The sequence below is a fragment of the Cetorhinus maximus genome, chromosome 25, assembly GCF_964194155.1.
Source record: "Cetorhinus maximus chromosome 25, sCetMax3.hap1.1, whole genome shotgun sequence".
Lineage (NCBI taxonomy): Eukaryota > Metazoa > Chordata > Chondrichthyes > Lamniformes > Cetorhinidae > Cetorhinus > Cetorhinus maximus.
Window position 1 is genome coordinate 13,059,687 of NC_135903.1, and position 71,084 is coordinate 13,130,770.

The 71,084-nt window shown below is 48.7% G+C and overlaps 2 protein-coding genes across 2 annotated transcripts; one reads left to right on the top strand and one right to left on the bottom strand.

Annotated features, from left to right (window-relative positions):
- Nucleotides 1-11,558: 11,558 nt before the first annotated feature.
- On the top strand, nt 11,559-28,089 carry ccr7 (chemokine (C-C motif) receptor 7). Its single transcript, XM_078529510.1, has 3 exons — nt 11,559-11,860; nt 23,185-23,228; nt 24,911-28,089. Exons 1-3 carry the CDS (start codon nt 11,845-11,847, stop codon nt 26,024-26,026), a joined length of 1,176 nt encoding a protein of 391 aa, XP_078385636.1. The 5' UTR covers nt 11,559-11,844; the 3' UTR covers nt 26,027-28,089.
- Nucleotides 28,090-30,887: 2,798 nt separating this feature from the next.
- On the bottom strand, nt 30,888-39,988 carry LOC144667730 (death-associated protein 1-like). Its single transcript, XM_078529186.1, has 3 exons — nt 39,861-39,988; nt 34,497-34,539; nt 30,888-31,103 (listed from the first exon to the last, which is right to left on the bottom strand). The coding sequence occupies exons 1-3, from the start codon at nt 39,944-39,946 to the stop codon at nt 30,984-30,986; spliced, it is 249 nt and encodes an 82-aa protein (XP_078385312.1). The 5' UTR covers nt 39,947-39,988; the 3' UTR covers nt 30,888-30,983.
- Between the last annotated feature and the right edge of the window lie 31,096 nt (nt 39,989-71,084).

Consider the following 71,084-nt stretch of genomic DNA (forward strand, 5'->3'; position numbering starts at 1 on the left):
CCCCCACCCCCATCGAGGAAATCGTTTCTATCTATCGACCATACTAACTCATTTAACCGCCTTAAGCACCTCGGTTATATCAGCTCTAATCTACTAAACTCAGCGGAACCAAGGCTCGTCTATGCAAACTGTCCTCATAATTTAACCCTTTCAACTCCAGCATCAATTTGTTGAATCTGCACTTCACCCCCTTCAAGGCTAATGGCCAGAGTTTTACGACTGGCATGGAGGCCCGGGCCTGACATGCCGGAAGGTAAAATAACGCACAATGACGTTGGGCGTGCATCCCGGCGTCATCGCGAACTCGCGCTATATTTCGATCGGCAGGCGCGCGCCGGGGCCAACTGTGCAGCCTCCAATAGTTGAAAGGCCTATTAAAGGCCATTAACAAAGTAATTAAGTTGAATTTTACGCTGCCCGTCCAACCTAACGGTCGACAGGCAGGTGAAAAGCCCAAGCGGCCTTTACATTTTTTTAGGAAACCTCATCCACGAGCGGGATGAGGTTCCCCAAAGCTAATACTAATTAAATAAAAACCTTTATTTTGAAAATAAAAACAGGTCCCATCTCATGTGACATAGTCACATCAGGGGGACTTGGTTCATTCAATTTTTAATCTTTCTTTTTTTAAAAAAAGCGCTTCAATCTCCCTGATTCAGCTCCGTGTCTCAGGGAGAATTAAGCACTCTATCGCGTGCCTGTGCGAACTGCGTGCCAGACCCACTCTCCCTCCTTCCCCCCCGTTCACACAGGTAAACTACCGCTCGCAATCCACACAGGGCGGGCGTGTGAAATCGCGGAGCGGAGCTAATCGTGGGCGGCGGTCAGCTGTACGACCGCTCCCGTCCACTCCCACCGAGCCCGCTTGATGAATGTAAAATTCTGGCCAATGCCTACTTCCTGACGTCTAATGCCCAGAACTCAGCACAGTTACTCCAGATGCAGTCTAACCAAAGCTTCATATAACCGTGACGTAACTTCCACTTCTTCGTATTCCCAAACCCCTTCAGGGCAAAGAGCAAAATTCTGTCAGCCTTTTTAATCCTTTTTGAATATCCATCTACTTATTTATTGTGATTTCTGTACTTGAATCCTCCAAATGTCTCTGCTCCTCAATGTCTCACTAACCATTAAACACTTTGGTTTAATCCCACCCAAGAAGCATTCACCAATCAGATAGAACCAGCTGCTGAAAGAACTTTGACTCCACCAGGTTCTTGGTTTATGTGGGTAGCAGAGGTTCCTCTTGATATTTTCCATGTGCTCGTTAAGATTTTATTGATTTAATTGTGAACTGAATTAAAGAATCACATGGGGTAAAAAACAGAAAATGCTGGAAACACTCGGGAGGTCAGGCAGCATCTGTGGAGTGGAAAACAGGATTCATGTTAAAGGTCATCAGAACTGGAAAAGGTTAGAGAGATGACAGGTTTTAAGCAAGTAGAGAGGCAGTGGAAGGGGAGGAAGGAACAAAAGAGAAAGATTTGTGATGGGGCGGAAGGCTGGAGAGATTAAATAACAAAAGGATGATGGTGCAAGGCAAAAGGAGATAGTAATGGAACAAGTAAAGAAAGAAAAGATGGATTTAGAGGGGGTGGAAATGAAATATCAGAATCTTTAGCGACAGCTGCTATCTGAAATATTAGGGGCTGAGGTTGTTACATAGGAATACACAGGTTTTACAACACGGAAACAGGCCATTCAGCCGAACCACTCCATGCTGGTGTTTATGCCTCCTCCCATCTTTCCTCATCTAAATCTATCATCATAACCCTCTATTCCCTTCTCCCTCATACACTTGTCCAGTTTCCCTTTAAGCGTATCTATAATTCACTTTAACCACTCCCTGTGGTAGCAAGTTCCACATTCTCACCATTCTCTGGGTAAAGAAATTTCTTCTGAATTCCCGATTGGATTCCCCACCAGAGGAAGCGTTCTTCTCCGTATTCACTCGATCAAAACCTTTCAGAATTTTTAACAAGTCAATGACGTCACCTGTCCTGACTTTTTTCAAGACGTTTCTGGTTTCATTCTTGTAACTTTTCTCTGTTCCCTCTCCAGTGCCTCTATATCCTTTTAAGAGTATGTGTGAGTAGAATTAAACCCAGTACTCTGAGTGTGGTCTAACCAAGGCTCAATACAGGTTTGGCACAGCTTTCCTATTTTTCAAATCCATCCCTTTGAGAAACAAGGCCTCGTGCTTGGTTTGTTTTTTTTTTAAGGAGCAGGATTTTACGTTCCACGGGTAGGCGCGTGCCTGACCTGATCGGGTGTAAAATCGCCCGAGATGGCGTCGGGCGGTATTTCACTCAGTGGGCGTGCGCAGGAGTTGGATGTGCGCTCGCCGACCATTAAGAGGGTAACTAAGCCCATTAACTGTGCAGTTGTCTGCGATTTCTCGCAGCCCGGTTGGCAGGCGGGCAAATCGGCCAGGCGGCCTTTGCATTTTTCATCAAACCTCATCCAAAGGGCGGGATGGAATCTCCGTTAGGAAATAAAATTAAAATAAATATCTGCAGACAGCGTTTTGATGAGGTATGTTTGCCAGGTGCTTGATCGTGACACGTGGACATTCCTTTGCAGCTTTTTACAGCTTTGTTTAATAATCTTCAGGCCTGCAGTTCCCTGAGGCAGCAGCCTACCTTCAGGGACCTCTCTCGCAGCGCTCGCCCACGCCCGCAGTGACATCATCACCTGCCCTCTTCCTGCCCCCCCTACCCCAGCCACGCTGAGCTTTTCAGCATGTGTTTCACACTGGCTGGATGTTAGTTGGGAATGGTGGTCGGGGGCCGATGGTGGTTGGTGTGTTTGTATTGCGAGATCCCTTTGTTCCTCTGGCCCACCCAGACAAATATGTTCGAAGGAATACGTTTTTTATTGATTTATTCACGGGATGTGGGCTTCGCTGGCTCGGCCAGCATTTATTGCCCATCCCTAGTTGCCCTTGAGAAGGAGGTGGTGAGCTGCCTTCTTGAACCACTACAGTCCATGTTGTGTGGGTACACCCACAGTGCTGTGATGGAGGGAGTTCCAGGAATTTGACCCAGTGACAGTGAAGGAACAGCGATATATTTCCAAGTCAGGATGGTGAGTAACTTGGAGGGGAACTTCCAGGTGGTAGTGTTCCCATGTGTCTGCTGCCCTTGACCTTCTAGATGGTAGTGGTTGTGGGTTGGAAGGTGCTGACAAAGGAGCCTTGGTAAATTCCTGCAGTGCATCTTGTAGATCACAGGATCATGGAATCTCGCAGTATGGAAGAGGCCCTTCGGCCCATCGAGTCTGTACTGACAGGTGAGAAACACCTGACCTACCTACCTAATCCCATTTACCAGCACTTGGCCCATAGCCTTGAATGTTATGACATGCCAAGTGCTCAACCAGGTACTTTTTAAAGGATGTGAGGCAACCCGCCTCCACCACCCTCCCAGGCAGTGCATTCCAGACCATCACTACCCTCTGGGTAAAAAAGTTTTTCCTCACATCTCCCCTAAACCTTCTGCCCCTCACCTTGAACTTATGTCCCCTCGTAACTGACCCTTCAATTAAGGGGAACAGCTGCCTCCTATCCACCCTGTCCATGCCCCTCATAATCTTGTACACCTCGATCAGGTCACCCCCCAGTCTTCTCTGCTCCAACGAAAACAACCCAAGTCTACCCAACCTCTCTTCATAACTTAAATGTTTCATCCCAGGCAACATCCTGGTGAATATCCTCTGCACCCCCTCCAGTGCAATCACATCGTTCCTATAATGTGGCGACCAGAACTGCACACAATACTCCAGCTGTGTCCTCACCAAGATTCTATACAACTCCAACATGATCTCCCTACTTTTGTAATCTAAGCCTCAATTGATAAAGGTAAGTGTTCCATATGCCTTTTTCACCACCCCACTAACGTGCCCCTCCGCCTTCAGGGATCTATGGACACACACACCAAGGTCCCTTTGTTCCTCAGAACCTCCTAGTGTCATGTTGTTCATTGAATACTTCTTTGTCAAATTACTCCTTCCAAAGTCTATCACCTCACACTTTTCAGGGTTAAATTCCATCTGCCACTTATCTGCCCATTTGACCATCCCATCTATATCTTCCTTTGGCCCAAGACACTCAACCTCACAGTTAACCACGCGGCAAATCTTTGTGTCATCCGCAAACTTACTAATCCTAACCCCCACATAGTCATTTATGTCGTTTATATAAATGACAAATAATAGGGGACCCAGCACAGATCCCTGTGGTACGCCACTAGACACTGGCTTCCAGTCACTAAAGCATCCTTCTGTCATCACCCTCTGTCTCCTATAACTAAGCCAATTTTGAATCCACCTTATCAAATTACTCTGTATCCCATGTGCATTTGCCTTCTTTATAAGTCTCCCACACTGCTGCTACTGTGTGTTGTGGTGGAGGGAATGAGTGTTTGTGGATGTGGTGCCAATTAAGCGGGCTGCTTTGTCCTGGATGGTATCAAGCTTCTTCAGTGTTGTGGGAGCTGCACTCATCCAGGCAAGTGGGGAGTATTCCATCACATTCCTGACTTGTGCCTTGTAGATGGTGGACAGGCTTTGGGGAGTCAGGAGGTGGGTTACTCATTGCACGATTCCTAGCCTCTGACCTGCTCTTGTAGCCACAGTATTTATATGGCTAGTCCAGTTCAGTTTCTGGTCAATGGTAACCCCCCAGGATGTTGATAGTGGGGGGAATCAGTGATGGCAATGCTATTAAACATCAAGGGGCGATGGTTGGATTCTCTCTTGTTGGAGATGGTCATTGCCTGACACTTGTGTGGCGTGAATGTTACTTGGCACATACAAGTAGTCCTGTGCTATAGCTTCACCAAGTTGACACCTCATTTTTAGGTATTCCTGGTGCTGCTCCTGGCATGCCCTCCTGCACTCTTCATTGAACCAAGGTTGATCCCCTGGCTTGATGGTAATGGTAGAGTGGGGGATATGCCGGGCCATGAGGTTACACATTGTGTTCGAGTACAATTCTGTGACCTCCTTAAGTGACCTCTGTATTCTTCCTACCAAAATATACCACCTCACATTTATCTGTGTTGAACTTCATTTGCCAATTATTTGCCCATTCTGCAATTTTATTAAACCCTGTGAATTGTTGCAATCCTCCTCAGCGCTGACCAGTCCCTGTTCCACTTACCCCCAGTTTGGTGTCAACAGCAAATTTGGAAATGATGATCTGATATTGTTGAACTCAATGTTCAGTCTGGAAGGCTGTAAAATGCATAATCAGAAGATGAGATGCTGTTCCCCGAGCTTGTATTGAGCTTAATTGTAGACTGCAGCAGGCCAAGGACAGAGAGGTCAGAACGCGGGAGCAAGGTGCAGAACTTAGAATGACAGGAGCCCGGCAACTCAGGGTGATGCTTGTGGACTGAATGCATGTGTTCCCCAAAGCGTGACCCAGATTTGCTCACAATGTGGTCTCAGTGTAGAGGAGGCTGCATTGTGAGCAGAGATTACAGTGTACCAAACCAACAGAAGTACAAGAGAATCACTGCTTCACCTAGAAGAAGTGTTTGGGCCCTGGATATTGAGCAGGGAGTGGGTAAAAGGGCAGCTGTTGCATTTCGTGTGTTTCCATGGGAAGGGGAAGGGGCTGTTGGGTGTGATTGAAGAACAGAAGGACAGGGTATCATGGAGGGAACAGTTCATAAAGAACCATGTTATACAAGTCAACAAGCAACATGAGATGAAGAGTGAAGGGGCTGAGCCCCTTCTGGGTGATTTCATTGTAAAGCCAGTGTCAATGTGATGCCAGTTTAATTCTCAAAGTCCATTTCCAAGTTGTAGTTGTTGATTTAATCGTGAAAAGTTACCTCTGGGATTTCCCTGTTTCAGTGTAGCAGCAGGGTGATGGCAGGCATCATATTCCCAACCAATGTGGTTGCAATGACACACTCTGCCCTAACCTAAGCCAGAAACTGCAGTCAATCTACCGAAACTGGTATAAGCTGACCCGGAAACCACATGGGCTGTGGAAGGAAATGTGTGAAGCAAGAGGAGTCCAGGCTTGTATCATGTCACTGTAGCTCAGTGGGTAACACTTGCACTCCGGAATCAGTATATTGTGGGTTCAAGCCCCACAAAAGTTCTAGGCTGTGATTTTTAGTGCAGTACTGAGGGATTGCTCCACTGTCTTTCAGTTGAGACATTAAACTGAGGCCATGTTTGCACTCTCAGGTTGGTGTAAAAAAAAATCCTGTGGTACTGTTTGAAGAAAAGCAGTGGGTACCTCCTGTGCTCTGTCCAGTATTTATCCCTCAACCAACATTGTATTTCTCACATAGCTGTCACTGTTAGTGGGAGATTGTTGTGTTTCCCAAATTGCAACAGTGACCACACTCCAAAAATTAAATAATTGGCTTTGGAACTTCCTGAGGTTGCCAAAGGGGTCATATAAAAATGCAACTTCTTTACATGGCCATTAAGGATGGCCAGACTGTGACATCCCCTCTCCCGCCCCAACAAAGTAGGGAGACTAAGAGCACCCCCACCACCACAAACAGTGGATGGAGTCTGACCCCAGATGACCCGTGAGTTCCATTGAACCAGAACTGGATCAGGAAATCCATGCCAGCGAGAAACAGGATTGAGGGTGAGAAGGTGGATTTGATCCTGTTCCTCTTCAGCTCACTGTGTTTCCGAAAAGAAAACCTTGGCCCATTATGACACCCTGAGGAGGCAGTGATGGTAAAGTCACTGGATTAGTAAACCGGAAGCCCAGACTAATGCTCTGGGGACATGGGTTCAAATCCCGCCATGGAAACTGGTGGACTTTAAATTCAATTAATAAATCTGGAATTAAAAGCTAATCTCAGTAATCTTAGACCATGAATCAACTGTCGTAAAAACCCATCTGGTCCACTATGGAAGGATATCTGCCACCCTTACCTGGTTTGGCCCACATGTAACTCCAGATCCACAGCAATGCGGCCTATAACCACTCAGTTGTATCAAACTTACAGAAAAGTTGATAAGGAATGGAACTGAGCAGACCACCCGGCATCAACTGGAAACAACAATGGAAAACTCAGCCCTGTCAACCCTGCAACGTCCTCCTTACTAACATCTAGGGGTTTGTGCCAAAATTGGGAGAGCTGTCTCACAGACTAGTCAAGCAACAGCCTGACATAGTCATCCTCACAGAATCATACCTTACAGATAATGTCCCAGGCATCATCACCATCTCTGGGTATGTCCTGTCCCACCAGCAGGACAGACCCAGCAGAGGTGGTGACACAGTGGTATACAATCGAGAGGGAGTTGCCCTGGGAGTCCTCAACATCGACTCCGGACCCCATGAAGTCTCATGGCATCAGGTCAAACATGGGCAAGGAAACCTCCTGCTGATTACCACATGCTGCACCCCCCCATTCAGCTGAAGAATCAATGCTCCTCCATGTTGGACAGTACTTGATGGAAGCACTGAGAGTGGTTAGAGCACAGAATGTACTCTGAGTGGGGCACTTAAATGTTCATCACCAAGAGTGGCTCAATAACACCACCACTGACCGAGCTGGCCGAGTCCTAAAAGGCTGTGACAGGTGGTGAGGGAACCAACAAGAGGGAAAAACATACTTGACCTCATCCTCACCAACCTGCCTGCTGCAGATGCGTCTGTCCATGACAGTATCGGTAGGAGTGACCACCGCACAGTCATTGTGGAAATGAAGTCCTGTCTTCATATTGAGGACACCCTCCATCGTGCTGTGTGGCACTACCACTGTGCTAAATGGGATAGATTTCGAACAGATCTAGCAACTCAAGACTGGGCATCCATGAGGCGCTGTGGGCCATCAGCAGCAGCAGAATTGTACTCGAACACAATCTGTAACCTCATGGCCTGGAATATCCCCAACTCTACCATTACCATCAAGCCAGGGGATCAACCCTGGTTCAATGAAAAGTGAGGGAGCAGCACTAGACATAGATAATAATGAGGTGTAAACCTAGTAAAGCTATAATATGGGACTACTTGCATGACAAACAGCAGAAGCAGCAAGTGATAGACAGAGCTAGCCAACGGATTAGATCTAACCTCTGCAGTCCTGCCAGATCCAGTCGTGAATGGTGATGGACAATTAAACAACTGGAGGAGGAGGCTCCACAAATATCTCCATCCTCAATGATGTGGGAGCCCAGCACAGCAGTGCAAAAGATAAGGTTGAAGCATCTGCGACAATCTTCAGCCAGAAGTGCTGAGTGGATGATCCATCTTATCCTCCTCATGAGGTCCCCAGCATCACAGATGCCAGTCTTCAGCCAATTCAATTCACTCCATGTGATATTAAGAAACAGCTGAAGGCACTGGATACTGCAAAGGTTATGGGCCCTGACAATATTCTGGCAATAGTACTGAAGACTTGTGCTCCAGAACTTGCTGCGCCTCTAGCCAAGCTGTTCCAGTACAGCTACAACACTGGCATCTACCCAGCAATGTGGAAAATTGCCCAGGTATGTCCTGTACACAAAAAGCAGGACAAATCCAACCCGGCCAATTACTGCCACATTATTCTATCCTCTATCATCAGTAAAGTGATCATCATTCAAGCAGCACTTACTCAGCAATAACCTGTTCACTGACGCCCAATTCAGCATCATTCACCACTCCTCAGATACTGAAGCAGTGCATGTCCAAATGCAGCAAGATTCAGGCTTGGGCTGTCAAGTGGCAAGTAACATTCGCGCCACACAAGTGCCGTACAATGATTATCTCCAATAAAAGATAATCTAATCATTTCCCCTTGACATTCAATGGCATTACCATCCCGGAATCCCCCTCCATCAGCATTCTGGGAGTTACCGTTAACCAGAAACTGAACTGGACTAGCCATATAAATACTGTGGCTACAAGAGCAGGTCAGAGGCTAGAAATCGTGCGATGAGTAACTCACCTCCTGACTCTCCAAAGCCTGCCCACCATCTACAAGGCACATGTCAGGAGTGTGATGGAATGCTCTCTACTTGCCTGGATGTGTGCAGCTCCCACAACACTCAAGAAGCTTGACACCATCCAGGACAAAGCAGCCCGCTTGACTGGCACTCCATCCACCAACTTAAACATCCACTCCCTCCATGTGCAATAGCAGCAGTGTGAACCATCTACAAGACGCATTGCAGGAACTCATCAAGGCTCCTTCGACAGCACCTTCCAAACCCACGACTGCTACCATCTAGAAGGACAAGAGCAGCAGATAGATGGGAACACCACCACCTGGTAGTTCCCCTCCAAGCCACTGACCGTCCTGATTTGGAAATATATCACCACACATTCGCTGTTGCTGGGTCAAAATCCTGGAACATCCTCCCTAACAGCACTGTGGGTGCTACATGGGCTGCAGCGGTTCAAGATGGCAGCTCATTACCACCTTCTCAAGGGCAATCAGGGATGGGCAATAAATGCTGGCTTGGGCAATGATGCCCACTGCTCATGGAAGAACATAAAAAAACCCACCCATTACCGTCAGTCAGAGAGAAGGAGCCCTGATCAAGGGGGCATAACCTTAAAATTCGAGGCAGACCGTTCGTGGGTGATGTCAAGAAGCACTTCTTCACACAAAGGGGAGTGGAACCTGGAACTCTCTACCCCAAAAAGCCCTTGAGGGTGGGGGTGAATTGAAAATTTTTAGACTGAGAGTGATTGAATTTTGTTTGGCATAAGTATTTAGGGTTACGGGTCCAGAGTGGGTAGATGGAGTTAAGATACAGATTAGCCATGACCTAATTGAATGGGGGAATAGGCTCAAAAGCTGAATGGTCTTCTCCTTTTCGTATGCTACAATCAACAACAATATTATTTTCCTCACATTTTTTTCCCCATTCTCCTTCTCTTTCTCTGAAGGATCTCACTCCATTCCCTCCAGCTATTACTCTTCAGAACTACAGAAGCCAAATGACCAGCATGAACCTCGAGAGTGTCAATATCTAGCAGGAACCCCATTGGACAGTGGTCAACAGCAGGAGCCCCAGCTGATTTCTCCATTTATTGAACTCAGAGGCAGTTAAATGTGGATCCTGCATGTGACCAACAACAACTTTTATTTATATAGCGCCTTTATTAAAACATCCAAAGTTGATTCACAGGAGCTTTATAAAGGAAAATTAGCCACTGAGCCACATAAGGTTATATTAGGAAAGTTGGCCAAAAGCTTTGAAAGTACCTGGATGAGCACTTGGCATGTCATAAAATTCAAGTCAATGGGCCAAGTGCTGGAAAATGGGATTAGGTGGGTAGGTCAGGTGTTTCTCACATGTCGGTGCAGACTCAATGGGCTGAAGGGCCTCTTCTGCACCGTGTGATTCTGTGATTCTGTGAAACATCGGTTTGAAGACGTGTCTAAAGAAGGAAAGTGAGTTCGTGAGGTGGAGAGATTTAGGGAGGGAATTCCAGAGTTTAGGGCCCAGGCAAAGAGATTGCTGCCAACTGTGGAGCAATTAAAATCAGGATGCTCGCGTGACCAGAATTAGATTAAAGCAGAGTTCTCGGAGGGCTCTGGGGCTGGAGGGTATTACAGAGATAGGAAGGGGTGAGGCCATGGAGGGATTTGAAAACAAGGATGAGAAGTTTAAAATCAAGGTGTCAATTGGTCAGCAAACCCAGGGGTGATGAGGGAATGGGACTTAGGATCAGTTGACAGATCCTGACCTGCGGATCACGAGACTAATTAACTGAAATAGATTCGAAGAGTTGAGGGTAGACTTGAAGACAGGTCCTTACGATGACATTAATCTTTTGAGAATCTGTTCAGGAAACATTATTCATGGTTGTTATCTTTATTGAGGAAGTGCCAGTTTAGTGGCTGAGGTTCATAAATTGCTCTGTCAAGCAAGTCACCTTTGGCATTCAAGTGTTGCAGGTCCACTTCTGGGACGCAGCTCTCAACTTTCATTGCACTGTGCAGGTAAGCCAGCATTTTTCGAACTCCTGAACCCACCTTCATCAGATGAGCTGCCGCATTTCAAGAAGACCCGTCACCCCTTTTTCCAGGGCATTTAGAGATGGCCAATCAATGCTGGCCTTGCCAATGATGCCCACGTTATGAGAACAAATGACAAAAGATGTGTATTCAAAGTTTGTCACGGTCACTGAAGGTCACTGACCGGGAGTCTGACATGAATTTCTTTGCCAAGAACTCGGTTCTTCAGCATTGAACTTCATGGTGGTAAAGCAGTCCACAGCCAGGCGAGTGACTCCTGTTTGATTTGGAAATTGTAGAGTCATTTTATACCCTCCAAAACAAAGATAAATCAATGTAAAACTCCCTCTTTGTGTTTGTGGTAAATCTCTAACAAGTTCTCAGTGCTGTGAGATTACCAGAAATCCTCTGTCACGCAGACATGGGAAGCTTGGACTGTCCCTAATGTCCAATTGACCTCAGTTATTTTTCTAATCATGCTCCTCAGCCATGTATTGGCTTCAGAAATTACATCGTTTTTTTTTTTCATCAGCTGACAGGGAAGTCCCTGAATAGCCCACCTCCCTTACCAGCTCTGTCTCATTTTATTAACCTACAGCTAGTCAGAGAATGACGATATTCAGATGTTCAGTCGTGTGGTGAAATAGCTTCACCAGCAACCAGACAGCCCCAGTCTCTGAGAGAACAGCAAAAGCAGAGTTTCAAAGCCTGAGAGAATCGCATAAAGTCAGAGATTTTAATAAGTGAGAGGGACCAGCCAGAGAGAGAAAATCAACCTTCTTAAGATTCCAAGAGGTTGGAGGATTTGACAAGTTCACATTTAAGGAACAGTACTACTTCCTCTGTGTGAAACAGGTGCCTAAAGAAAATTCACTGACGTTCTGCAGCTTTTACTGAAACAATCATGACTGGATCCAGAGGTAAGTACACATTATAGTGTACCTCTGAATGTTAACAGGCATCTGGCTTTTTGGAACAAAAACAGAATTACCTGGAAAAACTCAGCAGGTCTGGCAGCATCGGTACGATGCTGCCAGACCTGCTGAGTTTTTCCAGGTAATTCTGTTTTTTGTTTTGGATTTCCAGCATCTGCAGTAGCTTTTAGCTTTTTGTTTTTATCTGGCTTTTTGGTGTGGGAAAGCCTAATTGGAAAATGATTAAATATCCTCAGGCGCAGAGTGTAGACAGCAGCAGTACAAGCAAACTATTAGGGGTGGTTTAGATGTGATTTTGTAATTATTACATGATCAGCATTTTTGGGAAGGTGTGATTACAGCGTTACATGTTTACATTGAAAATCACCATTGTAAACGTAGACATAGGAATTTATAACGAGAAAATATTGACAGCAAATCTGTACAGAGATATGATTTTTTAACATCATATATATTTTGTAGATATATTAAATAAAGTAGAGGCAAAATGTATCACTTCAAAATGGGAATTGAATGAGAATGTGTTCAAATCCCACAATGGCAGCTGGCAGAATTTAAATTCAGTTAATAAAATCTGGAATATAAAGCTAGCCTCAGTAATAGTGACCATGAAACTGTCATCAATTGTTGGAAAAACCCATTTGGCTCACTAATGTCCTTTAGGGAAGGAAACCTGCCATCCTTACCCATTCTGGCCTGCATGTGACTCCAGACCCACAGCAATGTGGTTAACTCTTAACTGCCCCTCTGAAATGGACTAGCAAGCCACTCAGTTCAAGGGCAGTTAGGGACGGGCAACAAATGCTGGCTTTTCCAGCAACACCCACGTTCCATGAAAGAAAATATTTTTAAAAATTCCTACCATGGTCCGAATTCCCTACTCAGTTGAATATTAAATCTGTTTTTGATGTTTGGTGTTTAACATCACTGGAGATCAGTAAATAATGGCAAACTTCCCTCCTTTATAAGAGGGATGTGGGCGTCGCTGGCTAGGCCAGCATTTATTGCCCATCCCTGATTGCCCTCGAGAAGGTGGTGGTGAGCTGCCTTCTTGAACCGCTGCAGTCCATGTGGTGTAGGTACACCCACAGTGCTGTTAGGAAGGGAGTTTCAGGATTTTGACCCAGTGACAGTGAAGGAACGACGATATATTTCCAAGTCAGGTTGGTGAGTGACTTGGAGGGGAAGGTCCAGGTGACGGAGTTCCCATCTATCTGCTGCCCTTGTCCTTCTAGGTGGTAGTGGTCACGGGTTTGGAAGGTGCTGTTGAAGGAGCCTTGGTGAATTCCTGCAGTGCATCTTGTAGATGGTACACACTGCTGCTACTGTGCGTCGGTGGTGGAGGGAGTGAATGTTTGTGGACGTGGTGCCAATCAAGCGGGCTGCTTTGTCCTGGACAGTGTCAAGCTTCTTGAGTTTTGTGGGAGCTGCACTCATCCGGGCAAGTGGGGAGTATTCCATCACACTCCTGACTTGTGCCTTGTAGATGGTGAACAGGCTTTGCGGGGTCAGGAGGTGAGTTACTCACTGCAGAAGCCTCAGGGCCAGGTTTCTGTGGATTTGGGAAGACTCTACATTCCTTAAAATCTGGATGCAGAAGCCCCACCTCCATTTCTGACAGATCCCATTTTTGCCGGCAGGTGGAAGAGGGCAGGATATGGTTCACACAAGTGAGAACCCAAATTCAGCAGGGGCATTTTTGGATTAAACTGAGTTCCAACAGACTCCATTTTCACAGTTTCAAGGGCCCTAACCTGCAGTGTGGGAGTCACAAATTGATGGAGTGGATGCAAATGTTTGTGAAGGGCAGATTAGGTGTGTTTAAGTGTCCCTAATATGAAATTTAAAAAAAAATCCCCGGCTCTTTAAATTTTGAATAAACAGGCTTAAGCTATCAATGAGACTTGAAAAAAAATACAATCTTCTGGACTGCTATGATAACAGACCATCTGGTGTAGGTTAGAAAAAAACATGACCACCTGTTCCACAGTTTCAATAGAAATCGTAATTGACATTTCCCAAGGGCTGTCATTATGCCATTATAAATGCTTGGCTGAGTTCCAAGAGCTACAATTATCTCAGCAAGGGGTTCTGCGTTCACAGTTTGATTAACAGTTTAAAGGGGGTATTAAAGGATTATCTATCTTTGATGTGGGTACTGAACAGAAGATTGATTGTTTTTATAACAGCTTAACCATGTGAGGACATTTAAAAGTTTTAAATCTATTTCATGAATGGAATTTTTTTCATCTTTAAGTCTATATGAGTGAGAACTGTAATAGATTGTTAGAAGTATGTATTTTTTAATCTCCACCTGGCTCCTGTGGTCTTCCCATTGTGCATCCTGGGTAAGTGGCCCTGGAGGTGGCGGTGGTGGGGGGATAAGGGGGTATAGGGTGGTGCGGGATGGGGGTGGCAAGAGCAAGAGGGTCTAACATCTTCTAAAACAATTGGAACAAAGTCCCAGAGAACTGAGGCGGTCTATTAACCAGCCTGCCTGGGCACCCGCCAGTCCCTGTGGCTGCCTACAATCTGCATTTGAGTCAGCAGGCCCAACTGTATCCCACCCCAACCCCCTCCCCAACCAGGGTGAAAATTAGGTCCAACAGGACCCTTTAAACCAAGGAAGCTCTGCCTAGTGGGAAAGCTTCCCAACTCAAGCTACCCACCTCGGTACGAAAATTCGGTCCTCAATCTCTGACCTGCTTTTGTAGCCACAGGATTTATATGGTGATTCCAGGTCAGCTTCTGGTCAATGGTAACCCCCGGGATGTTGATAGTGGGGGATTCAGTGCTGGCAATGCCATTGAACATCAAGGGGTGATGGTTGGATCCTCTCTTGTTGGAGATGGCCATTGTCTGGCACTTGTGTGGCGTGAATGTTACTTACCACTTGTCAGCCCAAGCCTGAATATTGTCCAGGTCTTGCTGCATTTGGACATGGGCTGCTTCAGTATCTGAGGAGTCACGAATGGTGCTGAACATTGCGCAATCATCAGCGAACATCCCCACTTCTGACCTTATGATGGAAGGAAGGTCATTGATGAAGCAGCTGAAGATGGTTGGGCTGTGGACACTACCCTGAGGAACTCCTGCAGTGATGTCCTGGGATTGACCTTCTTCCTTTATGTTAAGGCATTAAACTTTACTTGCTGTTCAATGAAAACTTAAGTTCATGCAGAGGTCAATTCAAGGATATTCTGGCTCCAGCTTTATATATTCCTGGAGAGCTCTTCTATCTCTTTGCATTTTATCTTCAAAGTGTGACGGGAATAGTTGAATGCGTCACTTGAAACATCTTAGAGGAGTGGGGTGGACAGAGACTGATCACTAGATATTCCATTGAGTCTCCTATAGATCACTCCTATAAGTCACTACATTTTCCAGTGAGTCTCCTATAGATCATTCCTATAGATAACTAGATATTCCAGTAAGTCTCCTATAGACCACTCCTGTAGATCACTAGATATCCCAGTGAGTCTCTTATAGATCACTCCTATAGATCACTAGCTATTCCAGCGAGTCTGCTATAGATCACTAGATTTTCCCATGAGTCTCCTATAGGTCACTCCCATAGATCACTAGATGTTCCAGTGAATCTCGTGTAGATCACTCAGATAGATCACTAGATATCCCAGTGAATCTCCTATAGATCACTAGATGTTCCAGCGAGTTTCCTATAGATCACTCTTAGAGATCATCAGGTATTCCAGTGAGTGACTTATAGATTACGCCTATAGATCCCCAGATATTCTAGCAACTCTTCTATAGATCACTGCTATGGATCACTAGATATTCTAGTGACTTTCCTCTAGCACTCCTATAGATCACTGGATCTTCCAGGGGGTCTCTTATAGATCACTCCTATTCCAGTGAGCCTCTATAGATATCTCCTATAGTTCACTAGATATTCCAGTATGTCTCTTATAGATCACTAGATATTCTAGTGAGTCTCCTTTAGATCACCCTTGGAGATCCCCAGATATTCCATTGAGCCTGCTATCAATGACTCCTACAGATCACTAGATATTCCAATGAGTCTGCTGTAGATCACTCCTATAGATCACCAGATATTCCAGTGAGTTTCCTATAGACCATTCCTATAGATCACTAGATATTCCAGTGAGTTTCCTATAGACCATTCCTATAGGTCACTAGATATTCCAGTGAGTCTTCCATCGATCACTCCATGTAGTTGGATGTGCACAGTTATCAGGAATGCTAAACTATGTCACTCCCAGGGGTAGATTAAAGCTAGTGTGAATGAATCAACTTCTCATTAAACACGCAGTCGCATTGCCATTTCTAGCAATGCTTGACAGGTAGCAAAATCACACAAATGCCCACGTACATCGTAATAAGACTTTGATTATTTATGCTTCCTCAGCATTGAGAATTTCATCGAAAGCAGCATTCAGTTAAAACAGGAGTTCACAGATCCACAACATTTCACAGCTCAGTGATCAAGTCTGGATGAGTTTCTTCAACAGACCTTTTCTTGAGCACTTGGAGATTCCTGTATGACACCAAGGCTCCTTCCCACCTTCCAAACCCATATCGACTACCATCTAGAAGGACAAAGGCAGCAGATAGATGGGAACACCACCACCTGGAAGTTCCCCTCCAAGTCACTCAGCATCCTGGCTTGGAAATATATCGCCGTTCCTTCTCTGTCACTGGGTCAAAATCCTGGAACTCCCTTCCTAACAGCACTGTGGGTGTACCTACACCACATGGAACCACAGCGGTTCGAGAAGGCAGCTCACCACCACCTTCTCCAGGGCAAGTAGGGATGGGCAATAAAATTGCTGGCCCAGCCAGCGAAGCCCACATCCCATGAATGAATAAAAAAATAGAACTCCCAGCCCGAGAGCTATTGTTCACTATATTCTAATGCTGAGTGCCTGTGAACAGGGAACTACTGTCTCACAGTTTCTGTGTTTTTCATTGGTGCAGTTTCCAGGCCCCATTTCCCTCGTACTTCACCCAATGTACAGACAAAGCTTGTAATGATGATGTTTGAGTTTGTGGTTAGACAGTTTGCATGCCTGTATAGCAGTAGGCGAACAGAATGTATCACTAATGCCTGTGGTTATACTCACATCTTACCTGATCTTCACTGGTAAATGACATGTGGCTGGTGAAAAGTGAGAGCCTGGCCTATTAGTCAAAGCTCATGTCGTTTATCTGATTAAATTCTTATAAATCTTCAACCGGGAGAGTCCCAGAAACACATGACAACTGTGAATAATAACAAGACTCGTTTACTTCTAGTCCAGCAACAGTTTCAAACCATCAGCCTCAACCCACACACCCAGCATCAGTCCCCAGAACAATGCCAGCCTTCAGGCCCCCAGCCCCAACCTCTATTCCTAGAATAACACCATCCCCCAGCCCCAATCACTTAAACATTGTCGCACTCCAATCCCCCATCCCCAATCTCCACCCCCATCCCCAGCCCCAATCCCCCACCCCAATCTCCACCCCCAATCCCCCAGCCCCAACCTCCACCCCCATCCCCAATCCCCACCCCCATAACCAGCCCCAATCCCCTGAACAACCCCCAGCCCCCAAGCCCTAGATCAGTCTCAGTTCTGCAACCTCAGCCCCAGACTTCCATCCGCATCCACTGTCCCAAGTGCAGCTCAACCTCAAATCTGAACAATTTCGGAGTGATGTTGCTTGCTGTTAATTTTTAACTGTTCCTAGGTAACCACCCTCTTCTCCCCTGTGTCAGCTCCTAATGTCTCTCTTCCATTTTGAAGTTCAATAGAACTGTCCTCCCCAGGTCCACGGTCCAATTGTAGCCATCGCGACATCTGCGACAGCTTCACTTTCCATTCTTGTAAAATTACCTCTGAGTCCCCAACAATTCATCTTTGACTGTCTTCCCCTCCGTGTCTACATTCAGCTACAGCATCCAAAGTTATGGGGTTAGGTTCCACAGAATTTTGATGACTCCCAGCTCTGCCCCTTCATCACCTCCTTTGTCTCCTGAGTTGTCAGACTGCTTATCTGAAATAAAAACAGAAAATGTTGGAAATACTCAGCAGGACATGCGGTGTCCGTGGAGAGAGAAACAGAGTTAATGTTTCAGGTCGATGACCCTTCATCCAGAACAAGTTAAGGATGTAACAGGTTTTCAGCAAATGGAAAGGCAGGTAGGGGGGAGGGAAGAGCAAGAGGGAAGGTTAGTGATAGCTGGAACGCAGAAGGGGACAAAAGGCAAGGTGAAAGGAGATGGTAGCGGGTCAAATACAGACACAAAGATGCGTCAAGATGAGGGCTAAATAGGAAAATCGGAACCATTTTCAAAAGCTGAAAAAAAAAGCAGGGCAGTGGTTGTGATGTGAAATTGTTGAGTCGGAAGGTTATAAGGTGCCTAATGGAAAGGTGAGGCACTTGTTCCTCGAGTTTATGTTGAGCTTCAATGGAAAGGTGCAGGAACCAGAGGTCAGTATGGTCAGAGTGGGAGTATGGCAGCGAATTAAAATGATGGACAGCCAGAAGCTTGGGGTGATGTTTACAGACTGAATGGAGGTGTCCCACAAAGTGATGATCCAATCTGCATTTGGCCTCTCTAATGTGGAGAGACTGTATTGTGAAGAATGAATATTAAATTGAAAGAAGAGCAAGTACATCTCTCTTTCATCTGGAAGGAACGTTCGGAGCCTTGCACAGTGGGAAGGGCGGATTCAGTAGGACTTGTCCAACATCCACTCCTGGATGTGCTATACTTTGCTCCAGTTAAATATTGGAGTAACTGAAGCCAAGTCTTTATTTGTGGAAACAAAATTTATTCCCTCGCCTCTGGCTCCATCCCTCTCCCTGGTCACTGCCTGAGACAGAACCAGATCATGTGTAACCTTTGTATCCTCTTTGCTTCTGAGCTGAGTTTCCAAACCCATATCCACTTCATCACCAAGACCCTCTACTCCACACTGCTGTAACATTGCTTGCCCCCCAACCCCTGCCTCAGCTCATCTGCTGCTGAAACCCTCATCCATGCCTTTGTTACCTCAAGACTTGGCTCTCAGTGGTCTGCTGGCCAGGCTCCATCTCCCACTCGCTATAAACCTGGCTCATCTAAAACTCTACTGCTCCTTTCCTAACACACACCAAGTCCCACTCATCCATCAATCCCTATGGTCATTCACCTACATTTAGCTCCTGTCAGACAACCCCCAGATTTTAAAATTCTCCATCCTTGTTTTCAAATCCCTCCACGGCCTCACCTCTGCCCTATCTCTGTAACTTCCTACAGCCCTATAACCCTCTCTGCTCCTTCAATCCTGGCTTCTCGTGCATCTCTCATCCCTTTTTCCTCTATCCCTATTCTCTGTGTCTCATTCTCTTTTTCACTTTTTTTTCCTCTCATGTCTATTTCATTCTCTTTGTCTCTCATTTTATTTCCTTCATTTCGGACTTTCTCTCAACTCTTATATTATTCTCAATTTCTTACTCAATCTTTATCCCTGTCTGCGATTGACTCTCTCATTCTCTTTTTATCCCATTGTCTTGTGTCTCCATATCAGTTTAACTCTCTCCCTCACCCTCTGCCTCTCTCACGCTCTTATTCTCTATTTTTCTCTCTCAACCTCTCTATCATTTTCTGTTTAAACCTCAGTGTTGATTTTCATTCTCTCTCTGGTTCACTCTCTGACTCATTCTCATTCTGTTTCTATTTCTCATTTTTCGTTTCTCTTATTCTTGCTTGCTCTCTTTTTCTCTTCTCTCCTGTTTAACTCTTTCATTCCCTTATTCTCATCCTTTATGTCTTTCTCTATGACTGTCTCTCTCTCTCATATCCTCTCACTCCTCTCTCTCATCGTTTCATTGCTATCTCTTTCATTCCCTCTCTCTTGGTCTTTCTCTCTCTCTCTCTCTATCATTTTCTGCCCCCTTTTCTGCCACATTTTTCTTTTAAGCTGAAAGCTTTCTCAGTGAACAGGGGGAAGTAGAAGAGATTTATCCAATCCGACTCAGACACAAGTCACAGTCCATTGACAGTCTTCCCTCACATACAACAATCTCCACACCATCACCCTTTCAGCAGAGCCTCAGATTCTGTCTGGAAACCTTGGATAAATCAGGAATTTGCCTGAATTTACCACAAATCCCAAATAAAGTCCAAGGGCATTCCGTGGGTAAGGATTCAGAATGAACAAACTGAGAAATGCTGCAGATCCAAGATTAAAATGTTCAGAAGGATTGAGTGAGGAACGTTCCCCTCACAGAAACCTCCAGATCTAATCTTTGCCCTGACATCTCATGGAAAATGTTGGATATGTTGCTGTTTGACCCCAGTTGCCAATCACACAAAGCAGTTATTCTGCTACAGCATCTCTGTCCTCTGGTGTTACCCCTCCCAGAGAATATCACAATAACTTGGCCCAGTAAACAGGAGTTTGCTTCTGGTAAAACAGTTAAATGAACCTTAATAACAAGACCATGACTTGTTTAAGACTTTCTCAGTATGACTGACAGAAAATGCAACTTTGGCTTGCTCTCAATTCATAGAATGATTAAACAAACAGCACTGAAGTAGGTCATTTGGGCCATTGTGTTTGTGCTGACTCCTTGAAAGAGTATCCGATTAATCCCACTCTCCTCTTTCCTGACAAATTTTTCCTTTCAAATATTTCCCCATTTCTCTTTTGAAAGTTCCTGTTGAATCTTCTTTCAGACAGTGCATTTCAGGTCACAGCAGCCAACTACCTGAAGCAATGGACAGAATTGTAGGAGCTCTATGGAGACCTGCTGAGGGGTGGGAGGGCTGGAAAAATGATGTCTTTCTACCTCCACAGGATGCTCCCAGAAGTGGGGATGGCAGCAGTATGGCCACCTGCTGTCCAGAGGCGGTTGGCCAATTTTTCTAATGAACTGGCCAAATAACGGCCATTTTACAATGACGCCAGGACCTTACTGGCATTGGCACGGGCTCCCAATGATGCCAGGACCTTACTGGCATTGGCACGGGCTCCCAATGATGCCAGGACCTTACTGGCATTGGCACGGGCTCCCAATGATGCCAGGACCTTACTGGCCATTGGCACAGGCTCCCAATGATGCCAGGACCTTACTGGCATTGGCACAGGCTTCAATGATGCCAGGACCTTACTGGCATTGGCACAGGCTCCCAATGACACCAGGATCTTACTGGCCATTGGCATGGGCTCCCAATGACGCCAGGATCTTACTGTCCATTGGCACAGGCTCCCAATGATGCCAGGATCTTACTGGCATTGGCACGGGCTCCTGCCGTGTGGAGAGACCGTCAGACAAACTGTGGCGGCCGCTCAGCGGGTTCCCAGGAGTCTCCTTTCCAGCTGCTCCAGGGCCCACCAAGGCTCTTCTCCACACCCCCCCCTGCCCCCCCCCAACCCTCCCCCTCCCACCCCAACCCCCACCCCCAGCAGCAATGGCCACCCTCTGAGGCTCTGGCACTGCCGCTGCAGGGTTCACCAGCTCTTGTCTGCCTGGACATGGCATATGAAAGACAAAGGTCTTACCCGCCCTCCCTGCAGCCTCGGCAGTGGCCACCTCTATGGGTGATATTGTCAAGGCCGCTGAGCTGATTGGAGAGGCGGATTGCCATTCAGATGCTGACGCCACCATGGCCGGCCCGGGATCAGGACCCATTCCCGCTCCTGGCTGTGGGATTTCCTGATCGGAGGTCAAATTCAGCCCAGTGCTCCCTCATGTCACCGCTGGCTCTTTTGCCAATCACCTTAAACCTGTGTCCTTAGGTTATTGACCTCCCTGCCACTGGAAACAGTTTTTCACATCTACTCCATGTATAAATTCTCTTGTATAAAACCAGCACCTAAGAAAAAGTGGATGGTCTGGATCACGATCACGCTGCTGTTTGTGGGATCTTGCTGTGTGCAAACTTCCTGTCGTGTGACTTGTGCTTCAAAAAGTATGTGATTGGCTGTGGGGCACTTTAGCACAAGCTGTAGCTGTGAAAGGCACCGTATAAAGGCCAGTCTTTCTTTAAAAAGCATTTGTCAAAACAGTTATTTGTGAAGAGGAAACAATGATGCTACTGCTGTTGCTGGTCTTGTCCCAGAAGGCATTGTAAGAAAATAGCGCACGTGCACAATGAAGTTAGTAAAAGACAAAACTATCAGATCAAAATTTACGGAGAGAAGCTAGGATTTAGCCTGACTCCACTGACAGACATTGCCCCCTCTCAGTAAGCAGACTCTTGTATATTGAAGATGCTGTCAGGTCAGTTCCAGTATCATTAATTGACATACTTTAGGACTTTGTTCTGCAGCCCTGCACACACACACCGCTAATGTATGCGTTGATCTATTGCCAATCAGATAAGCAGCCAAAGAGGATGCAACAGGAAGCACCCTGAGTCTAACCCCGATCTCTGCACAGACACCTGCACGTCTCAAGTTTTGGATTCACTTGTGGACCAGTCAAGGGAACATTTTAACTTTTTGCACCAGGGTTCAGTGTGGGTCAGTGAGGCTGTCCCAGGGCAGCTTTGTGGACAGATTACCCTGCCTTCACTCCATCCACCTGCTTTGGTTCCTGTCATCCTCTATACCTTTGCCCAACAGGAATCTATCAATCTCAGTTCTAAAATTTTCAAGATGCCAGCCTCAGCAGCTTTATGGGGGAGACAGAATTCCAGATTTCCGCTCCCCTTCTGTGTGAGGAAGTCCTTGCTGATGTCACCCCTGAACGGCCTGGCTCGGGTTTGAAGGTTCTGCCCCCTTGCTCTGGTTTCCCCTCCTCCAGAAATAGTTTATCTCCATGAACCCTATCAAATCCTTTAATCATCCTAAACATACCGATTACATCAACCCTTAATTTTCTATTTTCAAGGGAATACCAGCCGAGTTAAAGCAGTCAGATCCTGCCAAGTAGGAAGGATACTCTTGTTAGGTCGAAAGTGAACTCCATGTGAAATAATTTGGTCCTTTTTTAAGTCTGGACAACTGGACAGAGCTGATTGAGATGGAAATTGTTGAGATAAAGCCTTCAGGAATATGTCCCAACATGATTGGGGATCCTATTTGCAGCATGAGTTCAAACACTGAATAACCACTAAAAGAATGCTGCACAGTACAAGGAGCAGCTGTGGAAAGAAGAACAATGTGTATTTATATGTATTTCAAACAAATTTTAAAGTCCTTGATCTTTTCTTGTTGTTCCAAATATTAAAGAGAAGAGGGGCTGCACTGCCCTCCAGTGAAATCCGAGACCTCAGGGTTGGAACAATTTGATCAGTTAAACCAACAAGACCGGACTGTTTGTTAACCAATCTCTCTCTCTCTCTCTCTGTACAGGTTCAGTTCTTCAAACATTCCTCAGTCTGGTCATAATGTCTCAGGTAAGTGACAAATTTCTTTCAATGTATAAATAGTGACAGAGGTGAGACAGTGACTGATCCGGTAGTGTTTGATGGGGATAGTGTACAGGGAGTTTTACTCGGTATCTAACCCCGTGCTGTACCTGTCCTGGGAATGTTTGATGGGGATAGTGTAGAGGGAGCTTTACTCTGTATCTAACCCCGTGCTGTACCTGTCCTGGGAGTGTTTGATGCGGACAGTGTAGAGGGAGCTTTACTCTGTATCTAACCCCTGTGCTGTACCTGCTCTGGGAGTGTTTGATGGGGACAGTGTAGAGGGAGCTTTACTCTGTATCTAACCCCGTGCTGTACCTGTCCTGGGAGTGTTTGATGGGGATAGTGTAGAGGGAGCTTTACTCTGTCTCTAACCCCGTGCTGTACCTGTCCTGTGAGTGTTTGATGCGGACAGTGTAGAGGGAGCTTTACTCTGTATCTAACCCTGTGCTGTACCTGCCCTGGGAGTGTTTGATGCGAACAGTGTAGAGGGAGCTTTACTCTGTATCTAACCCCTGTGCTGTACCTGCTCTGGGAGTGTTTGATGGGGACAGTGTAGAGGGAACTTTACTCTGTATCTAACTCCGTATTGTACCTATCCTGGGAGTGTTTGATGGGGACAGAGTAGAGGGAGCTTTACTCTGTATCTAGCCCTTGTGCTGTACCTGCCCTGGGAGTGTTTGATGGGGACAGTGTAGAGGGAGCTTTGCTCTGTATCTAACCCCATGCTGTACCTGTCCTGGGAGTGTTTGATGGGGACAGTGTAGAGGGAGCTTTACTCTGTATCTAACCCCGTGCTGTATCTGTCCTGGGAGTGTTTGATGGGGACAGTGTAGAGGGAGCTTTACTCTGTATCTAACCCCGTGCTGTACCTGTCCTGGGAGTGTTTGATGGGGACAGTGTAGAGGGAGCTTTACTCTGTATCTAACCCCGTGCTGTACCTGTCCTGGGAGTGTTTGATGGGGACAGTGTAGAGGGAGCTTTACTCTGTATCTAACCCCGTGCTGTACCTATCCTGGGAGTGTTTGATGGGGACAGTGTAGAGGGAGCTTTACTCTGTATCTAACCCCGTGCTGTACCTGTCCTGGGAGTGTTTGATGGGGACAGTGTAGAGGGAGCTTTACTCTGTATCTAACCCCGTGCTGTACCTATCCTGGGAGTGTTTGATGGGGACAGTGTAGAGGGAGCTTTACTCTGTATCTAACCCCGTGCTGTACCTGTCCTGGGAGTGTTTGATGGGGACAGTGTGGAGGGAGCTTTACTCTGTATCTAACCCCGTGCTGTACCTATCCTGGGAGTGTTTGATGGGGACAGTGTAGAGGGAGCTTTACTCTGTATCTAACCCTGTGCTGTACCTGTCCTGGGAGTGTTTGATGGGGACAGTGCACTGGTAAAATTTTGGGTTTTTGGAATCAGTTACTGATTGTGGTACGTGTTTTAAATTGTACTGTGAGGCAGGATGTGGTGAGATTGTGGAACAAGAGAGACCTTCACACATCCCAACGCAGACTGCAGCACAGACAGTGGGGAGCAGTGGGGGAGGGAGGAATGAGCAAAGGGTTGCAGAGAGAAAGTTCCCTCCGCCTGTCACTTTCTCTGTGTATTCCTGCGGAAGGTTGGTTATCCGTGATGGTCATGCTATTTTGAACAGATCTTGTCCTCTCTTCCAGCTCAGCGTCTGCACCAAGGAGCCAATGTTGGCATCCACAGTCACCCTGGGCAATGCTGACGATTATGATTACACATCCGATGATCCGGACGATGTGGATTATGGTCAGTTTGTTCTGCAGTGTCAGAAAGCTGATGTCAGGTCTTTCCGTCAATCTTTCCTCCCTGCCATTTATGCAGTAATCACTGTGCTTGGACTCCTGGGCAATGGGCTGGTTGTCATCACGTACATTTACTTCAAACGGTTGAGGACAATGACTGATGTTTACCTCCTGAATTTGGCCCTGGCTGACCTCCTGTTCCTTTTCACCTTGCCCTTTTGGGCGGTCAGTGTGGTTAAACAGTGGATCTTTGGTCAGGTGATGTGTAAGACTGTCTATGTGCTGTATCGTGTCAGCTTCTTCAGTGGTATGCTGCTCCTCATGTGTATCAGCATTGACAGATACTTCTCCATTGTACGCGCTGCTTCAGCTCATCGGCACCGTTCCAAGGCTGTGTACTACAGTAAGATTGTGTCGGTGTGTGTCTGGCTTTTTTCCCTGCTTCTATCCTTGCCTGAATTGCTCTACAGTGACCAAAAGCAAAGTGACAATGGTATGCTATGCAAAATGAACCTGGACAACAGCACAATCGTCTTCACCGCTGGCACCCAGTTAGCAGTGGGGTTCTTAATCCCTCTTGTAGTGATGCTCTTCTGCTATTGTGTAATTATTAAGACCTTACTGTTGGCCAGGAACTTTGAAAAGAACAAAGCAATCAAGGTGATCATTGCCGTGGTCCTTGTTTTCCTCATGTTCCAATTACCCTACAACAGTGTCATGCTGATAGACACCATTAATGATGTTAATGCCACTGTGGCAGACTGCAACTTCAGCAAGCAAATGAATATCGCCATTGATATCACCAAGAGCCTGGCCTATGTGAGATGTTGCCTTAACCCTTTCCTCTACGCTTTCATCGGAGTGAAGTTCCGCCATGACCTGCTCAAGCTGATGAAGGAGTTGGGTTGTATGAGCAGTGAGAAGCTGATAAGGTACGTCAATGTCAAGGCCACTTTGACCAGCAAGAGGGGCTCCATCGCCACTGATACAGACAGCACAACCACTTTCTCACCATGAAAGCACACTGTCTGAACCCTCGTCACAAACTGAAATTATTTTCTGAAAGTCTTGTTGCTTGGACAGTAACGCAGAACGAGACAAGCACCTTCCAAAAAGGGAGAGATTTTCATGAAATGTTTATACATCAGCAAGGTTCATTCTGGAAACTTCCCTGGTTTAGCTTTCTCTGTAACCGAGATATTAATCTCATCCATGTCACGCCCAGAATCGCTGCTAACACTGACCAGCCACTCAATTCTGTTTCCAAATGTTCCTGAGCGGATGGGACAATTCTTCAATTTCCTGATTCATTAACTTCAAATTTAATCTTCCTCCCACTCTGCCCTGCTCATCATGCTTCACAATCTGGTGCAGTAATGTACAGGTAACCAATCTCCCTAATCCCTGTGACTCTCACTGCCCCGACAGGCTATTCTGCTGTCCACACACTGGGGCATAAACCTAGTCCCCTCACCAAAGTCAAAGTGAGAAAATCTTCCATCAGAGATCTCCCGACACAGCTTGGTGAAATAAAGTTTTGTGTCTCCCTTGTTGCAGACAGTTGTCGTCTTTTGTGATAATTATAAAACATATTGGTTGAATAGTTTAGCTTCAGTGATATTTGCATATTCAGATCCATCATTCACCAGAGCTCCAGTGAAACATGGATTGTGATGGCTCTACCATGTCGAGCCACAAGAGATAATCCACAACAATGTTGAGAGGCTTGGGGAGCAGACTGAGAGATTACTGCCAGGTGTCAATATCTGTTATGAACAGGTTCACTGCACAACCTCAATGACAGGACTGAGGGAGTCAGTGTGTGTGGAACTGTGTTAGTGTTTTATGGGAAGCTTATCACATAGAGTTCACAGCTCAGGATATTGAGGAGTGAGAGCAACTCTGGTAGTCCTGTCAAAGTCTGTTTGAAAGAGGAGTTTCCCACAAGTTTTGAGTCACAACACAATGTTACCTGGCAGCAGGGCATCTCCTCGTGGGTCTAGACTCTCCCCCTCAAGCTCTCAGTCCCTCTGGTTTCTTAGCGACAGCATTTCACATAAGGTTCTGGGTCAGTTTATTCCATTGCCTCCTCTGTGAAGGAATAGGTGTGTGTACTTCAGAACGCCCCACCACAGACACCCAACTGCCCAACGTCAAATCACCAACCCTAAAACTCTAGCTCCAACCCTGACTCCTGTCCCCAGCCCCCACATCCAATGCTCAGCTCCAACCCTCCACTGATTTACAATAAGGTCTAAGATGAAAATCTCCAGGCAGGCCGGAGGACAAAGGCATTCCCAGGGAAATCCATTGCCAGGACACAACAGAAATGCGTGCAGCTTTAGAATCTATGCATTTCTAGAATGTTCCACTTTAAAATTCATCTCTTTGTTTTCAAATCTTTCTGTGGTCTCATCCCTCCCTACTTTTGTAACCTCCCCCAGTGCCATATCCCTCCCGGATCTCTGTCCTTCTCTAATTCTGACTTCTGGAACATCCCAGATTTTAATCACTCCACCACTGGTGGCCGTGGCTTCAGCTGCCTGGGCCCTAAGCTCTGGAATTCCCTCTCTGAACCTCTCCATTTTTCTCTACCTCACATTCCTCTTTTAAGATGCTCCTTAAAACCTACCTCTTTGACAAAACTTTTGGTCATCTGTCCAGATATCTCCTTATGTGGCTCAGTGTTAAATATTGTTTTGTTAAGCTCCTATGAAAATGACTTTTGAAGATTTATTGTACTTTTCCCAATTATATAAATGCAAGTTCTTTAAATTTTGTAATTTGTAGAAATTGAAGCTATTATTGACTGTCAGTGATAAAGATGCTTACAATTGGATCATTTTCCGTGAATGTATTGTTTTTTATTGTTGTGTGATGTGTTGTTTAAAGACATTTCTTCTGGATTTTTCAATATAGTTAAGCAAATCTATTGTTAATCTTAATTTAGTTTCTGTATCATGTTATTTTGATTGTATTGAGGAAACATTTGAAGATAACAAATATTTTTTATCTAAGTCTTTATTGTAAAAGAATTGTTTCCCCTAGAATAAAGGTTTGTGTTAATGTGTTCTGGTTTATATCCTGACATTGTGTTTAATTTTTGTTTCTGTTCATTCCTGGGGTGTAAATATCATTAACACAGCCAGATATTTATTACCCAACCCTATAACTCAGAATCTCGCTTGAGCACTGCAGAGGCAGTTACAAGTCAACCACTTGGGCTGTGGGGCTGGAGTCACAAAGTCAGACTGGGCAAAGAAAGCAGAACCCCTTATATAAAGGACATCAGTGAACTGGTTGGCTTTTTTACAACAACCCAATTATTTCATGGTCCCTTTTACCTAGAACAGATTTTTAAAACTGAATTCAAATTGCCCAACTTCCACCCTGTGTTTTGAACTCAGATTCTCTGGGTTATTAATCCAGTAATAGAACCCCTTCACCAGTGTACCCCACCAAATACATTTCAATATTGTATTCAAATTGACTCTGACTTACATACACTGTCACACTGCTTCTCACACACAAATACATTCACACACAGACTCAAACACTGTTACATTCACACACACTGACACACACACCCTCTCACATTCACTCACAACTTTCACACTCACTCACTCCCTCACACTCACTCACACCCTCACACTCACTCACACCCCCACACTCAATCACTCACACCCTCACACTTACTCACTCCCTCACACTCAATCACTCACACTCTCACACTCACTCACACCCTCACACTCACTCACACCCTCACACTCACTCACACCCTCACACTCACTCACACCCCCACACTCAATCACTCACACCCTCACACTCACTCACACCCTCACACTCACTCACACCCTCACACTCAATCACTCACACCCTCACACTTACTCACTCCCTCACACTCAATCACTCACACTCTCACACTCACTCACACCCTCACACTCACTCACACCCTCACACTCACCCACACCCTCACACTCACTCACACCCTCACACTCAATCACTCACACCCTCACACTCACTCACACTGAGGTTTTCCATCAAACTGCCTGGACAGTGATCAGAAAGAGCAACTCTGGTTGATTTTCTCCCTTTCTAGCCATGAGACAATGAACCCTGACTGGCGCTGGGATTTGGTATAGCTCTGGTCTGTTTGACTCTGAGGTACCACACACAACACTCCCTCCCTCTGTCCGGCAACACTCACTCCCTCCGTCCGGCAACACTCACTCACTCCATCCAGCAACACTCCCTCCCTCTGTCCGGCAACACTCACTCCCTCCGTCTGGCAACACTCACTCCCTCCGTCCGGCAACACTCCCTCCCTCTGTCCGGCAACGCTCACTCCCTCCATCCGGCAACACTCACTCCCTCCGTCCGGCAACACTCACTCCCTCCGTCCGGCAACACTCACTCCCTCCGTCCGGCAAAACTCACTTCCTCCATCTGGCAACACTCACTCCCTCCATCCGGCAACACTCCCTCCCTCCATCCAGCAACACTCACTCCCTCCATCCGGCAACACTCACTCCCTCCATCCGGCAACACTCACTCCCTCCATCCGGCAACACTCACTCCCTCCATCTGGCAACACTCACTCCCTCCATCCGGCAACACTCACTCCCTCCATCCGGCAACACTCACTCCCTCCATCTGGCAACACTCACTCCCTCCATCCGGCAACACTCACTCCCTCCATCCGGCAACACTCACTCCCTCCATCCGGCAACACTCACTCCCTCCATCTGGCAACACTCCCTCCATCCGGCAACACTCACTCCCTCCATCTGGCAACACTCACTCCCTCCATCCAGCAACACTCACTCCCTCCATCTGGCAACACTCATTCCCTCCATCCGGCAACACTCACTCCCTCCATCTGGCAACACTCACTCCCTCCATCCGGCAACACTCACTCACCCCATCCAGCAATACTCGCTTCCTCCGTCCTTCCTACACACTCTCCCTCATTTTTCCACCTACCTCTCCCTCATTTTTACAACACCGGTCCCCTACATCTTTCGAATACTCACCCCATTCATCCAGCAACAGTATAGCTGCAGGCCTGGGAATCATGAACTGTCATCCGCAAGCAAAAATAAGGAAGATTCACCTCTCACTTTTGTCACAACATAATTCACAGGCGTACATTCACAGGCGTACCTTCACAGGCGTACCTTCACAGGCGTACATTCACAGGCGTACATTCCAACACACACTGTATATTAGAGAACAATATGTTTTTCTAGTTTTTACATTAAGTGCACTGTGAGAACTGGCTGTACATGTCCCCAGAGAAACAGTGCACTGTGAGAACTGGCTGTACATGTCCCCAGAGAAACAGTGCACTGTGAGAACTGGCTGTACATGTCCCCAGAGAAACAGTGCACTGTGAGAACTGGCTGTACATGTCCCAGAGAAACAGTGCACTGTGAGAACTGGCTGTACATGTCCCAGAGAAACAGTGCACTGTGAGAACTGTCCCAAGGAAACAAGGGTGAAATTTGATTTTGGCAGTAAGACAAAGGGGGATGACAGTGAATCAATTCCTGTTCCTCAAACAGCCTGAATTTCCTGTGACTTCAAAGCAAAGCAGGAGTGTGTGAAATGGTTGATTCACCAGCTGCATTGGTGCCACCAGCAAACATCAATTTCACCCCCGATAGACTGATTGGGTCGTTCATAACCGAGAAACGCTGCAACTTGCTACATCGGTGAATGAATACTTAACATCCCTCCAGTCAAAGGCATGAGGCCAATGGGCCTGCAATAACAGACATTGAGCATTCGCCCAATGAGACTGCAGCTGGTATACAGAGAAGCCAGTGCAAAATCAGACACCCTAATCAAACCCCACCAAACTAATTCCAACAAAACCATTCTGCCATCCCCAACGATTTGAAACAGAGGAGAGTTGTTGTTGAGGATGTGCGCTTGTTGGTGTGTGATCTCACTGCTCATGCTCCTTCACCCTTCATTTGCGTGGCTGATGAATGAAGGAGTTGGTCTGATGTGGAGCTGCCAATTTCTCAACACATGGCTGCGGTTTGTGATGTGCGACTTGGGTAGCAGCTGGAGGGAAGTCCTTGTCACCCTGTGGGAACAGAGAGGGAGAAGCTTGGTTCAAACCAACAGCATCGAGATCAACAGCGCAGCCTGTGATTTCACTAATTTTAGCAAACATCTTCACAAATCACTCCATTTTTGTCTATTGAAACCAAAAAAAGTGATCTTGCAAACACATCATTAGCTCAAACTAAATTAGTTCGCAGCTGCAGAGTCAAGACAGGTCCATGTGTCAGTTTATAGCACTATCACCACAGAGCCAGATGATAGTGGTTTTAAACCCCAATGCAGTACTGAGGGAGTGCCGCACTGTCAGGGGGTCAGTACTGAGGGAACGCCGCACTGTTGAAGGGTCAGCACTGAGGGAGTGCTGCAATGTCAAAGGGTCAGTACTGAGGGAATGCTGCAATGTCAGAGGGTCAGTACTAAGGGAACAGTGCACAGTCAGAGGGTCAGTACTGAAGGAGTGCCACACTGTCAGAGGGTCAGTACTAAGGGAGCAGTGCACAGTCAGAGGGTCAGTACTGAAGGAGTGCTGCACTGTCAGAAGGTCAGCACTGAGGAACGCTGCACTGTCGGAGGGTCAGTACTGAGGGAGTGCTGCACTGTCAGAGGGTCAGTACTGAGGGAGTGCTGCACTGTCAGAGGGTCAGTACTGAGGGAGTGCTGCACTGTCAGAGGGTCAGTACTGAGGGAGTGCTGCACTGTCTGAGAGTCCGTACTGAGGGAGCGCCGCACTGTTGGAGGATCAGTACTGAGGGAACGCTGCACTGTCGGAGGATCAGTACTGAGGGAGTGCTGCACTATTGGAGGCTCAGTACTGAGGGAGTGCTGCACTGTCAGAAGGTCAGCACTGAGGAGCGCTGCACTGTCAGAGGGTCAGTACTGAGGGAGTGCTGCACTGTCAGAAGGTCAGCACTAAGGGAGTGTCAAACTGTCATAGGGTCAGTACTGAGGGAGTGCTGCGCTGTCAGAGGGTCAGCACTGAGGGAGCGCTGCACTGTCAGAGGGTCAGTACTGAGGGAACGCTGCACTGTTGGAGTGTCAAATTGAGGGAGCGCCGCACTGTTGGAGGGTCAGTATTGAGGGAGCACTGCACTGTCCGAGGGTCAGTACTGAGGGAGCGCTGCACTGTCGGAGGGTCAGTACAGAGGTAATGCTGCACTGATGGATGGTCAGCACTGAGGGAGTGCTGCACTGTCCGAGGTTCAGTACTGAGGGAGTGCTGCACTGTCAGAGGGTCAGCACTGAGGAGCGCTGCACTGTCGGAGGGTCAGTACTGAGGGAGTGCTGCACTGTCAGAGGGTCAGTACTGAGGGAGTGCTGCACTGTCAGAGGGTCAGCACTGATGGAGTGCTGCACTGTCGGAGGGTCAGTACTGAGGGAATGCTGCACTGTCCGAGGTTCAGTACTGAAGGAGTGCTGCACTGTCAGAGGGTCAGTACTAAGGGAGTGTCACACTGTCATAGGTTCAGCACTGAGGGAATGCCGCACTGTCATAGAGTCAGCACTGAGGGAGTGCTGCACTGTCAGAGGGTCAGTACTGAGGGAGTGCTGCACGGTCGGAGGGTCAGTACTGAGGGAGTGCCGCACTGTCCGAGGTTCAGTACTGAGGGAATGCTGTGCTGTCAGAGGGTCAGCACTAAGGGAGTGCTGCACTGTCAGAGGGTCAGTACAGAGGTAATGCTGCACTGTCGGAGGGTCAGTACTGAGGGAGTGCTGCACTGTCGGAGGGTCAGTACTGAGGGAGCTCTGCACTGTCAGAGGGTCAGTACTGAGGGAGCGCCGCACTGTCGGAGGGTCAGTACTGTGGGAGTGCCGCACTGTCAGAGGGTCAGTACAGAGGTAATGCTGCACTGATGGAAGGTCAGCACTGAGGGAGTGCTGCACTGTCCGAGGATCAGTACTGGGGAAATGCTGCACTGTCAGAGGGTCAGCACTGAGGGAGTACTGCACTGTTGGAGGGACAGTACTGAGGGAACGCTGCACTATTGGAGGCTCAGTACTGAGGGAGCGCTGCACTGTTGGAGGGTCAGTACTGAGGGAGCACTGCACTGTCCGAGGTTCAGTACTGAGGGAGCATTGCAATGTCGTAGAGTCAGTACTGAGGGAGTGCAGCAGTGATGGAAGGTCAGCACTGAGGGAGTGCCGCACTGTCAGAGCGTCAGCACTGAGGGAGTGCTGCACTGTCCGAGGTCAGCACTGAGGGGGCGCTGCACTGTCAGAGGGTCAGTCCTGAGGAAACACTGCACTGTCAGAGGGTCAGTACTGAGGGATTGCTGCACTGTCGGAGGGTCTGTACTCAGGGAGTGCTGCACTGTCAGAGGGTCAGTTCTGAGGGAATGCTGCACTGTCAGAGGGTCAGCACTGAGGGAGTGCTGCACTGTCGGAGGGTCAGTACTGAGGGAACGCTGCACTATTGGAGGTTCAGTACTGAGGGAGCGCTGCACTGTCGGAGGGTCAGTACAGAGGGAGCGCTGCACCGTCAGAGGTTCAGTACTGAGGAAGTGCTGCGCTGTCAGAGGATCAGTACTGAGGGAGTGCTGCCACTGTCAGGGGGTCAGTACTGAGGGAACGCCGCACTGTTGGCGGGTCAGTATTGAGGGAGCACTGCACTGTCGGAGGGTCAGTACAGAGGTAATGCTGCACTGATGGAAGGTCAGCACTGAGGGTGTGCTGCACTGTCCGGGGATCAGTACTGGGGAAATGCTGCACTGACAGAGGGTCATTACTTAGGGAGCGCTGCACTGTCAGAGGGTCAGTACTGAGGGGGTGCTGCACTGTCAGAGGGTCAGTCCTGAGGGAGTGCTGCACTGGCAGAGGGTCAGTACTGAGGGAGTGCTGCACTGTCAGGGAGTCAGTACTGAGGGAGTGCTACACTGTCAGACGGTCAGTACTGAGGGAGTGCTGCACTGTCAGAGGGTCAGTACTGAGGGAGTGCTGCACTGTCAGAGGGTCAGTACTGAGGGAGTTCTGCACTGTCAGAGGGTCAGTACTGAGGGATTTCTGCACTGTCAGAGGGTCAATACTGAGGGAGTTCTGCACTGTCAGAGGGTCAGTACTGAGGGAGTGCTGCACTGTCGGAGGGTCAGTACTGAGGGAGTGTTGCACTGTCGGAGGGTCAGTACTGAGGGAGTGTTGCACTTTTGGAGGGTCAGTACTGAGGGAGTGCTGCACTGTCAGAGGATTAGCCTCGAGGGAGTGCTGCTCTGTTGGCGGGTCAGTCCTGAGGGAGGGCTGCAGATGAAATGTTAAAGTGAGACACAATCTGCAGAAACTCATTCTGAGACGTGAAAGAGATTTTCCTCTTCATCCAGTTTGGATCTGATCCCATTTCTCACATATGGACAGCTGGTTGGAGTTGGCTGCAGTCAGACAATAAGCAATGGGTGATTCACGTTTGGAAGCAGCGGACACTTACCCTGGTGAGAGCTCCGGAGATAAGGATTGTTTGCTTGGATGGGCTGGAATGAGAAGAACCAATGGATTAGCAGAAAGAGAGAACCTGTATTTCTCTAGAACCTTCCGCACCTTCAGACAGTCTCAAAGTGCTTTACAGCCAAAGAAGAACCTTTGGAAGTGTAGCCACTGTTATTTGTAGTTAAACACGACAGTTAGCAGCAATCAACACTGAGGGAAAGTGAGAGAGGCAGAGACAGAGAAAACCCATGTTCTGTGACTCAGCCACCGAGTTTAAGAATATAGGTCACTGAGCCACAAGCGGCCATTAGTCTGATTAAAGTAAATATATTCTTGGTTTCTTGGGGTCTTCACTCCAGAAATTCTGATTGTAAAGTCGGTCAACATCTGGGTAAGTTATTCATTGATAATGAACCCTGCACCCTGAACCCTTTGAACTCTGAACCTTATGCCCTGCATCCTGCATTTCCACCCTTAGTGGGTCAGGTGGTCCCTCGAAGTCACTTCTAGTATCAAGTGGCAGCGAGTTACCATCTAGTTTCTCCAGCCAACTCACTAGCCAATCATCACTGCGAAGGTTTGCAGTTGTAGGTTGGCGGATGCTGGTAAATTCTCAAGGGTGGAGGAGCCATGATACCAAGGTCAGAAATCCAGAATTACCGGCTCTGTTCCCCTGTCGCTTGGATTCTGTTTTTGAGTCTTGTGGAGGAAGAATATTGAAGGCACATTGAAGGAATATCAGAAATCTCACCCTGAATCGCAGTTCAAAGGGAGACAGTACAAACTGGGAAAAGATGATGAGAGGAAAATCCCTCAGTGAGTAACGTCCAGAATGGACCCGGAGTGAGTGACACCGGGAATGGACCCGGAGTGAGTGACACCAGGAATGGATCCGGAATGAGTGACACCGGGAATGGATCTGGAGTGAGTGACACCAGGAATGGATCCGGAATGAGTGACACCGGGAATGGACCTGGAGTGAGTGACACCAGGAATGGATCCGGAATGAGTGACACCGGGAATGGACCTGGAGTGAGTGACACCAGGAATGGATCCGGAATGAGTGACACCGGGAATGGACCTCGAGCAGGAATGGAGCAAAACAGATGAAGGGGTTGCTAGGCGACCTAGATAGAGAGCTGCCTTTGTTAAAAACTCTCCCTGAAACTCTCTTTGATCAAATGTTTAGACCTTTGACCTTTGCTCCTTCTCGGTGGCATTCTGGGATTAACCTCTGCCTCAGGCTGGTTGCTCTATGTTTGAATCACTGAATAAATTCATGTTGCTGGGTGAAACGTTGGAAGGGAGCTAACATGGTGCAGTGAGAATCAGTGCCTTCCGGAGAGGACAAGAGAGAATTGGCTCCGTGCAGTGGTGGGCTCTTGCTGGACACAGCTGGCATCTCACCCTCAGGTGTGGGGAGTAGAGCAGCTGCAGGCACCATGGTGAGATTAACAGTTATTGAGCAAGACCCAGCTCTTCTTGCAAAGCAAATAATACTTCCCCGAAGGGTCTGCAGAAGTGCGCTCTGCCTTGTGTCTCAGGTATCACCACAACTTTCAGAACATTCATCTTAGACCACAGCTGAGGCCACAACTCCTGTCTTCCTATAAATTGTCTGACTGCTGGGTACATACTGACCCATCTCTCTGCTAGTGAAAGCGTAAAGTGTGATAACCTTTACTTAGTGCAAAGCTTGTGGTATCAGACCAATGTCAATAAACCACCAACTCTAAAAGCTCATCCCCCAGGCAGACAACTCCCCATGATACAGAGCAGTGAATATCAATAGCAGCCCCTGGAGAATTTATAGTGAACAGCACAGGAAGGGGTTGAATCATTTGGCTGTGTTTTTATCAATTTACTCTTTCTCGGGATATGAGCTTTACTAACGAGGCCAGGATTTATTGCCCATCCCTAGTTGCCCTTGAGAAGGTGGTGGTGAGCTGCCTTCTTGAACCGCTGCAGTCCATGTGGTGTAGGTACACCCACAGTGCTGTTAGGGAGGGAGTGGATTCTGTCCCATGTTCTGACACGGAGACACACATGGATGTACAACTGCACTCCAGCTCTACATTCCCCATCTCCCCCACATACCCACCTTCCCAAACCCCCTGCACCAAATACACGCTGCTCCCCCATTTCCCCACCCCCCCCCACCCCCACCTCCCCCACACCCTTGCCCATAAAGCAGGCTGAGTGTTTTCTAGCTGAGGGGCACTGAGAGCTGACAGGGAGCCCTGTGTAACCCAGCGGCTCCACAACCAGGGGCCAGGACACCAGCTTCCGCTCTCGAGGGCCCAGGCTCCCTCCTGCAAAAAAGGCCAATCTCCCCTGGGAGAGAGAGGAAGGGGATGGGAAGGAGAGCAGTTTGTCAAAATGAGCCTGGAAAGGATGGCTCCACAGATTGCCCGGCATGTTGGTGTTTACCCACCTCGTAGCCCAGAGCATGAGTGGCACCGAGACGGTATCAAGTTAGACCACAACGCATCAGCTAAGAGGGAAGGGGCAAAAGGGTGGGAGTAGAGAGGGAGGTGCAGAGGAAGGGGGTGGAGGAGGTGGTGGGGGCGGGGTGGGGGGGTGGGGGGGGGTGGGGGGGGTGGGGGGGTAGGGAAAGGGGTGGAGGGGGAAGGGGAATGGAGAGAGAGGAGGCTGGAGCTGAGGGGAAGGCAGTGGAGAGGGAGGGGGTGGAGGAACGGAGGGGTGGAGGGTGAGGAGGGGCTAGAGGTGGAGATGGGGGAGGGTGAAGGTGAGGAGGGGGAGTGGAGTTGGAGGGGTGGAGGTGGAAGGGGTTGAGGGGGAGGAGGGGTGGAGAGAGAGGGGATGGAGGGGAAGGGGAGGAGAGGGAGGCAGTGGAGGGGGTGGAGGGGGAGTGGAGTTGGAGGGGGTGGAGGTCGAGGCATTGGAGGTGGAGGGTGCAAGGATTTGAGGGGGAGGGGATGGAGAGGGAGGCAAAAGTGTGGAGGGGAAGGGGAGGAGGGGGAGGCAGTGGCGAGGGTGGAGGGGGAGGGTTGGAGAGGGAGCTGGGGGGTGGTGGAAGGGGGTGCATTGGAAATGGGTGGAGAGAGAGGTGGAGGGGTGGAGGGGTGGATGGGGGGGAGGATGGAGGGGGCAGGGGAGGAGAGGGAGGGGGTGGAAGGGAGGAGTAGAGAGGGAGGGGGAAAGTGTGGAGAGGAAAGTGGCTGGAGGGGCAGAAAGGGGTGGAGGGGGTGGGGGTGGAGTGTGGCAGGGGGTTGAGATGGAGAGGGAGTGTGTGGAGGGAGAGGGAGGGTGTGGAGGGGGTTGGAGGGTGTGGAGGGAGAGGGAGGGGGTGGAGGGAGAGGGAGGGTGTGGAGGGAGATGGAGGGTGTGGAGGGGGATGGAGGGTGTGGAGGGAGAGGGAGGGTGTGGAGGGAGAGGGAGGGGGTGGAAGGAGAGGGAGGGTGTGGAGGAAGAGGGAGGGTGTGGAGGGGGATGGAGTGGAGTGGAAAGGAGAGGGGAGGGAGGGGTTGGAGAGAGAGGGGGTAGAGAGGGAGGGGGTGGAGGCGGAAGGAGAAGGTTGGGGGAGGGGGAAGGAGTGGAGAGGGAAAGGGAGGGATGGAGGGGATGAGGGGCTGGAGTGAGGGAGGTGGTTGAGGGGGAGGAGGTGCAAGGGAGAGGCTGCAGAGGATATTTGGCTGTTAATGGCCTCTCAGTCATGCCTGGCTCTAACCCACACCCAGGTTCATATTCTTCCAGCTGGGATCACCAGATAGAGAGAGGAGGATCAGGCACCTGGGCAGGGATAGGGCGCAGTATAGGGTTAGGGTTAGGGTCAGGGTCAGGGTTAGGGTTCTCAGTCCTGTAGCTGGGCTGTGTTAGGGTTAGGGTTAGGGTTAGGGTTAGGGTCAGGGTCAGGGTTAGGGTTCTCAGTCCTGTAGCTGGGCTGTGTTAGGGTCAGGGTTAGGGTTAGGGTCAGGGTTAGGGTTCCCAGTCCTGTAGCTGGGCTGTGTTAGGGTTAGGGTTAGGGTTAGGGTCAGGGTCAGGGTTAGGGTTCTCAGTCCTGTAGCTGGGCTGTGTTAGGGTCAGGGTTAGGGTTAGGGTCAGGGTTAGGGTTCCCAGTCCTGTAGCTGGGCTGTGTTAGGGTTAGGGTTAGGGTTAGGGTCAGGGTTAGGGTTAGGGTTCTCAGTCCTGTAGCTGGGCTGTGTTAGGGTTAGGGTTAGGGTTAGGGTCAGGGTTAGGGTTAGGGTTCTCAGTCCTGTAGCTGGGCTGTGTTAGGGTTAGGGTTAGGGTTAGGGTCAGGGTTAGGGTTCTCAGTCCTGTAGCTGGGCTGTGTTAGGGTTAGGGTCAGGGTTAGGGTTAGGGTCAGGGTTAGGGTTCCCAGTCCTGTAGCTGGGCTGTGTTAGGGTTAGGGTTAGGGTTAGGGTCAGGGTTAGGGTTAGGGTTCTCTGTCCTGTAGCTGGGCTGTGTTAGGGTCAGGGTTAGGGTTCCCAGTCCTGTAGCTGGGCTGTGTTAGGGTTAGGGTTCCCAGTCCTGTAGCTGGGCTGTGTTGGGGTTAGGGTTAGGGTTAGGGTTAGGGTTAGGGTTAGGGTTAGGGTTAGGGTTCCCTGTCCTGTAGCTGGGCTGTGTTGGGGTTAGGGTTAGGGTTCCCAGTCCTGTAGCTGGGCTGTGTTAGGGTTAGGGTTAGGGTTAGGGTCAGGGTTAGGGTTAGGGTTCTCAGTCCTGTAGCTGGGCTGTGTTAGGGTTAGGGTTAGGGTTCCCAGTCCTGTAGCTGGGCTGTGTTAGGGTCAGGGTTAGGATTCCCAGTCCTGTAACTGGGCTGTGTTAGGGTCAGGGTTAGGGTTCCCAGTTCTGTAGCTGGGCTGTGTTAGGGTCAGGGTTAGGGTTCCCAGTCCTGTAGCTGGGCTGTGTTAGGGTCAGGGTTAGGGTTCCCAGTCCTGTAGCTGGGCTGTGTTGGGGTTAGGGTTAGGGTTCCCAGTCCTGTAGCTGGGCTGTGTTAGGGTTAGGGTTAGGGTTAGGGTCAGGGTTAGGGTTATGGTTCTCAGTCCTGTAGCTGGGCTGTGTTAGGGTCAGGGTTAGGGTTCCCAGTCCTGTAGCTGGGCTGTGTTAGGGTCAGGGTTAGGGTTCCCAGTCCTGTAACTGGGCTGTGTTAGGGTCAGGGTTAGGGTTCCCAGTCCTGTAGCTGGGCTGTGTTAGGGTCAGGGTTAGGGTTCCCAGTCCTGTAGCTGGGCTGTGTTAGGGTCAGGGTTAGGGTTCCCAGTCCTGTAGCTGGGCTGTGTTGGGGTTAGGGTTAGGGTTCCCAGTCCTGTAGCTGGGCTGTGTTAGGGTTAGGGTTAGGGTTCTCAGTCCTGTAGATGGGCTGAATGACTCAATGCAGCAGAGTTTCTGAACCCTGGCTAGTCCTCACCTGCTGCTCTCAAATTCCTTGCTGCTTTTATCTTTTTCCGGGACTGCAGCATCTCCAGTGTTGTGATGCTTTCGGACAATTCTCATACCTCCCGCTCTGACTGGGAGCAAACAACAATCAGTGTAAGACAGAGGAACAACGGAAACTGATGTTGTAATTTTCTCTAAGAGGTTTATGATTTCTATCTCCGTGGCTGAGATTTTAAATTGCAAACTGGGGCTGTTCCCCTCCTGCACCTGTGTAAAAACTGGCGCCTGCCCAACTTCAATGTACCAGTTTCCATCAGGTGGGTAGTGAAATCAGCAACAAAAACAGAAAGTGCTGGAAAAACTCAGCAGGTCTGGAGCGTCTGTGGAGTAAGAAACAGAGTTAACGTTTCGAGTCCGTATGACTCTTCACGTTGGTCTGTTTCTCTCTCCACAGACGCTCCAGACCTGCTGGGTATTTCCAGCATTTTTTGTTTTTATTTCAGATTTCCAACATCCGCGGTATTGTTACTTATTTTACCGAAATCGGCAGCCCGCCCATTATTTTTTTTAAATTACCGGGCGAGTGAGTTTGTTAACCTGCCATTTGTCCTGAATATTACACTGCCCAGTCCATAATGCAGTTGGCGTGGACACGCGGGCAATAGGTGAAAAAGCAGGAAGGAAAAAGGAGTATATCTTTTAAGGGGTGCCCTGTGTGCATTGGGCGCAACCCCTCGAGTTGATACACCCTCTTTGTGCCTCCTCACCTGGCCTCCAAAACCCACACCCCCACATTCTCCATCATGTATACATCCTTCACTTTCATGGTGTATACACTGAGCTGCCCCTGAACTGCATTAGTGCTCTCAGTATCAGTCACTCCCTGTGGCCGGGAGTTCCACATTCTCACTACTGTCTGACTGAAGATATTCCTCCTAAATTCTTCATTTGATCTATCTGTAATTGGCTTCTATTTATGGCCCTGTCTTCCGGGCTCTTCCCCGCAAGTGAAAACAATTTCTCCGCCTCCACTTTCTCGAACCTCTCCATCGTTTGAAAGCTCTCATTCCGACCTTCTCTCAGTTTTCTCTGAAAGAAGCCCTGGGCTGCTCAATCTCTCCTGATAGCTTCATCCTCCATTCTGTTAACAGGGGTTACAGTAATTCTCTATTCTAAACAAACGCCGCTAATTCCATTCTCTGTTTGCCGTCTGCACTCTTTTCATATACATTCAGACAGGCCACGGTTCAGCCTGTACTATCAGGGCTCCACCTGCCTCACAATCTGAACAGCCTTTCTACCACCTGTCGTGGGGACTTTTAGAAGATCATTTGTCAAATATCAGGAGGGAAATTTTGACTTGCCTGTGTGAAAGTCTGGGTAGATTTGGGGGGGGGATTTCAGCTTTTTTACAGGGTGCAGTCACCAATCAAGTGACCCAGTTCCTTAACCCTAACCCTCAGATCTCCAGCCTGTTCAGCTAAACTCAACTGGGCAGCGAGCTCCTGCCTGAAGACCGAGAAGCCGTGCGTCCGATTGATGAAACAGGTTGTCCTGGGTAAACGGAAACAGAAAATTCTGGAAACACTCGGCCACTTTGGCATCGTCTGCGCGTAGAAACAGAGTTAGGGCAGGGGGGTTTTTTAGGCCGACGTGCGGGCGCGATCGGCCCCCCGGCCGCCATTTCACACCGGCTGGCCGGTTAACGCAGTGAAGCCCGCGCCGAAATGCTCAGCCTTACCCGGCTGTGGGCAGGAGGAGGGTGGGTGGGGAACGTACTTATGAGGAAGGTTTGAGGACTCTGGGTCTATACTCGATGGAGTTTAGAAGGATGAGGGGGGAATCTGATTGAAACTTACAGAATACAGAAAGGCCTGGATAGAGTGGACGTGGGGAAGATGTTTCCATTAGTAGGAGAGACTAGGACCCGAGGGCACAGCCTCAGAGTAAAGGGAAGACCTTTTAGAACAGAGATGAGGAGAAACTTCTTTAGCCAGAGAGTGGTGAATCTATGGAATTCATTGCCACAGAAGGCTGTGGAGGCCAGGTCATTGAGTGTATTTAAGACCGAGATAGATAGGTTCTTGATTGGTAAGGGGATCAAAGGTTACGGGGAGAAGGCAGGAGAATGGGGTTGAGAAACTTATCAGCCAAGATTGAATGGCAGAGCAGACTCGATGGGCCAAATGGCCTAATTTCTGCTCCTATGTCTCATGGTCTTATGGTCCTATGGGTGCTGATTTAAGCGTGGGCGCGGAATGAAACCCCTGAAGGCAGAGAGCTGCCTCAGGGAGCTGAAGGATTGAAAACCAATGAATAAAGTTTTTAAAATCCGGAAAATAACATCCATGCATCACAATCAGTCAGCTGGACATTTACATGATGAAAATTCTGTCCGTATATTTTTACTTCGTAACGGAAGCCTCATCCCGCCCTTGGGTGAGGTTTCATTAACAATACAAAGTCCGCCTGGCAGATTTGCCCGTCCACCAACCGTAAAAACCACAAAGATTTGGGGACAATCGGAACTTTAACAACTTTAATTGTCTTCTCAACAATCGGCAGGTGGTCTTCCCATCCTCGTGTGCACCCGCCGACTGAAATATCGCACATGCGCGGGATGACACCTGGACGCTCGCCCGACATCGTCTCACGTGATTTCGTGCCCGATCGCGCCCACATGCCAACCCAAAAAAAATCTGCCCTTAATGTTCCCGCTCTGTGATCTTTCATCGGAATGATGTTGTTCTGGGTCTTTGGCTGATTGGCGAATCAGCCAGATTCCAACCAATAACAGATCAGCTTTGGGAATTGAAAGGATCTCCTGCCTTCCAAATGGACAATGCAGCTGATTAAAACCACCAGGGAAGCCCTTTTTACAAAACTCACAAAAAGTTTCAAAAGTGCCCTGCTTGATGTTTACCGTCCCTTGGTCTCACTCTCCCTGGTCAGTCGAACAACTACAGTTTACAATGAAGCCATCCTCGGGCAGGAATGGCAATCAGAGGGCGTGGGTAACAACAAGAACTTGGATTTGTCTAGCACCTTTAACAACAACACCTGTATCTAGATAACCCCTTTCTCGTAGTAAAACATCCCAGGGATCTTCACTGGAGCAATTATCAAATAAAGCCTGACACTGACACTGAACCCCCATTAGGACAGGTGACCAAAAGCTTGGTCAAAGATTAAGGAGCATCTTAAAGGAGATAAGAAGGTGGAGAAGTTTAGGGAGGGAATTCCAGAGTTTAAGGATTTAGCAGTTGAAGGAATGGCCACCAATGGTGGAGAGATTAAAATCGGGGACATTCAGTAATTAGCCACTGGTCACCTTTCTCCATTAGAGAGAGACATTGGGTTATTTAGCTTGAGGGGGGAGCGCTCCACATCAAGCATGGGCCTTGGAATGCTAGGGTCGGTCAGGAGGCCAGGGTTGAAAGATAATGTTGTGATATTACTGTTCAGATACTAGCACGTGTAAATGTAGAGAATTAGCAGTAAAGGAACAATGAAGATTGTGATGAAACAACAAGCAAAGATAAAGGGTCTAACTTGTTTTTAACAAGTTTTCTTTAGTGGTTTAAGGGTCTCAGTTTCAGTGCTTCCTGTTTGACTGGGTTTCTTGCTGTAATGTCAGAGATTGTTTCAGTTTCTCTCAGCACGATCTGAATACAAACAAAACTGGTCCAGCTCAGGGAGACTGGAATCTCCCGACAATCCAAGCTCTATAAATACACTTAGCTCTGCAGCAGCTGAAAGATGAAAAGGCAGATTAACTTTTTAAATTGGAACCATCATCACAACAATGTGCTCACTGCCAATCTATAGCTTAAAGGCTCCTTTCTTCAAATGCAGTCTTTGTTTGAGTGCTGAGTTGGAACATTTGGATGAGTCACAGATTTAGATAACTCCCTTCTCGTAGTAAAACATCCCAGAGATCTTCACTCTGAACCCACGTTGAACAGGCAGATTAAACCCTGTTTTAGCTCCATCTCATAATCCTAAAACATTCAACTTTTACAAAGCTTCAAAGCTTCTTACAGCTCTCCTCGAACCGAGTCTCGCTTTCTCAGGGTTCTACATAACTCTTATCCTTCAATCTCAGTGGATATCTTCTGCCCTCTCTCTCTCTCTCCAAGTCTTTGACATCTCCCTACAGGCACCTATAAACAGACACACTGTTCAAACTGCCTGCTAACCAATGATTGTACAGGTTTAACACAACCTCTTCTTGCATTCTTTGTGTCTATTCATTAAACCCCCTTTTATCAACTTGCCCTGTCACCTGAGAAATGATACCTATCAGGGAAGAGTGAACAGACTGGGGCATGTTTGGTGTGAGGTGATAGAGGTCTTCAAGAAAAGGTTTGACAGAGTAGACTTAGAGAAGATGTTTCCACTTGCGGGCAAGTCCAGAACTAGAGACCATGAATAAAAGATTGTCACTAATAAATCCAATCGGGAATTCAGTAAAAAAAACCTCTTCACCTTGCGGGTAGTGAGAATGTGGAACTCACTCCCACAGGGAGTGGTTGAGGTGAATAGTATAGACACATTTAGGGAGAAGCTGGCTAAACACATGAGGGAGAGAGGAATAGAGCGATATGTTGATGGGCTGAGATGAAGAATGGGGGAAGGCAACTCATATGAAACAGAAACACCAGCAAGAGCCAGGTGGGCCGAATGGCCTATTTCTGGGCTTTAAATTGCATCATAATCGAAGATTTGTGGATCTCAAACTTCGCAGTCTCTGCTGATCTGGCATTTTTAAAGTTTGTCCATTTAATGCCCATGTCTTTGCCTCTTATTCTTCCTCCTCAAATGTATCACCTCACATTTCTCTATTAAATTTCATCCAACATCTATCTCCCAATCCACTAACCTGTCCACTGTCCATCTTCTCCTGAAATCACTTTCAATCCATTCCACACTTTACCACACCTCCTGTGGCCGTGCTACCTGTAAGTTGAGGTGTTGTAACCCCTCTCCCCAAAGCCCAGGCTATTTCCCAGTTTTGAGAGGATGGTTATTTCCTGAGCTCTGGAGACAACATTCTTTCCAAAAGCTCCAACCTGGGAAGCAAACACTGATCACCAATCTGCCATTGGCTAGCTTCCTATTGCTGCGTTCGGGCTAGGGTTCCAGTGGGGGTTCCCCGAGCCTTTGTTACCTCAGGAAAGAATCTTTAAACTCGTAAAACCAGCGGAACCAACCTGGAGTTCGAGGACAGTGAAAATGCACAGGACCAGCTCAGAAAGGTCTCTTTCAACCTCCCCCCATCCCACCAGGAAGTTTGACAGCAGCTCAGCCTCATTTTCAAAGCCTGGGGTGAAAAGTAAAGTATCAAAGGAGATCAGATCGAAGCAAAGCAGGAAACACCGCCCGACTGGCTGCTCAGTTTAGGTTTTGACAATGGGCGGGATTCTCCGTGCCCCCTGGCGTTGGGCGTGCTCGGTGGCGTGAGTGGACAATATGGCGGGAAGGCCAGGAATCGGTCTCACGACGCCATGAAACCAGTTTGCGATCATCTGCTCAGCCCGTCGATGGTGGGCCACGTTTCCCGCCATCGGATGTTGGGAACCTCGCTGGAATCACCCCACCCCATCCCCCGCCGCTGGATCAGCAGGAAAACGCACCAGTACAGAACACGTCTTGACAACTGCGACGTGCAGAAGTCGGGTCTTACCGCCAGGGCCTTGCTCACATCACGGACACCCGAGGAGCAGAGGATGCTGGAGACCGACAGCAACGGGATCCTGGAGGAGCGTCCACGGCTGGGTGGATTCTCATGGACATGGCTCTGCTGGGAAACAGCTCCTGGGAGTTGGAAAGTCACCATTGAAGCTCACAATGGATGGTGGTCCAGGGGGTGGGAGAGGAAGGTCTAGAATCGGCTGGGAAAGGAAGAGGTGTTGGGCGGGGTGAGGTTGGGAAGGGGGGAGCAAAGTTGCCCCATGGGGGGGTGAGGTTGGTGGGGGGAATGAAGGTGTTGGTGGGCTGAGGTTGGGGAGGGGAGTAAAGGTGTTGGGGGGAGGTTGGAAGAAGGTGGAGGGGAGTATGGGGGAGGAGGGGGTAATGGGGGAGAAGACAGCAACTGGGGAGGTAAGTGTAAGTGGGGGTGGAAGGTGGAAGGGAAGGAATTCGGAGGGCGAAAGGAGTGCGGAGGGGGAGGGAGTCGAGGGGGAGGAAGGAGCATGGAGAAGGGAGGGAGTCTAGGGGAGGAAGGAGTAAGGGAGTCTGGAGGAGTCAGGGCGGGACAAGGAGTAAGCGGCAGGGGTCCTGTGGGGGGTGCAGGGGGGAAGGACTAAGGGGTGGAGAGTTTGGGGGAGGAGGAGTTTCAGTGGGGAAGGGGTTCTGGGGGGGCAAAGGAGTTCCAAGGGGGGGAGGGGTCTGGAGAGGGGATGTCCAGGTGAACATGCAAGGGGGGGGCTCTGATGAGTGCATGGCTGCCTCCTGGGGAGCGAACTGAGGGTGGGTGTGGTACGAGGAAATGGTGAGAATGACTGAGTGCAGAGTGAGGTGGGAGGGTGAGGGTTCGACACTATCGACAGAAGGGACAGCGAGGGTGGTGGGTGGGGACCAGGAGGCAGACACGGACCCTGGGAGGGAGAAGGAGGAGGTCGGGGAGGTGAATGTGGATGGGGGTGGGATTTTTGGGAAGGAAGGGAACGTACATGTTCACCTGGACATCCCCGAAGGGAAAGGGTTGTGGCTGGTAGGTCACGGAGGGAGGTGGAAGGTGATGCCAGGGGGGTTGACAGTGTTGGGGGTGAGGAAATGGGTGACTCAGGGAGGGGAAAGGATAGAGGAGCAAATAAAAAACTGCATCACCACCATGATGTCTAAATTGAAGTTGAAACGAGAGTCATGGTGAGTGAGATCAGGGGCTGCATGGGGGTGGGATCATTGGCTGGAAGGAGATCCAGATCAGCTCAGGTGGACAACTGAAAATGACCCCAGCAGACAGCATTGAAAATGCTCAGGACATTGAGGTGAGTGCGATATGTGAAGGATCCCCGTGTGTGGGAGAGGCTGGCTCGAGGCTCTAAAGGCCCTGCCACACACACACCTCTCCCTCCAGAATCACTCCTGGGCCGGCTGCTCCCTCCGAGGTGACAGAGGACGAGGTTGAGGGACTCACAGGCAGAGGGGACTCGGAGGGAGAGGACAGCCCCTGAGATTCCTGAGTGGATGAGCCAGGGGTGTCCAGCTGCCGCTCCTCCTCCCCTCGGGTGCCTGAGGGCCCCGGCCTGACTCCTTGTTGGGAAGGAGCCACCTGGAGGGATGTCGAGGTGCCTGTTTCCCTCTCGCGTTGCCACTGCAGGAACTCACTAATGGCTCCCGCGATGGAGTGCAGGTCTGAACACATCTCCACGTTCTGCTGGACCAGGGTCTCCATGGTGTCCGCCATCCTCCCCATGGAGACCTCCATACCCGCACATGTGGGCACCACTTCACCAGAGAGCAGGCAGACGCACTCCTCTGACTCGTGTGCCACTCTGTTGAGGGCTTCCAACAGCTCTGTGCGATGTTCCCCCACCTTCTGCTGACTCTCCACGATGAGTTGGAAGGCCAAGTCCAGAGGTTCATCATCTGACTCAGACCTCACAGATGCCTCTTCCCCAGCAGCCCTCCGAGTGCCGGGGAGCTCGGCTGAACCTGCCTCCTCCTGCTGCGGACACGTGTCCGTGTGGTGACCACCAGATTGTGAACCCGAGCCTGCTCTAGATCTAGGTCCCACCGAGGTGTGTGTCTCTGTGCTGGTGGAGGGTGTGGGTAAGCGCTGTGACGGGTCTTCCAGGCTGCTTATTTCCAGCTCTTCAATGGAGGAGGTGTCCTCTTGACTGGAGGTGAGGACCTGGATGGAGCTGAGGGACTGGCTGGCTGAGGGTGTCGGTCGCTTGGCAGAGCTCCCTGTGAACCAAAGTAGAGATGATTAGTGTATGGCAGCAGAGTCAAAAGCAGGAGAGAGAGCATCACATTTGCAATGAGAGGGATGATGTGGTGTACCTCAGGGAGGTGTTCACCGCTAACCTCACCGTTGGCGCAGGCAGGGTCCATGTCCTCACTGGTTAACGCAATGCCACACTCCTCAAAGCGAGTGAGGGGCCTAATGTGGGCCACTCCACCCCCCCTGCCTGGGACCTCTCCCTGCTGTTGTGAACAGGCTTCAACTGTATGGGAACAGATGGAGAGAGTGTGAGCAGGACACATGGCACTGTGTGGAATGTCTGTGTGGGGAGTGGAGCCATGGACAGGATCAGGACCCGAGCTGGAGAGGGTATGAGCCTGATGGAGATGTGAGGGGGTGTGTGTGTGTGAGTTAGTGGTGCTGTCCCTTGAGATGTGAGATCCCTGTGGATGTGGGATGGGTTTGTGAGCGTGTGAGCTGAGAGTGATGAGAAAAGTGACTTACCCGGGGGGAACGGAGGAGATCATTCATCCTCTTGCGGCACTGGGTGGCTGTCCTCTTTTGCAAGGTGTTGGCACTGACCACCGTCTCCCGTGCTGGATTGGTCACCTTGCTGGTCTTTGCCCAGAGCGGGAGTAGAGGACATCGTGCAGGCCTGCACTGCTCGAGGGACACGTCACTAATCCGGGGCGGGGGTGGGGGGCTGCAGTCTTTTTGCCTTTTGGAGCCATCCTGTCTACCCTGCAGCAGTCCTGGGCGGGAAGCACTGGGAGGTGCGCGAGCGACTGTACTTTCAATGTGGCGCCCAGCGTGATGAAGGGGGTGAGGTGATGGTGTGGCGGGTGAATGAGAGTCTGCCCACCATGGAAACGGCCTGTTTCCCAGGAATGCATAATGAATGTGGCGGGTTTGGGTCGATACGGCGTGAAAAGCCGCCATTGCGGCCGGCGGGTGAAACATCGTTTTTCCCCCACCCGCTACCCCACACAGTGCAAACCTGGGAGGGTTCCAGCTGCAGCAGAGAATGTAAAAGGGGGAGGAAAAAACCCGAGGCTGGAGTTAGTTCCATGTTGAAATCCAGGGAGAGAATGAGTTTGAAAAAGACGCTGTATACGCTGAGAATTAGAGAAAGTCTTTATGATGGAAGATCTGAAAAGGACAGAAAAGAAAAAGTTGCATCTCCATCGCACCTTTCACAATCCCAGGCCCCCCTTCCAAAACGCTTCACAGATACTTGTGAGAACTGGAAAGTGTGAGATCCCAATATACGCAAGTGTTCAGGCCATTGCTAAATGCATCGGACATCTCTGGCGATGGCCTAACACTGGGCTGTGATTCCTGTGAGGCTCGAGATCTGTTTGGGGCCCCATTGCCAGATTGGCTGTCCCGGCCAGGACAGTGGGACAGGGATTGGGCCTGCTTTCCTAGGCTGATGGGGCCTAGCAGCCACGGGTCGATGCGGAGGCAGGAGGGGTGGGAGTGAAGTCCTGAGGAAGGCTGCCAGATTCTCAATTGCACCCCCCACCCATCCCCAGCCCCTCCCACTGTTCCCCCCCTCCCCCCCCCTCCCCCCTCTCCGGAGCACACCAGAGGCAAGCAGCCTGAGATTGATGGTTTGCCAATGAACAAGCTGCCCCTTCTGAAGGGTGACAAACAGCAATTCAATCACATTATTTAATTAAGGCACGAGGCCCACAATAAGGATATGGGCTTCGCTGGCTGGGCCAGCAGTTATTGCTCATCGCTAGTTGTCCTTGAGAAGGTGGTGGTGAGCTGCCTTCTTGAACCGCTGCAGTCCATGTGGTGTAGGTACACCCACAGTGCTGTTAGGGAGGGAGTTCCAGGATTTTGACCCAGCGACAGTGCAGTGATATATTTCCAAGTCGGGATGGTGAGTGGTTTGGAGGGGAACTTCCAGGTGGTGGTGTTCCCATGTGTCTGCTGCCCTTGTCCTTCGAGATGGTAGTAGTCATGGGTTTGGAAGGTGCTGCCTAAGGGCTCTTAGTGAATTCCTGCAGTGCATCTTGTAGATGGTACACACTGCTGCCACTGTGCCTTGGGGGTGGGGGGAGTGAATGTTTGTGGATGTGGTGCCAATCAAGCGGACTGCTTTGTCCTGGATGGTGTCAAGCTTTTTGAGTGTTGTGGGAGCTGCACTCATCCAGGCAAGTGGAGAGTATTCCATCACATTCCTGACTTGTACCTTGTAGATGGTGGATAGGGTTTGGGGAGTCAGGAGGTGAGTTACTCATCACATGATTCCCAGTCTCTGACCTGTTCTTGTAGCCGTAGTATTTATATGGCTAGTCCAGTTCAGTTTCTGGTCAATGGTAACCCCCAGGATGTTGATAGTGGGGGATTCAGTGATGGTAATGCCATTGAACCTCAAGGGGAAATGGTCGGATTCTCTCTTGTTGGAGTTAAGATTATCAAAAACAACATGAATTTTTAAAAACAGCACATTATGTTGAAATATTGAGGCAGCTCACCAGCACCTTCTCGAGGGCAATTAGGGATGGACAACAAATGCTGGCCCAGCCAGCGACGCCCACATCCCACATGGGAGCACAGGAAAAGGAGGAGACCATTCAGCCCCTCCAACCTGTTCCACCATTCAATTAGATTGTGGCTGATCTGCATCTGAATTCCATCCATTGACCTTGGGCCTCTTTCCCTTAATCACCTTCCCCAACAAATGGCAATCAATCTCTGTTTCGAAATGACCCCCAGCTTTGGTAGCTTTTTGGGGGAGAGAGTTCCAGATTTCCACTCCCGATTGTGTTAAGAAATGCTTCCTGACATCACCCCTGCATCTCCTGTCTCGAACGTGAAGGTCCTGCCTCCTTGTTCTGGAATCCCCCATTTCCAGGGGAAATAGTTTCTCTCTATCGACCCTATCGCTTACTTTAATCAAATTAAATAGCTCAAATAAATCATCCCATAATCCCCCATTCTCAAGGAAACGCCAGCCTAGTCTATGCAACCTCATCGTTTTGTTCCTTTAGTCTCAGTGTCATGGGGAACCTGGGCTGCGCCCCCTCCAAAGCCAACACCTCCTTTCCTGAGGAGCTCTGCCCAGGGCTGGACACAGTTACTGCCGATGCAGCAACTCTGACTGAGATTCATGTAGCTGAAGCTCACTTCCTTCCCTTTATATTCCATTTTACTGGTGCGTGGGAAGGGGTAACATCAGTGAGAATGTTGGTACACACTGGGGCAGGACAGGGGGCTGCATCATGCAGCCTGTTCCCAGCCTCACCTCTGGTCCTTCTGACCTGGATCCAAGAGAATTGAGAGTTTCTCCATGAGGAGGAGAGAGGGAGGAGGGGGGGAATGAATCACCTCAACCTCCTGTTCCCCCACCTGACCCTGTCCTAAGCCCACACATTCTGGAGAAACACTGCAAATACAGCCACACCTGCAGCTGTCCGTCCCCACCACCCCCTCCTCCCCCCTCCCCCAGCAAACACCTGGGGCTGAATCCCTTACTGTGGCTCCCAGTCGACAGCACCTTCCAAATCCACGACCACTACCACTTAGAAGGAGAAGGGCAGCAGATAGATGGGAACACCACCACCTGGAAGTTCCCCTCCAAGCCACTCACCATCCTGACTTGGAAATATATCGCCGTTCCTTCACTGTCACTGGGTTGAAATCCTGGAACTCCCTTCCTAACAGCACTGTGGGTGTACCTACACCACATGGACTGCAGCGGTTCAAGAAGGCAGCTCACCACCACCTTCTCAAGGGGCAATTAGGGATGGGCAATAAATGCTGGGCCCAGCCAGCGACGCCCACACCCTGTGAAGGACTTAAAAAGAAGTCAAACCTAGAAACAAGCCCATTGTAAGAGGCAGGTGCCTTGCTCCAGCAACAGATTCCTGGAATCAACTCTGCCTATTTAAACACTGCGTCACTCCAGTACAGTCACCCTCGCACTTTACCACATCAAACACAAAATAGCAACGGGGACTGTGTACAGAAGCAGCCCTCCCTCTTCCCACAGTGAGTGAAGCTTCCAACCTGCTGCAGGGTGTCCAGCTCTTGTCTCCAGCTTCTTAGGAGGGCTTTGGGAGGACATTACACAGCCTGCTGAGGGATAGGAGACACAGTTAGAGAGAGGGGGGTGGGTGAACAGGGAGGGGGGTGGGTGGAGGATGGAGCTGAACCCCACGGATGGAGAGAGAAAGAAAGAGAGAGAGAGAGGGAGATCTGGAGCTTCACTCAATCCAGAATAAAAACAAAACCATCCGACCACAGGGAGATTCCAAACTGCCTCGTGACACAGGGGGAGAAAAAACTCTGCGAAGCTACCTTTCCCAAGGCCAGGGTGAGGGGGTGGGCTGGTGGTCACAGATAGACGGGGCCATCGCAGGTGGGGAGACACCTTTAAAAGGCCCCTCAGCTTCCGGGCCACTGAGTTGCTTAACTGCAGCTCCCTGCTAGATTTCCTAATGAGGAAGGGAAACAAAGAGTTTAATAATTTGGGCTGGTCGAATGAGCTCATTGCCTGGCAGGATGTTGGAGGTGTAATATCTGTGAGAGGAATCTGTCGTTTGCTTTCAGCCTGAGTGGGAGCTGAATTCTGAATCCCACAGGAGAGCTCCTGCAGGGTTCTCTCAGCCATTAATGTGAACAACAGATAGTTTGTCTTGCCACTGTCTCCGAGCACAATTGTGATGACACGAGGACAGAACAGGCCGGGGCTCTTTTCCTTTCTCTTGAACAAAGAAGGTTGAGCAGGAACTGAGAGCTGTCTTTAAGACCGTTAAAGAGTTTAATAGGGTGGATGTAAAGAAGATGTTCCTACTTATGAGGGAGATCAAAACTAGGCACCATAAATATGATAGTCACTAACTGAATCCAACAGCAGATTCAGGAGAAATGTCTTTATGCAGAGAGTGGTGAGAATGAAAGGAGCTTTGGTTGGAATTGCGCATGGAATAAAAGGGACAGGCACAACCTGGGTACAAAATTGGCTGAAAACAGGAAGCAGGGGGCAATGGTCAATGGATATTTTTTGGGCTGGAGGAAGGTTTGTAGTGGAGTTCTCCAGGGGTTGATATCGGGACCCTTGCTTTTCCTGATATATGTTAATGATCTGGAGCTTGGTGTTCAGGGGACAATTTCAAAGTTTGCGGATGATATGAAGCTTGGGAGTGTCTTGAACTGTGAGGAGGACAGTGTGGAGCTTCAAAAGGACATAGACAAGTTGGTGGAGTGGGCAGATAGGTGGCAGATGAAGTTCAATGTGGAGAAGTGTGAGGTGATGCATTTTGGTAGGAAGAACATTGAGAGACAATATAAAATAAGGGGTGAAATTTTGAAGGGGGTGCAGGAGCAGAAAGACCTGGGTGTATATGGGCATAGATCATTGAAGGTGGCAGGACAGATGGAGAGAGCAGTTAATAAAGCATATAGTATCCTGGGCTTTATTAATAGGGGCATTGAGTACAAGAGCAGGGAGGTTATGCTGAATTTATATAAGACACTCATTAGACTTCAGCTGCAGTATTGTGCACAGTTCTGGGCGCCACATTATAGGAAGGATGTGAACACATTGGAAAGAGTGCAGAAGAGGTTTACAAGAATGGTTCCAGGGATAGGAACCTTCAGCTATGAGGGTAGATTGGAGAGGTTGGGACTGTTCTACTTGGAGAGAAGGCTAAGAGGAGATTTGATAGAGATGTTCAAAATCATGAGGGGGCTGGACAGAGTAGATAGGGAGAAGCTGTTCCTGCTCGTAAAAGGATCAAGAATGAGAGGGCACAGATTTAAAGTGATTTGCAAAAGAAGCAAATGTGACGTGAGAAAAAACTTTTTCACACAACAACTGGAATGCGTTGCCTGTAAGTGTGGTGGAGGCAGGTTTGATTGAAGCATTCAAGAGGACATTAGATGGTTATTTGAATAGAAACAATGTGCAGGGATACGGGGAAAAGGCAGGGCAATGGCACTAGGTCATAATGCTCATTTGGAGAGCCGGTGCAGACAGGATGGGCTGAATGGCCTCCTTCTGTGCTGTAAAGATTTTGTGAAATGTTTGGATAGGGGAAGCTGGATATGGAGCTTTTGGGCTGATTCCTGCTGCTATGTAATGACCCACACACAGGAACAGGGCTCGAGATTCATTCTGGGGTTCTACAGATGAGCCATAAAGGTAGAGAAACTCCCTCTCTCTCTCCTTTCCTCTCTCTTCCCCTCTCTGTTTCTCTCATCCCTCTCTCCCTCTTTCCTGCTGTCTCTCCCTCTCTCTCTTTGCCCTCTCTCTCCCTCTTTCTCTCTGTCTCTCCCTCTCTCTCTTTGCCCTCTCTCTTCCTCTTTCTCTCTGTCTCTCTCCTCTCCTTCTCTCCCCCTCTCCCTCTGTCTCTCTCCTGCCTCTCCCCCCCTCTCTCCTCCCTCTCTCTTTCCTCTCTCCCTCTCTGTCTCTCCTCTCTCTATCCGTATCTCTCTCTCTCCTCTCTCTCTCCCACCCTCTCTCTCTCTCTCTCTGTGGATCTTAGCTATTTTTCTATTTGATCCCAGTCACAAATCTCTGTGTCCACTACTACCTTCCCAAGAATGAAGTGAGGGGCGGATTCACAGGAAGCAGAGAAGGAGAGAGGTGGGGCAGGGTGAGGAGGCTGATGAGGGATTTGAAGGACGAGAGTGGCCTGGGGGAAGTGAGGCCTGTGTGGCTGTGTGTGGACAGCAGATGTTCAGAGGTTGGAGATGTTTAGAGGGAGTTTGGGAGGGTATTGGGTTAAACTTTACTCCTGTTTACTGTCACTGGGAGGCAGTGTCGGGTGTAGAAAAACTAACTTATTCTGGTAAAGGTCCAATGAAACAGCCCTCAGGAGGGCAAGTCTGACCTTGTGATTCTTAAAGTGATGAAGGGTGTGTGTGAGGGTTTTGTACAAATTAGTAATAAACAGAATAAGTGATAACACAGCTGTCAGCATTTGTTAGGCAAACAGCCAGATAGTGTTTCTTAAATTAGCTCCTTATATGAACATGAAGAGGCCATTCAGCCTTTTGAACCTGTTCCACCATTTAGTCAGATCATGGCTAATCTGTATTTTAACTCAATCAACCCACCCTAGTTCCATATCCCTTAATAGCACTTAATACCCTTAATATCCCTTAATACCTCTTAATACTCTTAATACCACTTAATGTCCAGTAATACCTCACCCCATACTCTCAATATACCCATTAATACCCTTAATACCCCTTACCCAACAAAAATGTATTGACCTCAGTCTGAAATGATCTGAATAAATCCCAAGATCAAGAGATTGTTTTTGCGGGGAGTGGGGCGGCAAGAGAGTTCCAGATTTCCATCCCACTTTTGTGTGACATCACCCTCTGAATGACCTGACTCGAACTAGAAGGTTCTGCTGCTGTGTTCTGGATTCCCCCTCCACTCCTCACCAGCCTCTCTAACCACACCCGCCCGCCCACCTCCCCTCCCCGGCAGAGGGTATAGTTTCTGATGTGCTGCAGATTTCCAACAGTTTGTGATTTGGGTTCAGATTACCAGGAGTGCTGGGGGGTTTTTTCTCACTTCAGTCCCGAGAGAAATGGTCCCATGGCTCTCTCAGTTTCACTGACTCAAAATGTTAAAACCCACTAACTTTTACAGGGCTTTTGATTTCGAAGTTTAACCCGCTTTCTGCAGAGTTTCAGGTTTGACTCCTGCCCAAGAGGGGGGCGGGGGGACAAAAAAAAGCGGCAAAAAAGGGTTTTGTAACCCACCAGCCCGACCATGGTAGAATCAAATCCCAGATTCCCATTCTCAGATCACTCACATGGTCCTGGGGCTGTGGCTCTAGATCCAGACTCCATGCAGGGTTCCTGAATCACTCCTCAGTCGCTACACTTTCTGAATGAATGGTTTTGACAGGGTAAATGAGGAGAAACTTTCCCAGTGGAGGGCGGATTGGTATCCAGATGGGACACAGGTGGAAGAGAATTGGCAAAAGGACCAGAGGGGGTGACGATGAGGAGAATGTTACCCAGTGAGAGCTGCTGCAATAGACTGCGTTGCCTGAAAGGGCGATGGAACCAGGTTCAGTAATGACTTTCAAAAAGAGAATTGGAAGAGTGCTTGCAAAGGAATACTTTGTGGACAGTCCCAGTACAGCTCTAATGGGCTGAATGTCTCCTTCTGTGTTTTAAGGTTCTAATAATGAATCATGGTGACCCCATATTGATACTGAGGGCCGAGTTTCCACTCCCAAGTCAGGAGAATTCCCAACTCCGCATGCCTAACGCAGGAGAAACTGCCTCAAAAGGTCAGCTTTTCATTCCAGGGCCAGAGATGGGGTGGGGTTGGGTGGAAGGGGGAGGGTAGTGATAACTGGAGTCCATCCCGCTCCCCCTCAGAAAGAGTTCAGAAGCAGCCAAAGGAGTGATTTAAAAAGCCTACCTCAGTGCCCCGAGACTTCGCCCTAGTTGTAGAAAAGTCAAAAACAGCTCTCACCCCTCATCCCCAAGACCCTCCCCATGCCCCATCCATGCCAACCCATTCCAACTCATGCTCCCCACCCATGGCCCCTTATACCCTTGGAGGCAACTTAGTGCCAACTCATACCAACCCATGCCCCCGCCCGCCACCATTTACTCTGACACCCTCCATGCCAATTCACCCAGTATCCACCATGGGCAGACCTCAGGAGCCACAGTGAGATGAAATAAAACAAAGTTCAAAGTCAGGGCTTCCCAAGCTGGGTTGTGGAGTCACGAGCTCTGAGGCAGCAATGGTTGCCATGGGGCTCGGGCTGATTTCTGATACTGCAAGGCCCCTTTAAATCCTCACTGCCCATCAGAAATCATGAGGAGTGTCAGCCAAAAAGATAATCGCTGACTACTTTGTCTGAAGAAGTACCGCCCTCAGCCTGAAACCTCGATATAAGTAATGAACCTGCCGAAGATTTTTTTGAGGGCAATAGAATAGTGTGCCATATTCAAAAAATTAAATATAAATAGTGTACAGTATTTGCAAATGACCCATACATTCCTGAAAACAAAGGCTAGGTGATCTGACTGGGAAGGAACACATCTTGCCCAGTGCCATACCCATTGTGGGACAGTAGAGAGCTTTCATTATCCTGGTGTTCTTGGGAAAGAAACCTGTGAACTGTTTCTTCATGTGCCTCTTCAAACTGACAGTAGCGCTAATGAAATGATTTGCCCAGTAGTGACTGCTGGTGCCCTCTGGGGTAAGGCAGAGTTGGCACAACAATTGAAGCTTTCCCCTTCCCTTGCCCTTGCTCAACAACCAAAGCTTTTCACCCCACCACTTCCACCACGCCCCCCCCTCCCCCCCACCACCCCCACTCAACAGCTCTCGTACCGCCAAACTTTCTTTATGGGGTCACATGAAATCTGAGGCATTAACATGGGGTCACATGGGGAAAAGGTTTGGGAAGCACTGTTCTAAGTATCTATTACAGACTTCACTGTATCTCATTGATAAAAGCTCATTCAATACATTTAAATTCCTTCAAGTACTTAATCCTTATAAAAACAAACAATTGTGTACATAGTCCCAAATCCAAGACAGCTAACCTCTTTAAAACCACTTGGAGCTGTCAGTCAAACTGTGAACTTACAGACCTGCACTGTGATAGTGATAGGTTGTGGAAGCAGTTAAGCAGTAATAATGCAATAATGGTAGCACTCAGGCTTATGTCAACAAACATTTAGTGAAATTTCAAGCACTGATTTTTTTCAACTGCAGGCTGGTTGTTTTTGCTTTCAAAATTTAAAGGGCAGGAGATTTAATAGTTTGACAGTTCTACAGAGCTTATCCAGTTTTTACGCACATTCATGTCTCCCCTTAAAAATCCCAAAGGGGTACCTGACCTCTCCCAAAGGGATACCTTGCCTCTCCAAAGAATTCTGGTAGTATCAGACCTTTTCCTCAAATCTCTAAAGTCGATGAGTCATGTTTCTGAAATTGCTTCTGTTTGAAGGCAGATACATTTTTAAATGTGCTGTTGCCTCCGTGAATTGCGAATAGGCAAAATACACCACCACCCCCAGATAACAATGGTAGGTGCCGGATTTGGGGGTGGGTGTGTCTGATTTCCTGGCTTCTGGCAACCCAATTTTCTTGAGGCTGGAGACCTTCCGACTTTATGAAAATTCAGGCCTGAGTGAATGCAGTCTGTGGAGCTCAGTGAATGTTCACTACACAATATGATAAGACAGGGTCTGGCCAAAGTGGACTGGGAGCAGCTACTTGTAGGAAAGTCTACATCAGACTTTCATCAGACCAGTGGGAGTCATTCAAGAAGGAAATAGTGAGAGTTCAGGGCTAACATGTTCCCGTAAAAGTGAAGGATAGGACCAACAAGTCCAGGGAACCCTGGATGTCAAGGGATATAGAGGATTGGATAAGGAAAAAAAAGGAGGCTTATGGCAGATACAGACGGCTGAAAACAGCGGAGGCCCTAGAGGAGTATAGAAAGTGTAGGGGGGGTACTTAAAGTAGTAATTAGGAGAGAGAAGAGGGGGCATGAAAAAACACTGGCGGGCAGATTAAAGGAAAATCCCTAGGCATTTTATAAATATATTAAGGGTGAGAGGATAACCAGGGAAGGAGTAGGGCCCATTAGGGACTGAAGTGGCAATCTGTGTGTGAAACAGGAGGACGTTGGTGAGGTTTTGAATGATTGCTTTTCATCTGTGTTGACTATGGAGAAGGACGATGTAGGTGTAGAAATCAGGGAGGGGGACTGTGATATACTTGAACAAATTAGCATTGAAAGGGAGGAGGTATTAGCGGTTTTGGCAGGCTTAAAAGTGGATAAATCCCCAGGCCCAGAGGAGATGTATGTCAGGCTGCTATGTGAGGCAAGGGAGAAGATTGCAGGGGCTCTGACACTAATTTTCAAATCCTCTCTGGCCATAGGAGAGGATCCAGAGGACTGGAGGACAGTGAATGTGGTACCATTATTCAAGAAGGGTGGTAAGGATAAACCAGTTAATTACAGGTCAGTGAGTCTAACATCAGTGTTAGGGAAACTATTGGAAAAAATTCTGAGGGACAGGATTAATCTCCATTTGGAGAGACAGGGATTAATCACAGATAGTCAGCATGGCTTTGTCAGGGGAGATCATGTCTAACAAATTTGATTGAATTTTTCAAGGAGGTGACTAGTTGTGTAGATGAGGGTAGTGCCGTTGATGTAGTCTACATGGACTTCAGTAAGGCTTTTGACAAAGTCCCGCATGGGAGAATGGTCAAGAAGGTCAGAGCGCATGGGATCCAGGGCAATTTGGCAAATTGGATCCAAAATTGGCTTAATGGCAGGAGGCAGAGGGTGATGGTTGAAGGTTGTTTTTGTGATTGGAAGCATGTGACGAGTGGTGTACCTCAGGGATCAGTGCTGGGACCCTTGCTGTTTGTAGTGCACATTAACGATTTAGATGTGAATGTAGGAGATATGATCAGTAAGTTTGCAGATGACGTGAAAATTGGTGGTATCGTAAACAGTGAGGAGGAAAGCCTTAGATTACAGGATGATATAGATGGGCTGGTAAGATGGGCAGAGCAGTGGTAAATGGAATTTAATCCTGAGAAGTGTGAAGTGATGCATTTTGGGAGGATTAACATGGCAAGTGAATACACAATGAATGGTAGGACCTCAGGAAGTACAGAGGATCAGAGGGACCTTGGTGTACACGTCCACAGATCCCTGAAGGCAGCAGCACAGGTAGATAAGGTGGTTAAGAAGGCATATGGGATACTCATAGTCATAGAGTCATAGAGATCTACGCCACAGAAAAAGGCCCTTTGGCCCATCGAGTCTGCGCCGGTCAAACAAGTGCCTAACTATTCTAATCCCATTTTCCAGCACTAGGCTCATAGCCTTGTATGCCATGGCATTGCAAGTGCACATCCAAATACTTCTTAAATGTTATGAGGGTTTCTGCCTCTACCACCCTTTCAGGCAGCGAGTTCCAGATTCCCACCACCCTCTGGGTGAAAAAATTCTTCCTCGCATCCCCTCTAAACCTCCTGCCCCTTACCTTAAATCTATGCCCCCTGGTTATTGATCCCTCCACCAAGGGGAAAAGTTCCTTCCTGTCTACCCTATCTATGCCCCTCATAATTTTATACACCTCAATCATGTCCCCCCTCAATCTCCTCTGCTCCAGGGAAAATAACCCTGCCTTTATTACTTGCCTTTATTAGCCGAGGAATAGAATATAAGAGCAGGGAGGTTATGTTGGAGCTGCATAAAAAGCTAGTTAGGCCACAGCTGGAGTACTGTGTGCAGTTCTGGTCGTCACACTATAGGAAAGATGTGATTGCACTGGAGAGGGTGCAGAGGAGATTCACCAGGATGTTGCCTGGGCTGCAGCATTTCAGCTATGAAGAGAGACTGGATAGGTTAGGGTTGTTTCCTTAGAGCAGAGAAGGCTGAGGGGGGACCTGATAGAGGTATACACAATTATGAGGGGCATAGATAGGGTAGATAGGAAGAAACCTTTCCCCTTAGCAGAGGTGTCAATAACCAGGGGGCATCGATTTAAGGGAAGGGGCAGAAGGTTTAGAGGGGATTTGAGGATGGATTTTTCCACCCAGAGGGTGGTTGGAATCTGGAACACACTTCCTGAGGGGGTGGTAGAGGCAGGAACCCTCACAACATTTAAGAAGTATTTAGATGAGCACTTGAAACACCATAGCATAGAGGGCTATGGGCCAAGTGCTGGAAAATGAGATTAGAATAGATAGGTGCTTGACGGCCGGCATGGACACGATGGGCCGAAGGGCCTGTTTCTGTGCGGTATAACTCTATGACAACTTTACTGTAATTTGGGAAGTGTTTGGGTTCCTGATGCTTCATCTCACAGATGTCGTGCAACATCCACTAAGAGTGGGAATTGTCGGTGCTGGTTTGATGCTGGTGCTGAGGATCTCAGAGTGTAGACTGCAGAAGTTAAACAGTTTGAAAGGGGCAAGTCCTGTACAGATCATCGCCCTCATACTGATGGCCACCTTTGTGCGTGGCTGCATCAAGCGGTGCGTAGACCCTCAGTACGCAAACACCAAGTGTCACTACGTGCTGAGGTTCTACCTGTCCCCGGTGTTGCGAAGGATGGGTCTGGCCACGCTGCCGCGGAACGCTCCAAGTAGTTGGACCGTGCCGTACCACCTGTCCCTCGTGGAAAAATTTATGCAGAAAAACACCTTTGACCACAAGTCCATCAGGCAGTGGTCAGCACGTAACGTCCTAGAGGCCCTGAGGGAAAAGGAGAGGGTGGACCCTGTGGGATGGTTCCCCGAGCAGACTGTCAAAGTCATTTGGCAGAATGCCTCATCGCCAGAACTTTCCAACAAGCACCAAGACGTAGCTTGGCTGGTGGTGAGAAAGGCCCTCCCCGTCAGATCCTTCCTACACGCCAGGAGGCTCACCCCCTCTGCACGTTGCCCTCGAGGTGGCTGTGGTGGGGAAGAGACCGTTGTTCACCTCCTTGTGGATTGTGCCTTTGCAAAGAAAGTCTGGAGAGAGATGCAGTGGTTGCTGTCGAGGTTCATCCCGAGCAGTTCTGTGACACAGGACTCTGTGCTCTACGGGCTGTTCCCAGGGACACACACCGAGACAAACATCAACTGCAGCTGGAGGATCATCAACTCGGTGAAAGACGCGCTTTGGTCTGCCCGAAACTTGTTGGTCTTCCAGCACAAAGAGTTGTCCCCGACCGATTGTTGCGGACTGGCACAATCCAAAGTCCAGGACTACGTGCTGAGGGACGCACTAAAGCTTGGGGCAGCTGCCGCAAAGGCGCAATGGGGAAGGGTCGCTGTCTAAGACCTTTCTACCACAGCGCACCGAGAGACTGGGAACTGTTTAGAGCCCCTCGGGCTGTACAGATCAAAATGAAAGGCTGTAAATGATTGTAATATTGTTTGTACTGATGCACCTGGTGATACATTTTGTAAAAGTTTAACCTGGATTGTACCCTTGTAATGTTGTTTTTGAAATGGTTTGGAATGTGATTGAAGATATTTTATGAATAAAGTATATTTTTACAAAAAAAAAAGTCCTGTACAGATCAAAATGAAAGGCTGTAAATGATTGTAATACTGTTTGTACTGATGCACCTGGTGATACATTTTGTAAAAGTTTAACCTGGATTGTACCCTTGTAATGTTGTTTTTGAAATGGTTTGGAATGTGATTGAAGATATTTTATGAATAAAGTATATTTTTACAAAAAAAAAGTCCTGTCTGTAGGCAGCGTGTGGCCCTCACTTCTCTCACCCTCTTCCTTCCCTGTCTATTCCCTGTCTATTATTGAATCTTTCTCTCTCTCTTCTGCACCCAAATCTCTGGGCTGTGTTTTTTTAATGGTCCTGTGGTATTTCCCCAGATTCCTGAATGTAAGCACAGATATGAGTAACGCTGCATTGCAGAATATTAAGGTGTATTCTCATTAGAGTCGTTTTTCAATCCTGAGACAGCCTTGGTTGCAAAACCGAATTGCCGCAGAGTCTAGTGTCACTGAGCAATCGCATTTAGTGTAACACATTCCTGAAATAACTCGGAGTGTAAACTTCTGAGAATCCTCTGGAATGTGAAGTATGTCCCTGTGAGTCTGGGTGTGGAAATGTTTTCAACATATGCAGTGCTGCATGAGGTCCATAGCTGTTAACAAAGCTGCCTCAATTCCCTCGTGTACTTATCCGTGAAAATCCTGCATTGCATTTACAAGAACACAAGCAATAGGAACAGGAGTAGACCATTCGGCCCATCGAGCCTGCCCCGCCATTCAATACCATCATGGCTGATCTCGGGCTTCAACACTATTTTCCTGCCCGCTTCCCATATCCCTTAAACCACGGAGAGACATTCAGTCCCAAAGCACTTGACCTGGCGTTTGTGCATTCGCTCTACACTCAACAATAAAACCTTATGTTTTCTCAAATCAAGTCACTCTAATTTGTCATTCCTTCCACCCCCTCAACTCAATTATAAGAGCCATTACGGGAAGGAAAGAGGCCATTTGGTCCATCGAGTCAATGCCAGCTCTCCGTGGAGCACCCAGGCAACCCCACTCCCCCGCTCTACCCCCCGTAGCCCTGCAGGAAAAGCCCATGCAAGTTTACTTCCCTCGAGTGGCCCATCCGATTCCCTTTTGAAATCATTCACTGCCTCTGCTCCCACCACCCTCCGGAATTTTGATTTAATTCTCCAGTCTTCCCACTTTGACGATCAATTCCCCTCCTCAGTTTGCAGCATTTTATTGTCACTGCAGCTCCAGGATGTTCTCCTTTGGTATTTTCAGATGACATGTTCTGCTTCTCCAGTTCCAGATCGTGGCCCAGGATCTGAAAGGAATGCTGAGCAACCCCACCCAGAACTGGCTTCGAAGAGACCGAGATCCAGGGATTAGATTCGAGGAAAGGTCAAAGAAATGGGTTTAGTTTCTTTGGGTGTAATTGGAGTTTTGGGGTTCTGCCGGGCATTCACACTATCAGGTCTAGGTACGCTGCTCAGTTCGGGCAAGGTATTGGGAGTGAAGGCAATGACAAGCAGGACTCACAGCACCCGTGACATTCTCATGAACTAAATAATAAGAAAAGGACCTTGAAGTTGTCAGTGCGAGTACAGTTGACATAAGGTGTAGAGAAAGGAGTAAGGGATATGGCGAGAAGGTGGGTAGATGGGGTTGAGAATGAGGACCATGTGTACGGGTTTTTTGAGTGCCCAGGTTCTGTATTAGTTGCCCAGCTGAGGAAATTTTTACAATTGCACATTAAACTTTTCCAGGGAGAACGGGCTGACTGGGGCCTGGACTGATACATACCCCACCCATAGGGTGGAGTTTCCGTTTAGTTCCAATCTGTTGACCAGGATTGTAGGATCACAGAGTGGTTACAGCACAGGTTATTAGCAGGTTGACCCCTTTGAGACTCTGTCAGTTATTCAAGGAAGGAAGCCTGTTGTTAAAATGTTGCACACATCTTTCCATGGGTTATTTCTGTCTGCGAGGAAACTATTGCTCTTTATGTTTTGCATAGAATGTAAAATAACAGTGAATCTTGGGAGTGGTATCAGCTGTAATGTCATTGGAATGATCAGGTCTTTGAGGTTTGGATGAGCTAAGCTTGCAGGTTTTTGGTAGAGCTTCAAAGAATTACTCACTTGACTCATGTGTCACATAAACCCAATCTCCTGTCGTGTTGACACAGATTGTTTCCACTGACACCAGGGAGCAGAATTTTACATCAGGCGGGCGGGCGTGTGCCTGACCCGATCGGGTGTAAAATATCGCGCGGCGATGTTGGGTGAGCGTCCTGTCGTCACCGCGCACTCACGCAATATTTCGCTGGCACGAGCGGGTGTCGGAGCTGCGCCCGCCACTGATTAAGAGGCTACTTAAGGCCATTAAAAAGCCAATCGACGCCGATTTTTCGTTGCCCGTGCGACAATTTCAAAAACCTCATCCACGGGCGGGATACAAAGGGTCAGCAGCATTGCCAGTGTGAGCAGTGAGGAGTTTAGGAGATAGTTTGCTGCTGGTTGCTTATTGGTACTTGGCAGCTTCATCTCTGTTCGGGGCTTCATTGTTAACATTTCCAGGCTTCATTTCAGGACACATTGGAGTCTCCAAGGCCCCCGGAGGATTCAGACCGTGTGGACCCTCCCAGGTATCAGACAGCCTTCCCTTACCCTGGTAATGGGGGTTGTGGTCTCTGCTGGAGGCACCTCCTCTGAGGGGGAAGAGAGGGGCAGAGGGAGAGGAGGCCGGGTGTCCCGATGCAGCCTCCAGGGGAGGGACCTGTGGGAGGAGAGGCGCAGGCACAAGGGGCGCAGGGCCAGGAGGAAGTCCAAGGTGGAAGGGGCCGCAGAAGATGCCACTATCCTGCTGCTAGGGTTTACAGCAGCGATGCAGCTACCTCAATATGTCCAAGGTGCAATGCTGAAGGAGGTTCCGCCTCTCAAGGGAGACAGTGACCTCCATTTGCCATATGATCGGGCCTGAGATCAGCTCCGACTGTGTGGGTGGACACCCCATGCCAGTGGCCCTGAAGGTCACAGTGGCCCTCAACTTCTATGCCCCAGGCTCTTTCCAGAGGTCAGTGGGGGATCTGTGTGGAGTGTCCCAATCAGCTGACCACAGTTACATTAAACTGGTGACTGATGCTCTGTTCAGGTGGGTAATGACATTTATTCATTTCTGTATGGACGAGGCCAGCCAGGCTGAGCGAGTCAGAGGCTTTGCAGCGATTGCTGGGTTCCCCAGCATCCAGGGAGCAATCGACTGCACATATATGGTCATCAAGGTGCCAGTGGGTCAGCCGGGTGTCTTCGTCAACAGGAAGGGATTCCACTCCATGAATGTAGACAGTGTGTGATCACAGGATGCAGATTCTGCAAGTCTGTGCAAGATACCCTGGCAGCTCCCGTGACGCTTACATCCTGAGACACTCCCAGGTGCCGAGGCTCTTCGGTGCTCCAGCCCGACTGGATGGATGGCTGCTGGGTGACAATGGTTCTCTGTTGAAGATGTGGCTCATGATGCCTCTCCGCCACCCAAGAACAGAGGCAGAGCAGCGTTATAATATACGTCATGGTTCCACGAGGGTGGTGATAGAGAGGACCATAGGTCTTCTGAAGATGCACTTCCGATGCCCGGACCCTTCAGGGTGGGCACTACAATACCCCCCAGAGCGGGTGTCACTGATAGTGGGTGCATGCTGCATTCTCCACAATCTGGCACTGGCAAGGGGGGACCCACTGGAGGAAGAGGATCTTGAGGCAGCTCCACAGGCCACAGAGGATGAATCCAGTGGTGAGTGAGAAGAGGATCTTGGTGAGGAGAACACTGAGGGTGTGGAGGCAGACCTCGGTAACCTCCAGGAAGGCAGAAACACCAGGGACGCCTTGATCCAATGCTCCTTCGGCTCGGCTGCCAAAGATCAGCCTCCACCTCACACCAGCGCTGCTGCCTCCATCTCGGGTGTCTGAAATGACCCTTTCATTTGCACCCAAAGTCCACTCAATGCCTGTGCAATAAAGTATCGAGCCACTCACGTCCAGCATTACAGACTGGCCTACCCTGCACCAGAAAGAACAATTGTGAAGCATGTTCAGACCATTAGAACCAAAGCAAATTTAATGTTATTGTCACATTGAAATCATTCTGACATTCCCGTCACTGGTGTTGATGTCCACACCAGCAGACATATAAACTAAACATAAATGAACAGAAAATCACCCGTGAAAATCAGCTCGTGATTATGGTGCCTTAAACTTACGTTTGCGAGTGTTACATCTTGTTGGACCCCCCGCTCTCGCTGGCAGCGGCATTGGAGGCAGCTGCTGACTCTGGTGTCCTGTTGGCCTTGATGACTTTGGCAGTCGTCCTCTGGCCTGTGGAGTCTGTGCTGGCCCCGCCTGGGAGGGAGTGGCCAGTGCCACGGCTGGCATCTCCCCAGTCATCGCAGCCTCATCAGATGCCACGGTCACTGGCAGAGGGGCAGAGGAGCTGCTGCCCTCATCCGGAGTGTCCTGAGAGGAGCCTGCAGAGATGACAGGCAGCTCGTGGCCAACGTGAGGTTGCTCTGGGTCTCTCTGCTCGCCGTTGATGGACGGGCACCTAGCTGGGATACTGGACGCCTCATCCATTTCCCACACTGGCACTGACCAGCTGAGGTCATTGCCTGTGTGAGAGCTTGCAGGTCCGAGCGCAACCCCAGGAACCCCTGATTCTGTCCCTGGAGCTGCCTCTCCATGAGGGTCACCACTCTCTCAATGGAGGAGGCAGTGTGCTCGGCCATGAGGGTCAACACAGTGCTCACACACCACATAGACTCATCCACAACAGAGACAATGGCACACACACCCTCATGGATCTCCGCCAGATCCTCCCGCACATCCCAATGGACATCCAGCACCTGCCGCCTGATGGACGACTCCAGAGGCTCATCATCTGCCTTCGACTGAGCTTTGGCCTGGCCCCTAGCAGCCCCCTGACTCTGGGCACTCTCTGCCTCTGCCTGCACCTCAAGCGAGTGTGAAGTGCCCTCACCAATATTCTAGATGCCGATTTAATGCCCATCGAGGTGCTGTTATCCTGTCCTGCAAACCTTCAATGGTTTGTGTGCAAACAACACCCCCCCAGCCCACGCCCCACCCTGGGCTCTTGCGCCGTCTATTTATCAGGTTCCAACAGATTGTATCAATTAACACTTTTCTGCATTGAATTTCATCCATCATGTGCCTACTCATTCCATCAGCACGTCTGTAACCTCCTGGAGCTTAGCGCCATCACCCTCACTCTTTACCACACTTTGTGTCATCTACAGATTTCAAAATTGTGTACCAGTTCCTCCATGTCCAAGTCTAATATATATTAAAAACCAGAAGTGACCTTAGTACTGAGCCCAGGGGAAGTCTACTGTAACCCTTCTCCGATCCTAAAAACATCCATTTACCACAACTCTTCATTATTTACCCCTTCGTCAATGTTGTATCCAGGCTGCTTATTACCCCTTTTAACACACAGGCCAGAGTGTGAGCCTGACCCGAACGAGTGTAAAATGACACGCGATGATGTCGGGCGAGCATCCCGACCCCATCACACACTCACGCCATGTTTCGGTCGGTGGGCGCGCGCTCCTGCAGAGGTCCCCCGTGCTGTTGACCCATTGGTTTACACAGATCATGTGATCTTACAATACAGGATTATTCTTAAAGATACAGTCATACATTTCCAAAAACTATAATTGCTACAGAAAGGAAATTGGATAAATACTTAAAGGAGGAAAGCTAGCGGGAAATGGAGAAGGAGTGGGACTAACCGGATTGTTCTTCAAAAGAACCAACACAGCCTTCATGAGTCAAATAGCCTCCCTCTTTGCTACACGATTCTATGGAGAGTGATGTGGGAGCGTTTATGTCCATATGGGAGGGCAGTACATCCAGAATGAAACACAGCGCCTTGAATAGCGTCTAACCAAAGCACTATGTACCTGTAGCATAAATTCCTCTCCTTTGTACTGCAGTCCCTTGAGTCTCAGTTTCACATCTCATCCAAAGACAGCACCTCTGAGAGTGTTGTACTCCGTCAGTACTGCACTTCAGGTGTCAGCCTGGGTTATGTGCTCCAGTGTCTGGAATGGGCCTTGAGCCCCCAACAGTCTGATGAGGGCCAGAATGTTACCCACTGAGCCAGACTGTCACCAAAATAGGTAGCGTTCAAAACACAGGAGAGTGTAACCAAGGCCTGCTCATCCGTCCAACATATTTCAGTTCCTGCCGCCTGTTAGAACCTGTAGACACCTTCAGGCATTGGGCGTCAACCTGTGAGACTTCTTGGTTACGGAGGGATCATCACTGTTTGTCTGGCAGACTGACAGGAGGAGCTGCATGAAATCTCACGGCCATGATTCAGCAGCAGCCTCTGTGTCCGATTATTACAATCCTGACACATACTTTCACTCCTCATCAGTGCAGTCTTCAACCCTCAAACTTCACACTGATTGAGCACTCCAGACAACGCAGGGTCAACAAGCAGGATGGAGGAAAAATCTGTGACAGGGAGGGTTTGCTGCTGGACCTGTGAATGAATGATGAAAATTACATGGGTGCTGCTGCAGGGTGAGAAATTGAGGGATAGTGTCAGAGAGCAGAAACATCGATTTTCTTTCCTACTTCCTGAGAAATAATTATAGACCCAAGTTGGTTCAATCCAACAAGTCGTTCAATCCAACATTACACTGGAATCTGGATACAGTGAAAGGAGGGAGGAGTGTGGAAAATGGTGCTCAATGTCACCCTCACTTTCTAAAATCTCATTATCACACAAGACCTCCTTAACTAACACAGGAATCCCTCTGAATGACCAGCTGAAGATAGCACAGTACAGCCAAAGACTTCAGAAGAGGATCCAAAAAGGATAAAGTTATCAAAACAATACCCTCTCCTGATCATATATTAAACAGCATCCACAAGTTTCCTGCAGCACAATCACAGGCTAATCATACAAATTTATCATTATTTTCAAATGTGTCCCAATATTGGTAAATTCCTTCTTGTGACTGTAATCTCCTGACCCCTCGCTCTGACCCAGGTCTATCAACAAGTTCTACACTTGGCCTCTTGCACCCTCATTGTGTGCATGTGTGTCTGTGTGTGCATGTATGTGTGTACGTGTGTGTGTGTGTGTGTCAGTATGTGTGTGTCAGTGTGTGTGTTTGTCAGTGCGTGTGTGTGTCAGTGTGCTTGTGTGTATGTGTGCGTGTGTGTGTGTGTCAGTGTGTGCGTGTCTGTGTGTCCGTCTGTATCAGTATGTGAGTGTCCTAGTCTGTGTGTGTGTGTCAGAGTGTGCGTAAGTGTGTGTGTGACTGTGTGCATGTGTGTGTCTGTTTATGTCTGTGTGTGTGTCAGTGTGTGTTTGTGTGTGTGTGTGTGCATGTCATTGTGTGCGTGAGTGTATGTGTGTGTGTGTTAGTGTTGTGTGTGTGTTTCAGCGTGTGCATGTGTGTGTATGTGTGAGTGTGTGTGTCTGTGTGTCAGTATGTGCGTGAGTGTGTGTGTGTGCGTGTGCCAGTGTGTGTCTGTTTATGTCTTTGTATAAGTCAGTGTGTGTGTCAGTGTGTTGAGTGTGTCTGTGTGTGCCTGTGTGTGTCAGTGTGTGTGAGTGTGTGAATGTGTGTGTGTCTGTCAGTGTGTGTCTGCATGTGTGTGTGTGTCAGTGTGAGTGTGTGTGTCTGTCTGTTTGTGTCTGTGTGTACGTTTCAGTGTGTGTCTGTCTGTTTGTGTGTGTGTCAGTGTGTATGTGTGTGTGTGTGTGTGTGTGTCAGTGTGTGTGTTTGTGTCTGTGTGAGTGTATGTCAGTGTGTGCATGAGTGTATGTGTGAGTGTGTGCGTCTGTGTGTCAGTGTGTGCGTGAGTGTGTGTGTCTGTGTGTCTGTGTGTCAGTATGTACGTGAATGTGTGTGGGTGCCAGTATGTGCGTGAGTGTGTGTGTTAGTCAGTGTGTGTGTCAGTGTGCTCAGTGTGTCTGTGTGCGCCTGTGTGTGCGTTTATGTGTTTGTGTGAGTGTGTCTGTCAGTGTGTGTGTGTGTGTGTGTCAGTGTGTGTCTGTCTGTTTGTGTCTGTGTGTGTGTTTTTGTGTGTGTCTGTCTGTTTGTGTGTGTGTGTTTGTGTCAGTGTGTGTGTTTGTATCTGTGTGTGCGTGTGTGTTTCAGTGTGTATGTGTGTTTGTCTTACTGTGTGTGTCAGTGTGTTTGTGTCTGTGTGTGTGTGTGTCAGTGTATGTGTGTGTCAGTGTTGCGTGTTTGTCAGTGTGTTTGTGTGTGTGTCAGTGTGTGCATGTCTGTGTGTCCGTGTGTATCAGTGTGTGCATTAGTCTGTGTGTCAGAGTGTGCATGTGTGTGTGACTGTGTGCATGTGTGTGTCTGTTTGTGTGTGTGTGTCAGTGTGTGTGTTTGTGTGTGTGTGTGTCAGAGTGTGCATGAGTGTGTGTGTGTCTGTGTGCATGTGTATGTGTCAGTGTGAGTTTGTGTCTGTGTGTGTTAGTCTGTGTGTCAGAGTGTGCATGAGTGTGTGAGTGTTTGTATGTGTCAGTGTGTTGGTGCGTGACTGTGTGTATGTGTCTGTGTGTGTGTGTGTGTCAGTGCGTGTGTATGTGTCTGTGTGTCCATCTGTATCAGTATGTGCGTGTGTGTTTTAGTCTGTGTGTCAGAGTGTGTGTGAGTGTGTGTGTGACTGTGTGCATGTGTGTGTGTCTGTTTGTGTGTGTCAGTGTGTGTGCCAGTGTTGTGCGTGTGTGTGTGTGTGTGTGTGTGTAGATGTGTGTGTCAGTGTGTGTGTGTGTCAGAGTGTGTGTGTGCATGTCAGTGTGTATGTGTGTGTGTGTCTGTGCCTGTTTGTGCCTGTTTGTGTCTGTGTGTGTGTGTCAGTGTGTGCGTGAGTGTATGTGTGTGTCAGTGTGTGCATGTGTGTGTCTGTGTGTTAATCTGTGTGTCAGTGTCAGAGTGTGCGTGAGTGAGTGTGTGTGTGACTGTGTGCATGTGTATGTATCAATGTGTGTTAGTCTGTGTGTCAGAGTGTGCATGAGTGTGTGAGTGTTTGTATGTGTGTGTGTGTGTGTTAGTGTGTTTGTGTGTAAGTGTCTGTATGTGTGTGTTTGTGGGTGCGTCAGTGTTTGTGTGTGTGTGTGAGAGTCAGAGAGAGTCAGTGGGCTGAATTTCCCTCCCGTTGAGGGGGGGGGGTTGTGCTGGGATGGGCTTGAGCGAACGCTAACCTGATCGGCGCCCCTGATCGGGTCAGCGCCGCCATTTTACATCGGAGGCCAATGAAGGCCTGCACAGTGTGACTCTCGCCCGGAAGCG

Excerpts from the sequence above, each read along its gene's own strand:
- LOC144667730 (XM_078529186.1), bottom strand. The coding sequence starts at position 39,946 with ATGAGAATTGTCCGAAAGCATCACAACACTGGAGATGCTGCAGTCCCG. Across the intron at positions 34,540-39,860 it reads AAGGAATTTGAGAGCAGCAG|CCCATCCAAGCAAACAATCC; the intron begins GTGAGGACTAGC and ends TTCTCATTCCAG. Across the intron at positions 31,104-34,496 it reads TCTCCGGAGCTCTCACCAGG|GGTGACAAGGACTTCCCTCC; the intron begins GTAAGTGTCCGC and ends CTGTTCCCACAG.
- ccr7 (XM_078529510.1), top strand. Across the intron at positions 23,229-24,910 it reads GTCTGGTCATAATGTCTCAG|CTCAGCGTCTGCACCAAGGA; the intron begins GTAAGTGACAAA and ends CCTCTCTTCCAG.